Source organism: Lycium ferocissimum, chromosome 2 (genome assembly GCF_029784015.1).
Source record: "Lycium ferocissimum isolate CSIRO_LF1 chromosome 2, AGI_CSIRO_Lferr_CH_V1, whole genome shotgun sequence".
Taxonomy (NCBI): Eukaryota; Viridiplantae; Streptophyta; class Magnoliopsida; order Solanales; family Solanaceae; genus Lycium; species Lycium ferocissimum.
The window spans coordinates 69,136,262-69,207,623 of NC_081343.1; the positions used below are offsets into that span (position 1 = coordinate 69,136,262).

Sequence of the window (71,362 nt, forward strand, 5' to 3'; positions counted from 1 at the left end):
GGCATTGAAACACACCCTTTGTTTCAACAGATTCAACGTCTAATAGAGGAAGTAGACATGAGTCCTTGTGATGTGGCCGAGAATGTTACAACTCGAAAATCCCAGATTTGTTGCCTTGAAAGTAGACCAATGCGAGCTTAAGATGAACATGAAGTTCTTACGAGATTAAGCATGTATTAGATAGCTTAAGGTGCATACCATAAGATTTTGAAGTTATACGAATATGTGAAATTTAGTTTGTTGAAGGAAGTGAAATATAAGTCGTGTTCGGAAAGGTTTTCACTATGATTGAGCTAATATTTATTTTGTGATGTCATGAGGGGATGTTATAGGGCCTATTATATGGTTAATAAAGTATTATGTAAGTGCCAAGAAGGTTCCACGAGGATTGGAAGTCAAACGAATCAACAAGAGGAAGTTTATACAGTCCGTATAAGGAGGGTCCGTATAACATGACCTTCACAAAAATGGTCATTTCCTTGGTGATGTTATATGACACACTTATACGGTCTGTATAACTTTATGCGGTCCGTATAGGGGGAGGGGGGGTTCCGTATAACTTGACCTATTTCAGAAAGGGACTTTCCCTTGGTGGTGTTATATGGTCCACTTATACGGACCGTATAAGTGGTCCGTATAAGTCCATCGGGCAGATTTTTAACTTTTTGTATAAATAGATGGCTTGGTTCATTTATTTCATTTTTCATTTTCCACAAGTCTTGAGAGCTCCAAACCCTTCTCCAAGCATATTCCACTCCAATCCAAGAGAAAACAAAGATCAAGAGGCAAGAATCAAGGTACCGATGTGTTAGAAGTCTTGCTAAGGTTAGTAGACTACAAGGAATTCTTGAGTATTGGAGCTAGGGTTTCCACCTAAGTTGATAGATGCTCCAAAGCTTATTCCCATGAGATAAAAGTTTAGTTTTCATGCTTATTTCATGTTATCATGAATGCTTGGTTGTTGAAGAACTTGGGTAGAAGAAGAAAGTAGAAAATGAGGGATAAATGTAACTTTTATGAAGTTTTTGAGTAGTAAGCTAACTTGAGTCATGATTCTTATTATAATCTTGTTATGGAAGGTAGTAATAGTGATAAGGAAGCATTGTATGAAAATGTGCTAAAATGGGTGTGAGGTTGTTGGTATAAGTTGAACACAAGGATGAATTTTGAAGGCTTAATGGAATGTGATTACTTGATTATGATATTGTGGGTGTATTATGGATGTTTGGGAGTTGTTTTGTAATATGGTGGAAGTTGACGAAATAGGGAAATGCTGCCCAATTTTCATTAGATCATGAATTATTCTAGTTTGAATTTAAGAGTATCATTGAGGTTTAACCACGGTATGAGCCCTTCTAAATGTAGATTGTTCAAGCTTCGATGGTGAACGTTAAGTAGTTAAGAAGACAAAAAGGTATGTAAGGCTAACCCTTCTTTCATTACGGCATGTTTCCTTTTCTATACATCCTTTCATGAGTTCCATAATATCTTCCAAATGACTCTATCTCTAAGATTACCAAACCTCATGATTCTCGGTACTTTCCCGATAGTAGTACCTCCTTTATATGATAGTTGATCCTCTAAGGACAGATGTAACGAAAACGATGATAGCAATGATGTTGATGGTACTTATGAACTTTTATGTATACGTGTCTAAGTATGTATGACTATTATGTAGCACCGAGCTTATATGGACGGGTATGATACTTATCGCACGCACACCTCTGCAGTTGGGTACGGATAACACTGAGCCTTGGTAGGGCCAGGTATGTATAATCATCGAGCCTTGTCATGGTCGGGTATGTGAACCACCGAACCTTCATGGTCGGGTATGATATGGACACGAATACGAATACGAATACGAACATATGTATACATATATATATATATATATATATATACATAGTCATGAGCAAGCATTGGAAATGGAAGGTCCCTATGAAAGCCAAGTAAGTAAATATGATGTTGGCCAAAAGAGGTACAAATGGCTCTATTACCTCCTGATTCTCCCATCTTATGCTATATCTTATGCTACTTTTTACGTTATTTATTATGCTCCTATTATGATGATTGATTATGCTTTACATACTTATTACATTATTCGTACTGACGTCCTTTTGTTTGTGGACGCTATGTCATGCCCGCAGGCGGACAGGGAGACAGGCTTGGTCCATAGATTTCTTATTCAGGGACTGCATAGAGGAGCTCCATTTCATCTGGAGCTACAGCTTTTGGGTATTATTCTTTTTGTGGACATACACATGGGCATGGCGGGTCTGTCCGGCCTATATGATGTTACATACTCTTCTTAGAGGCTCGTAGACAGTTGTGTATGGTTCGATGTCTTGCAGCCTTGTCGGCTCATATTTTGTATATTATTTTGATAGACTCGTCGGCTTGTGTACGTGGATATGGGCATAGTTGTTGATGATGTTATGAATGTCTTTGTTGACCAATGAGTTTAGCATTATTGATGTATAGAAATCATGCATAGGCCATGTGGTCCACCTAGATGTGAATGTGAATGTACAATAGGAGGTGCCCGGGTGGGTTAGCACCGGGTGCCGGTCATGGACCTCCGGTCAAGTCGTGACAGAGAACTTGATGCCTAAAAATGCTTTAGGAAGGCCTGAGATTTGCTTAGAGAGCTTGATCCAAGTTTTGAACAAGGCTAAGAAAAAGGCCAGCTTGAATTCCCAGAAGAACAAAAGTTATCCACAAAATTACTCAAAAACTTGTGGCCATCTCAAAATGTTGTTTGAATGATGTTATCCTGTTTAACCTTAACTATCAAGCTTTCCTACTCTTCTTTATGGTAGGCTTTTTCCATGTATACAGTCCGTTTTGATTCTTAGCAAAAATAAGATGTTGTGCCTTCCTTCTCTATTTTTCATTTTAGTATTTGTCTAACTGAACAGACTCATTTTGTTTCCAAAAGCATTGACCAATTTTGTTATGTCTAACATCATGCCTTAAAATAGACTCATCTATTGTCACAACTAACAAATACAAATAACAGAAGAAAAGTTTTATTTGGATCATGTAACTAACACATAGCACAATGGTCATTAGATGTAAGACAAGAACTCGGGCATGTCACAAGCAGAAAGCTCAACGATACAAGAAAATACATTAATTGAGTTATATATGCTTTTGGATAAGTGCAAAATTGTTAAAAGAAGTTGTGAAAAGAACATGTTTTGTATGTCCAACGGAGAGAGTGTGTGAGAGGGAGAGAGTTCGTGTGAGAGAGAAATCTCTGAAATAGATTTTACTAGTATATGAAAATATGATCATTCTATAAGATATCATTTTTGTTGCGGAAAAAGGTCAAAGCCACTTTTAAAGTGTGCGAAATTCATAACATTTGCCATAAGAAGACTAATAAGAGCATATTTGAACCTATACGCATACATTAAGAACTTATTTGGTCCAATTTAGTTCCTAACTACAATTATGCAACAACTTATAAAGTTGTGTTTGTGAAACAATTTGGTTGAGTTGTAGGCAAATACAAATACTATGATTTTTGACCCTTTTCAGTTTTTATTATACTAGTTCTTGGACACGTGCTTTGCATGTATATCCCATATATTGTGTATCTAAAAATACGTAGAACTTATGCATACATATTCTAACAATCTATATATAATATAAAGCTAGGCGTAAATAAGGTGATGTGGCACCTCTCTATTGAGCTAATTCAATACCATTAGTTATTTATCTTTTTGTCAATTTTTTGAGCTTTTACCTCATTTTATTTTATTTAAAAAATCTAATATATTCATTGGAGAAAACCCCTAATTCAATACAAGCATAAAAAGAGTAGTTATTTCAATTAAATGCTCATTTATTCGTAAAGAAATCTAAACATTCATTCGTAAAGAAAACGTTAACTATAATATGAAGGTAGTTGTGAGGCCCTTTTCTCATTTTTGAGTAGGACCATTTTTGAGTATTAAGTTTCATTAAATTTTGTAACAACCATATAATTAATTCATTATGTATAAGTTATTGTATTAATTATTAAATAATGTATATATTAGTGGGGAATTGAAAAGCCACCATCAGCTTTCAAGTATTTCAATCGTGCCTTCTCCTTTTTCTTAATTCCTTTTAATTACTCTTCTTAAATTTCACACTTTATTGTTTGTGAATTTAATATATATTGATGTGGTATTCATAATTTGGAAAGTGAAATTATTGTCTTTAGTCTTTGTAATGCGAGAGCTAATCAAAGATTATAATCTCTATTAAATTCCCTAAACATTATGTTTAATTAATTTTTTATTAGTGTGTATAGTAATGTGCAAAGGGTAGGAGATAAAGAAACGTTATGGGTCTTCTCGCTTCCCTTTAATTAATTTTTTATTAATGTGTATTAATATGCTAAAGATATGAGATAAAAGGACAAGAACCAGGCTTTCTCTCATACTACCGAGCTATTCATATGTGAATTGTGATTTATGATCATCCATTTTAGCTTCAACGTGCATTAGGAAATTTTCTCTCATACTACCGAGCTATTCATATGTGAATTGTGATTTATGTTCATCCATTTTAGCTTCAACGTGCATTAGGAAATTCTCCAGCATGATGAGGTCCATTGTACCATTTTTCTGTTTTACTTTTCACAGTAACAATTTGTTTTTTGAGATTCATGTGTTAGTGAATATATCTTTGAACTTATTTCTGTGTTATTTTTGCAAAAAATTTAAATGGAACCATTACTTTACGGGCAAAGGTTTGTCAATGTTTTTGTTGAAAAGTTTACACTCTTACATCCCACAATCTCTTACTCAATATTTGAAATTTTGGTGATTCGTGCTATGCCATTTTCATCGAGGAGCTTGGTACGCTTGGTATCATCTACCTCAATGTTGAATGCATTTCATCTAAGGTAATTTTGAACAGTCTCTGAATTCATAATTTTATTCTACTGTATGAATTTATTTTAATTTCTTTTACGATGATAATTTATTGATTAGATTTGTTCTGAGAAACCAATAAAATCCTTTTTGCATTAGTTTTACTTGATTGCTCTACTAATTTAGGTTCTTTAATATTTTATTTAGCAAACGAAAACTATATGTAGTTATTCCTTGATTCTATGTTTTAATTTACATCTTATCTTTTCTTTTTCTTTTCTTTTTTTGGTTGTTGACAAAGATAAAAATCCTTTATTTTTATTTTTATGTAAATATAAGGGAGAGACGAAGGAAAAATAAGTGAGGGAATTACAAGAGAATCAACTCCTCACCAATAAGGTGAAAGTCCAGGTAACAAACAAATAGACTATTAAGATCATCCACAGTGATCATAATCACACACTATATTACCCCTCTATTTAACTTTTTCATCTTCGTATTATTTTTATGCTTATATATATATATATATATATATATATATATATATATATATATATATATATATATAAGCCTTCACTATGCCCGAAATCGGGGAAGGGCCAGACCATAAAAGGGTCTATTTTTTGCAACCTTTCCCTGCAATTCCACAAGAGATTGTTTTAGTACAACGGAAACTTAAAATGATGGAAGTATTGACATGGTATTTCTTATAATAAATCTTTCTTACTTTTAGTACATGGACTTCTATTACAGTGTAGCTGAATGTATATTCTGCTCGATATCAACTTATAGTTTGAGAACCGTGAAAGTTAACCATCATTATAAACTATATTGAAAACAGAATAAAGTACAAAATAATGAGATGCAAAACAACAGAACTGGTTGGTAATTTTGAGGCAAATCATAAAGGGATCGACGATTGACATCGCGAAATCATATGAGTAATCATGGGGTTCTGGTCTTTGCACTTTTCATTCCCTTGAAATGTGAATGAACATGTAATTTATTGGCCATTGTTTTTCGCATCCAAAATACACATTGATTTCACACTTTTTTAAAGTTTATCTTTTGAAAAACAAACTAATGATAACTTACTTTAAGTTTCAGAAACTATACTTTGTGATTATTTTAATATTTAGATAACTGAAATTTAATAGTATTATAGATTTAAGGAGGTTCTAATACCGCGCGATGCGCGGCTAAATTCACTAGTATTTGATCAAACTATATATTAGAATTAAAATACACAAAAAGTTAGCATTGTTCAATATCCTTAATAGTATAACTTATGAATAAAAAGTATTTCCGCTACGATCGACTAACTCGGCAAATTTGCTGCTCCCATTCATTCCCTGTGAGCCCTTCTCCCCCAGTTTTTCTCATTCTACCAATAAATTCTCTATAATAATTCGTAAATCTAAACCGGTTTTCCCATCATATTTCAAACTTGATGATGTAATAGTTTTCCTAAGTAGGAATATAATGGACCAAAAAATTGGAAATGATTGGCAGATTAAAGTCAATGGGATTTGGCATTAGAGAAAGCCAGTTCTTGAAATCTATTTACAACTTCCTCTTTATCAGTGTTTTAAACACAAACTCTTTATAAATATAATGTACAATGCTTTTGATCTTCTTCATCGTGATATACCAACAAAGAGATATGAGATATCCTTATATCTCCAGATTGTAGGTAAATTCCAAATCAATTATAAATGAGAACTTTTAACAATAATAATCACCTTTCTTCTAGCCATTTCTTGCTCTTGAGTTTCAACATCTCCTTTTTTCCTAATAGTCGTATTTTAAATTTTTACATCTATCTTGGCACACCTCTCACGAACACATGTTCAACTTCACGCTTATCAACTTCCAGGTCATAGAATTAAATTGAGGACTAACAAACAAGAACACTTCGGTGTTATCTTGCCCGTAAAATTTTATCTTGCCCGTAAAATTTAACCTGACCAAATTGGAGAACTTCGGTGTTAGAGAAGTGAGGATAAATTATAAATCTTGGAAATATGTAATAAGATGCAGCTCTAGATTTTATTGAAATTTTGTATCATTTTAATATGATGTTATTTATATACAATAGGGATGGTAATGAAAAACTATGGCAGGCAGTAAAACATTGTACAAAAGGAATCCAAAAATAATACTACAAAACTTACCCTTGATAGTCACATCTGAATACAAAGCAAAAAATCGTTGTAAATGCTCAATATAAAAGAAAAACCGTAGAAGAATATAGGAATATACTTTAATTTTGTCCACAGACTTGAATGTCTTGGAGGTGAAGGGGTATATCTCGAGCGGTTACAGGCAGATAGAAAGGCAATTTCACACCATATTTTTTCTAATTCAATCCTATACGTTTCTGACTTTGGAAATTTCTTTCTTTAATGCATCATTAAATATGATGAAGAAGACCATAAAAATAGATCAAATGAATCGGGTCTACATTATTTTTTTACAACTCCAATAGTTTAGCTTTAAGTATAATGATTTGATTGATCAAGTGGTTAAATTCCCATTTAATTGATTTATTTATTATTTGTTGGAGGATAAATTTACTATTTGGTACAAAAATATTTTTAAGAGTAATGTTTAGATGAGGGGTAAAAAAGTCATTTAATTTTTAATGAACATTTTGATAATTAACTTTTCAACTTAGAGTCTTTCCACTTTTAGTATAGTGTTGACACCCAATTTTGACCCTCCTTTCTTCCGATTCACTTTCTAAGCTTCTAAATTAATAATTATCTTATTTTCGCTGCTATTCTCTACTATTATAATAATTATCCTTTTATTATCATTGTTACCATTTTAGAATTACTAACTTATAATTACATTTTTACACATCTTTTTAATAATTGATCGTCATTATTTTATTAGCTATAAGTTGTTACTTTTATGCTAAATCATTAATGGTAAGTTTGTAAGATTAGTACTTTATTTTCTACATATTAATTACTAATTGTCATCACATAATATATATTGCACTAGTTATTAAGTTTGAAGCCCAAAGAAATTTATAAGGAAGAGGGAATTACAGCCATTACAAGACCCATCAATAGTCCATATTTTAGCTTACAATTCTATCTAAATTAGCCCAGATCAGCCCAATTAGCTGCAACCCATAAGTCAACAACCCAGCCCATAATTATTTTTCCCTAAACCTAATCAAACAGCCGTTGCATTTCTCTCTCACACCATTTTCGGTGCAACTCTCACCTTTCTTTACTATGACAGAAATTGTTTCATCCCATTTTCATGCAAATCTCGATATAGCTTCTGTTTGTGTATATCATTGTTCAAAAACGTACCCTTTCTCTCTCATATTTTCAACGAGCCAGTCAATGCAAGAAGACTAGAATCTCTTTCAGAAGATTAGATTTTGTTTTCTCTGTATCAAACATTGATCCAACGTTTCTTTTATTCAAAATTCAAAAGGTTAGTTTCATATTCCCGCTCAAGAGTTAAATCCTAAGAAGCCCTAGCTTATTGCTATAAATACTCCTCTTTGGAGTCCGAAAAAAGGGGATGAACTTAGCCGCCTCTCCATACATTCAGAAAAGGACTTTGCTACTTCTTCATTCTTACCACTGTTATTATCCCTCAAAAGCTCTAAAATATCCATTACAAAATTTTCCTTTCCGTCCCGGTGGACTTTGGCCGTGACAAAGGTTTTCGAACTCATTTGTGTCGAGGTTCTGATCTGTTCATAACGAGAGAGTAGATTCGAGGCCCCGACATCCCCGTTCACTGCACCCGCAAGAGGTAAAATCCATTGTTATTCTGACTTATTATTTTGCTAAATTCTGTTCTCTTAGAAAAATCATGTTTTAACGTCTTGTTGTCGCCATTTGGGATTTAAATCCATGATTACTTTTTCTATTTCGTGTGGCTGCTATAGATGACGAATATTAAATAGATATTAAGAATCATGTCTCAGTTTCGGCTACTTGCTTATACCTGAGTATGTTTTCTTTGTGAAAGTCCCATAGACTAAATCATGTTAACTTGGTTTCTAGAGTTTCCGGATGTAAAGTTTTATTTGATAGCATTTTAGCTTTGAATATTTTAAGATCGTGCTTTGTGTTTACCTTGGCTGAATTTGTTGTGGGATTCATGATAGACATTTGTACTAGAAATCGTGTTTGTGTTCTTTTCGGTATTAGAAACTATGCTTTGGGATATACCTTCCGATTCTCGCTAAATAAATAACTTCCTGTGTTTTAGCATGATGCATTAGTAACATGATTAAACCATTCACCCTGCATATTATTTGACTACCATCACATTCTATTTTAAGTAACCAACACAATATAAAATACATGTTACTACCATGTCTTCAAGAGATATAAAATAGGAATGAAGATGTTTGTGTTTAAGGATAGTTCACTGTTAACGTTTTTTCACAGCATAGAATCTAGATGTCCTTGGCCATGCTATAATTTGAGTCTTGCGTAAAAGAGCATTTTTCCTGAACTTCCATATTGTTGAATGACCATGCGCTTGTTGTGTTTATTTTATTTACATTATGAAAGATTATTGTACTCTTTCTAATTCCCTTTTTTTGGCGTCTCTTTTCTTTTCTTGCATGAACACGGGAGAGCTCTTGAGTCTTATTTTAAGACTCGATGTCGTCGCTAGGCCAGGGAATCTTCATTACCTCCCCATTCCTTGTCATTTATTTTCCTCGCTCCCTCCAAAAATGCATCCGAACATAAGTGAAAAGAGGGGCGAGGATAAAGCAGCGGACTTTCTGCTATATTTTTGCTTCAGCTGTTACTTTAGACATTGCATTTGCTTTCTGTGATCTTTTAGAAATTTGAACTATTTTACACTTATGTGATCTTTGATTTTGAACAACATGATTGATAACTGCGCTTGTTTAGTCACATAGGTGTTAACTTCAGTTAGTAACTAAGAAGACAATAGCATCTAGGTGTATATCCCTTATGTCGTTTATTTTTTTACACATAATCTCAATCCCTTTTTAAGAAGGTTTTAACGTTAAGAGCATTTGGAAAAAAAATTAATTTGGAGGATTTTGTGTTAACCGGATAGGTGGAGTCATCTCAGTTTCTTTTCTAATGTTTCAGTCTCTTTGACAAAATTTAGTGTTTTAGTAAGATAAAAATGTCGTCAACATCGTTTTCAAATGAGGAGATAGATTTTTGCAAGTCAAGATAGGGACCTTCTTAAATGAAACTGATACAAATGTTTTCTTTCTTTGAATATATTTAGTTAGTTATGTCCCTCTCAACACCTAGATTTTAAGCATTTTTACACTCACACCAGCCTTTTTAATTAACTCTAAGTCCGGTCGGTTAACCATTTTTAATGGATCTTAAAGGATGCTTAATACCTTCCCTTTAGATTAATTGAACCCTTACCTAGAATCTTTTTGGTTTCGTGGACTTTAAAACGGAGTTAACTTTAAACAATAACTTTAGTAAATTTTAGGTATCCTAATTCACCATAAATAATTAGGTGGCGACTCCTTAACTTTGATTAACTCCGGAATTACCGGAATGCTGTAAACCATTTTGACCCTGGTTAAAATGGGGTATAACATATAGTGTATGATGATTTGCCCTTCTTTCCTATTTTTTTTTTTTCATACAAAATTGTAGTCTAAGACCACTTTGACCAAAGTACACTTTGATATATGAGGCTCACCGTTTATGTTGGGTTAAATGAGATCTTTCTTTACTCTATCAAGAATGTAGCAGTGCTTCTCAAGTCCTCCTACTATAGCCCTTATTCAAAGTTGTTCTGTACAATAATTGTAGGTTTTATATCAGCAACCTAGAACTAACTTGCACTAGAGTCTTTCTTAAAATCAAGACATGGAGTCATTGATATTCGGCTCAAAAGTCTATATTTCAAATATATTATCACTTCATATCTTGATTATCGTTGTGCGGTTTATGTATTATTGGGTTACTTTGAGCTTATTACGTGTTTTATGTGTGTAGAAAGTGCTTGGGATTGGAAGAGCCATAAATGAATGAATTGACATGAAAGCGAAGCAAGAACAATTAGAGCAAACGGAAGGTCAACCTACTCGCTTCATGAGCCAGACAAGTGTGCCAGTGATGTTGGCAGCAACAAAAATCAGTGAAGTCGTGCCGAAAACGTCCTCCATAGCGTGCAACTACTGAACAATTGCAGGAAGGTGCTTGTCAACCTCCTCATAAAATGAGCCCATAGACGTGCGACTTCGCTTTTTTCCTATCAGACTTTAGATGGGCTTAAATGATCTCCTAAAAAAAAACCCAGATCATATAAAACCCTTAACGACTTTTTTTTTGGGGGGGGGGGGGAGCGACGCACATAGGGCGGCAACAGAACTTGAACGCGTTATTATTAGAGGCAAGAACAAGCACGGAGCCGAAGCGACGGGATTCGGCTTAGAGTTCCAATTTCTTCCATTCTTTTACTTGTTTGATATAGAATTCTATGCTATGTTCATAAACAATATTATGAGTAGCTAGATTCCTTATCTAGGGTTTTGGCGGAACCTTTTGTCGAATAAATTCTTGTTACATTTTTATATAATTGAGCGGTAGGATTTTCTACTTGTTCAATTATGTGCTTATTTCAATTGATTGAATGGCCATCGATTAGCTGTTCCTATTTATTATGTGTTGCTCGAGTGAGAATACATATTTAGGTAGTTCTCGAACAACATCACTCCTTAGGTATATGAGAGATCAATACGACGGGTTTAAAAGCGGGATTAGAGATAACGAAGCTTTGACGTGGTCATAGTGAGCGGTGAGAAATTGCTAGCTAGGGTAGTTCGAGAGAATACGTCTTGTAAATTATAGTGACCTGGTTGATCACAATCGTAGCAATTTCTAGCTTTTGACTTGGATCAGATCTTAGACTTCCCACGAGCACTAGATCTACCATAGTTGCTCGAACCCCTTTGGTAACTCCTACCTCTACTTTCTGTGATGAGAACCTGTCCATGATTTTCAGGTTTCTTTCTCATCTTCTCATTGAGTAGAAGAGCTGATGTGACGTCCTTCAGCTCAATTGAGTCCCTACCATGCAAGATGGGTGTTACTAAATTATCATAAGAAGATGGCAATGAGTTCAAGAGAACTATGGCTTTATCTTCCTTCTCAATCTTTACATCGAGGTTGGCCAGCTGTATGATTAATCTATTAAGCACATTTAAATGTAATAGAAAAATTGTACCTTCACCCATATGCAAGGCGTATAATTGCTTCTTTAGGTACAATTTGTTTGTCAAAGTCTTGGACATGTTGTCATGACCCAACCAGAGGGCCATGACTGGCATCGGAGCTAACACACCGAGCACCTCTGAACATACATCTCATAAACATTCCTGGGTGGACCATAAAGATAACAAAACGGCACATCTCTATATAATCTTCAACAATTATGTCTATCATCACCAGCCGACAAGGCTACTAAAATATTATACAATGATATGAACCGGTAGGGTTATGAAACGTCTTACTGTACACAAATGTCTACGAGCCTTTACATAGAATACAATCGACCATAAGGACCAACACCAATAGCAGCCTCCAAGCAAATGGAGCGCTCGATATTCGCCGTGTGAAGCTCCGGGTCCGATCGGCCCGGCTTTGTCTACTGCGCGGCATGAACGCGGCGTCAAGAAAGGACATCGTAAGACAATGTTGTCTTGAGTATGTAGGCATAAGGTCGGACATAAGAATCATGGAAAGACATACGAGACATGCCAATGAGTCCGTGAATGCGGATGAATCCGCATGACCGTATATCGAAACATATATATATATATATATATATAAACTCCATTAATATAGGCCACATCGTCACCCCCTGTCAAATGTGCCTTATATATGTACATGAACTCCACAACATAGGCCACAGCTTCACCCCTAGTCAACTGTACCTTATATATATACATAAACGCCACAACATAGGCCACAGCTTCACCCCTGTCAACTGTGTCTTATATATGTACATGAATGTCACAACATAGGCCACAGCTTCACCCCCTGTCAATTGTGTCTTCTATATATACATAAATGCCACAGCATAAGCCATAGCTTTACCCCTGTCAACTGTGCCTTATATATGTACATGAAGAATCAGAATGAGTGCAATGCATAAGCAAAATGAAATAATAGAACTCGATAATATCACAAAATAGCTATCTACATATATTATACTCATAGCATGCATGAGAGTTCAAATAAAAGCTACTACTTTAGCGGAGTGACGTATGGTCGGTAACCTCTGATTTATATTATGGGACAATCATCATCGCTATATCTCACCTTGAAGGAACAATTATTATAAGGTGAGATCAACAACAATGAATACAATCGAGAAAATCATGAAATAAGCTCAATAATCTCATAATAGCATTAAAATCATAAGCATTAGAATTTCTGGAATTAAAATCATCATCATCATGTTCATCATAGAAAACATCTCATCTTTAGTATCATAAGAAGCTTTTAAGAATCATGAACTTCTAACCTTTGGAAGTAAGAAGGTTATGGAAAGACATATGGAATCATAACATAGGAATCATGCCTTTTGAAAGAAAGGGCCTAGCCTTAATATACCTTTTTGGTCTCCTACTACTTAACTCTGATCCTTCCAAGTTCGTAAATCTACATTCAAGAAAATTTATACTGTTGTTAGGCTTATTGTCATATACTCATCCTAAGCCTTCAATTTAAATCCCCTTAAAAATCTGCTGAAATTCGGGCAGCATCTCCCCTGTTTATATCCCAAGCCCGAAATCACAATACCAACAAAACAACAACAATAGCAATACTAATATCAACAACATCATTATCAACACCAATATACTCCATAAAACATCCCACACGATGTTTTTCCCAATTTTTCAACCAACCATAACAATATCCACAATACCATAATCAAAGAATTATATTCAATTTAATCTCAAATTAATTCAAAATCTCCTTTCAAATTCATTCCATAGTCATCATCTTCACTTTAATACTTTGCAACTTTTCTACTATGGTTCTCTTCTTTTACAGGACTTGCTAAACCTTCAAATCAACGTAATCATGAGAAATAGGATGGAAAACATACCTTACCCTAGAAGAACTTCACCCCACTCAACTTCTTCCAAGACCAAATTCATCACAACATTAAGTAGAGACAAGAATAATCCTTCTCCATGACTTAGCTTGGGGTTTTGGAGTTTAATCCTCTTTTGTGATGGTATAGAATGTTTTGGAATGGAGGAGAACCTCCAAGAATGCTCTTATAGTGGAGAGAGAAGTGTGGAAAATTCTAGAGAGGTGTGGAGATGTTAGGAGAGTTCTCGGGGGTTATGGAGTTGAAGAAAAATGACCAAAATGAAGTGTAGAGGCCCTTTTATAGGTGCCAAATTCGGATTGGGCCTGGTCAAAACATAAGTGAGCATTTAACTGGATTTTTCGGATTTCCGCCCAGGTGCGGGTCCCTCTGACTGTCCATTTAAAAACGCCCATAACTTCCTGTTCCGATGTCGCATTGAGGAACGGTTTATTGCGTTGGAAACTAGATTCGACGAACTTCATTTTAGGCTTTTGAAACACTTTAAAACTCCTAATATACCCGGAGATATACCCCTCCAAAGTTGACCCAAAATTCTGTCCAGAATCCTGCCAACTTTTTTCCAAATTTTCGACAAACTTATTTTCTTCGATTTGCTTAATTCCGGAATCTTCCAAAACTCCCCATACATGATATTTATCATTTATTATACTTGATAATGGTCATGTCCTTTGGTTTCAAGGTTGTCCTTCCCGGTTACGACTTACGAGATCGTAATTCATCCTTTACTTCATTGTTACGTACTTCCCATGGCTTGTTCCTTCCAAAACTTCATGGGACGTCTTCGATACTCCACTAACACGGTGAAGTACGTGGCATGCTCATGCTCTGAAAGTTTGAGGTGTAACACATGTAGAGGTTTTCCAACCTTGTCCAGATACTACATGCACTTTCTTCGTCGATGATGTTGTTGATCACATCATCTGTTAAGTGCAACCTGATTGCACTAGCTGGTTTTTCATCCATTTCTTCCCAATCCTCAAGTTTCATGGATTCGGGCTTTTTGGATTGTCCCACTAGTGCCTTGTGCAACCCTTATTGGATGAGCAGATCCCTCATCCTTCTCTGCCATGTTGAGAAACCACTATCACCGTTGAATTTTGCTATCTCGTATTTTACTACGAACATTTTTTTTCACTGAATATAGTACAACCGACCGCAAAAAATATTTCTGTAAATGAGCAAAACCTGTGCTCTGATACCAGTTGTTGGGAATAAACCCACCACATAAATAATATTCACGGTATTTACAGCGGAATAATAATGTAGCACCGGGATATGGCTAATCAACAAGAATAAAAAAAGAGCGATAATGACACTAAGATTTTTACGTGGAAATCCAAAAGGGAAAAAATCACGGGCCGAGAGGAATAACTGATATCACTATAGCAAGAATTTTATACTTTGTAGGTGTGAGTAAAATACTCCAAAGACCACTTAACATTCAAAAGAAATAAGCCTCTTTTAAGATTTTTCTACCTCACTATAATATCACTCACACTCTCTATTTTTCCTTATAAACTATTTCTATATTTGTGAATGCCTCACTCTTCTTTCTCTCTTTATTGGCGTATTTGACGTGATTGAGATGAAGAGAAACCTTCTCCAAAGAGTGGCCTCCAAGAATGCTACAGGAGGAAAATAATTTTTCTCCACAGCTTGCCAAACTTTGGCTCCAAGGCAAAAGAAATCAGCCAAGTAAATTGGCACATGGGATTTCAACAATATGCGGCTGGACCCCATCAATTTTCTCAGTGAGTTGCATGATGAAAGTTTGACGCAAATCGCAATATAAAAGTATTATCGTCATTTACTGCTTCTGATGTAACTTAAGCAAAAAAATATTCATATATATAGTTGTACTAAGTACCCCTTCAAATCACAAAAATACACTCAGACCAATTTTCATTTCTCATCCTCATTCAAAATCTTCCCCCAAAAATACCTCAAAGCTCAAAGAACAAAAAAACACCATGGAAGCATCATTGACTGAAATGATGTCCAGGCTTGCTGGACTGATGTTCCTTTGGGGCACAATTCAGCAACTTTTCCCTTATTCTCTCCGTAAACGCATCGAATCCTGGTGGCACAGAGTGGAAAATTATTTCCACCCTTATGTCCAAATTACAATTGAAGAATTCTCCAATGGTAAAAGCAATGATATATACAGTCAGGTCAACACTTATTTGGGTACTAAGTCAATCAACAAGAATGCTAAGTTTCTCAAAGCGGAAAAATCCAAGAACAGCAAGTCTTTTGCTGTTAGCTTGGATGAAGGAGAGGATATCACTGATGAATTTGAAGGTGCTAAACTCTGGTGGCGCTCTTACAATAAAAACATTTCTGATGATTCTACAGGGCGTCGGTCTAATAACTCTGTTCCAATGGAAAAGAAAAGTTACACAATAACTTTCAATCAACGACACAGAGAAATTGTTACTGGAAAATACTTAAAGCATGTGATGGAAGAAGGCAAGGCAATTCAGTTTCAGAATAAGAAACAGAAGATTTATTCCAACAGTTGTAGTGAAGGTTGGTATTGGTATGGTAAAGGTATGTGGAGGGACATTACTTTCGAGCATCCTGCAACGTTTGATACTCTGGCTATGGACCCAAAGAAGAAAGAGGAAATAATTAATGACCTCGTTGCTTTTAGCAAGGGGAAGGACTATTATTCCAAAGTTGGTAAGGCGTGGAAGCGCGGCTATCTTCTTTATGGTCCACCAGGAACCGGAAAATCAACTATGATTGCAGCTATTGCCAACTTCTTGAACTATGACATATATGATCTTGAGCTCACCTCTGTTAAGAATAACTCGGGGCTTAAGAAATTGCTCATGGAAACAACAAGCAAGTCCATAATTGTTATTGAAGACATTGATTGCTCAATCGATCTCACTGGCAAGAGAAAAAAGAAAAAGAAAAAGGAAAAGGAAAAGGAAACAACTAGTGAAGATCAGGAAGAAGACTCGGACTCGTCTGCAGAAAAAGAAAGTACAGAAAACAAGGAATCAGGCAAACTTACACTTTCGGGGTTGTTGAATTTCATTGACGGAATATGGTCAGCTTGTGGTCAAGAGAGGATTATTATATTTACCACCAATCACAAGGACAAACTGGATCCAGCTCTAATACGTAGAGGACGAATGGATATGCACATTGAGATGTCTTATTGCAAATATGAAGCATTCAAAGTGTTGGCTAAGAATTACTTGGATATTGAAACTCACACTTTGTTTCAACAGATTCAAGGTTTAATTGAGGAAGTAAACATGAGTCCTTGTGATGTGGCAGAGCACTTGATGCTCAAGAATGCTTCAGGAGGGCCTGAAAGTTGCTTGGAGAAGTTAATTCAAGCTTTGAAAGAGGCCAAAGAAAAGGCCGATAAAGACAAAAAACAAGCCAAGGAAAAAGCCAAGCAAAATTCCAAGAAAATTAAGAAGTTCTCGACAAAATTAGTCAGAAGTTTTGGCAGTGTACAAAATTTGTTCAAATGATGTTTTCATATATTTTTAACTTCCAACTACCCGATCTTTCCTTCTCTTTTTGGTGGCTATGGAATTGGGGCTTCTCCATGTATAGTCCTGTATTGTTGTTACCAGAAGTAAGATGCTGTTTCCTCTTTGTGGCATTGGCAACTGCAATGAAGTACTTAGGATGTCAAACGTCAAAATTAATAACATTTCTTAGGTATTTGGTGTACTATCTAGTTTGCAATCCTTAATTGAAATATGTAGGCAACATGCTCAATTTGACTTTGTAATAGGCATTTCATGAGGTTAATATGTCCGATACTTTCGAGCTAAGTATCGTGTAATTTCAAAGTTGTTGCTATCTCTTGTATTATCTCTGAAATTGTGCTCATCTGCACTGGTGGACATAGGTCTGCTGACAGAACCATGTAAAACATTTGTGACTCCTTTAATATATTTATCTTAACCATCTTAATAATTGACTGTTAAGAGTTGTTAAATTGTTGCTATATCTTGTATTCCTTTATTTTGGTTTCGTTTTAAGAGTACTTTTGCCACTATAACTCAATATAACCATAGAATAATTGATTGTTAAGAGTTTTAAAATTATCTCTTTGTAATTCAGATTAATGTTCGATTCATTTGAGGTTTTATGATAACGTATCTACTAGTGTTAATCTCAACTAGTGATATGCTCTTTGTACTTAACTTCTTTTGTTCCAACATAATTCTCATGATTTACCTCGGAAGGCTTTATGAGATAAGTAATTCATTCTATCAAAAGAAAAAGTAAGGATAATATTTGAAGAGTTCATTAGATATCTTGACAATTAAGTCCAAGAAGCTGGATAATCTAGTGATTTAAAGAGAAAAAAAGTAACCTGTTCGTAAATATTGCATAGGTAATCCTATAATACCAATTGAATTTTGGGGTTTTTTGATTGAGCCAAGTCTGCAAAATTTGGAATTTAAATGCAAAACTAGATAAAGAGTTTTAACTAAAAATATAAATACTTGTGACGTTGTATATATAACTTAAATCCTTCCATAAAATGTTTCACTCTCATTTCATTTCATGTAGTACAGGAATTAAGAATGTGTGATGGTGGTAAATTAGCCAAAGAAGTTTCCTCCAGGAGTTTAAGTTCTACACACTAAACGGTATAAGAATATTTACACAATCATGTCATTTAGAAGATAATTATCTATAAGTCTCTTGATAAACATTGAGGACCTGTTTGGAAAGCCACCCAGGTAATTGGAATTGGGTGTAATTAGATGTAATTGCACAGTTTGATCTGTTTGTTTGACCAAGTAATTACACAGTTAGGTGGGAATTGGGTGTAATTACACTCTCCAATTCTCAAGGGGGGCTGAGAATTGGGTGTAATTACACCCTATAATTCCAGAGTTACTTTTTAGTTTTTTTTTTCTTTCTTTTCTTTTTTAACTTATTTTTTATTTCTATTATCTTAATTTCTTTTTATTTTTACTTTTAAATTATTTTTTTTAAAAAATATTTTTCTTTTATACTCCCTCCGTTTCAATTTATGTGAACCCATTTGACTAGGCACGACATTTAAGAAAGAGTGAAGACTTTTGAAGCTTGTGGTTCAAAATAAGTCTTGAATATTTGTGTAGCTATAAATCATTTCATAATGTGGATTTGTTTCCAAATTAGGAAAGAGGTCATTCATTTTGGCACGGACTAAAAAGGAAATAGGTCCACATAAATTGAAACATAGGGAGTATTATTTATCTTTTATTTCCTTCCTTCTCAATCCCAGCCTTTACTTCATGTGGTTCCATGTAATTGCTCGTATTTTTTTTTTTTTTAATTTTATTAACTTAACATAACTATGCTATTATTCTAATTTTTGAAACTACACCTCTTAATATTAGAAAGAATGAGTCATTAACAAGCTTGACATATAATGAGTGACGTTATTAAAGGAGAATTTCGTTATGAATGAAGTTATAGACTTTATTTTTTCTTTTCTTTTGAATTATATTTACTTAAGTCACGTTGGAACTTACTTATGTAATGTTGGAATTTGACATAACAGTATTATGTTAAACTTTTTCTTTTGGATTTTGAATTTAGGTTATATTTTCAATTTTAATTTATTTGCTTTAGTACTATTGACTTGTTATTTCACGTTGCATGTTGTTTGTTTTTCACTTACAGTTGATAAAGTTTTTTGTCAAACATTTGAATAATGCTATGGCATTATATTTATAAATATTTTGTTTGTCAGACCTCCCATCCATGATGTTCTCACAAAAAAAAGTTTGCTTTTAAGTTTTATAATTAATTAAAATAAAAATATTATTAATTTGAAAAATATATATATATCAATTATTTTTTACAACATTAGTTACAAATATATGATTATTAATTAATATATTTTCTAGAAACAACGTGTTATTAAGTAACTAATTTATATCATTTATAAAGGCACATATTTTTTAATATTAATTTTAAATTTTCGATAATTAAATTTTATTTTTAAATTAAACAAACTGTGTAATTACACTTGTGCAACCAAACAAGTCGTTATAATTACAATACTGTGTAATTACTACCCTAGTAATTACACCAATTCCAATTACCACGTGGCTTTCCAAACAGACCCTAATTGGTAATCTATTGAAAATGGTACTCCCTCTGTCCCAATCTATATGCTCTTTCCTTTTTAGTTAGTCCAAAAAAGAATGATACATTTATATATTCAGTAACAATTTAACTTCAAATTTACCATTTTACCCTCAATGATTTATAGCCGCACAAATATTTATGACTTATTTTGGATCACAAATTTCAAAAGTCTTTCCTTTCCTTCTTAAACTCCGTGCCCAGTCAAACCCCTTCATATAAAAATGAGCCGGAGACTCAGAGGGAGTAAGTAATATGCCATCACTTGTTAAAATTCATTGATAATGTAAAAAAATTGTAAATTATCAGTGCATGTAATTAATTAAAATCTTTCCACGAAATGCTTCGTGCCCAAGTTACTCCATTGTATAATATATACTATTATTTCGCACTAACCGATTGATGCAAGGCTATTGGAACGTGCAGAATGCAGACATGTCCAATTTTATACTGAAAAACTGAAGCCAGGCTTACAAAAGAAATTCTATTGAATGAAAAAGCAAAAGTGATAAGTGATAAGTTAATAGCTCGAGTTGGACTATCTTTTCAGTTTTTGCCTTTCTTTATTCCACAAAGTTGTGTGAAAAGCCACCCCGAAGCTTCGAAAACGAACATATTGGCTCTATCTTTTCCTTTTGAATACATGAGTCATACCCATCGTTTAGGGAAATACATTAATATTCGTTTTTCTCTCCATGCTCACACTAAATTAAGAATTATATAACAGTTTATAAAATCTTACAGTAGTGAAGTTCCTTTAAAGGGGACCGCGTACAACCGGCCAACTATCTTGTACTTGTGCCACGCGAAGGACATCAATTTCCCCTTCTATATATAGTTGTATGAGTTAGTTGTAGTAATCACCATCATTAACCACAAAATACACTTGCTTTCTTCATTCAAAATCTTGCCCACAAATATAGCTAAAGAAGGAATACACAATGGTAGATACATTGACTGAATTATGCTCCAAGCTTGCTGGATTGATGTTCATTTTGGGCACAATTCAGCAACTTGTTCCCCATTCATTCTACAAGCGCATCAAATCCTTGTGGCATCGACTCGAAAACTATTTCTACCCCTATGTCCACATTACCATCGATGAATTCTCCGATGATAAAAGAAATGAAGTCTACAAACTTGTCAAAGCTTATTTGGGTACTAAGTCCAATAAGGATGCAAAGTATCTCAAAGCTGAGAAGTTCAAGAAGAGCAAGTCTTTAGCTGTTAGCTTGGATGATGGTGAAGAGGTCATTGATAAATTTCAAGGTGCCAAACTCTGTTGGCGCTCTTACAAGGAAACATTCCCTGATAATTCTCCAGGGGCCCGTTCTCAGCTTCCGATTGAAAAGAAATGTTACACGCTAACTTTCAATAAAAAACATCAAGACTTGGTCACTGGACAATACTTGAAGCATGTGATGGAAGAAGGCAAGGCCATTGAGTTCAAGAACAAGAAACAGAGGATTTACTCTAATGACAATGGGTATTCGAATTGGTATGGCATGTGGAACCACATCAATTTCGAGCATCCTGCAACATTTGATACTCTCGCTATGGACCCTAAGAAGAAGGAGGAAATAATCAATGATCTCGTTGCTTTTAGCAAGGGGAAGGACTATTATTCCAAGGTCGGAAAGGCTTGGAAGCGTGGCTATCTTCTTTATGGTCCACCAGGAACTGGAAAATCAACTATGATTGCAGCAATTGCGAACTTCTTGAACTATGACATATATGATCTTGAGCTCACATCAGTTAATAGTAACTCCATGCTTAAGAAGTTGCTCATGGAAACAACAAGCAAGTCCATCATTGTTATTGAAGACATTGATTGCTCTATAGATCTCACAGGCAAGAGAAAGAATAAGAAGAAGAAAAATAAGGAAACGACAAAAGATGAGGAGGAAGCAAGTGGAAATAAGGAATCAGACAAACTTACACTTTCGGGGCTGTTGAATTTCATAGATGGAATATGGTCAGCTTGTGGTCAAGAGAGGATCATTATATTTACGACTAATCATGTGGACAAACTTGATCCAGCTCTAATACGTAGAGGACGGATGGATATGCACATTGAGATGTCATATTGCAGATACGAAGTATTCAAGGTGTTGGCTAAGAATTACTTGGGCATTGAAACACACCCTTTGTTTCAACAGATTCAACGTCTAATAGAGGAAGTAGACGTGAGTCCTTGTGATGTGGCCGAGAACTTGATGCCTAAAAATGCTTCAGGAAGGCCTGAGGTTTGCTTGGAGAGCTTGATCCAAGTTTTGAACAAGGCCAAGAAAAAGGCCAGCTTGAATTCCCAGAAGAACAAAAAGTTACCCACAAAATTACTCAAAAACTTGTGGCCATCTAAAAATGTTGTTTGAATGATGTTATCATGTTTAATCAGGCTTTCCTACTCTTCTTTATGGTAGGCTTTTTCCATGTATACTGTCCATTTTGATTCTTAGCAAAAATAAGATGTTGTACTCTTCCTTCTCTATTTTTCGTTTTAGTATTTGTCTAACAGAACAGACTCATTTTGTTTCCAAAAGCATTGACCAATTTTGTTATGTCTAACATCATGCCTTAAAATAGACTCATCTGCCGTCACAACTCACAAATACAAATAACAGAAGAAAAGTTTTATTTGGATCATGTAACTAACGCATAGCACAAAGATCATTAGATGTAAGACAAGAACTCGGGCATGTCACAAGCAGAGAGCTCAACAATACAAGAAGATACATTAATTGAGTTATATATGCTTTTGGATAAGTGCAAAATTGTTAAAAGAAGTTGTGAAAAGAACATGTTTTGTATGTCCAGCGGAGAAAGTGTGTGAGAGGGAGAGAGTGCGTGTGAGACAGAAATCTCTGAAATAGATTTCATTAGTATATGAAAATATGATCCTTCTATAAGATATCATTTTTGTTGCGGAACAAGGTCAAAACCGCTTCTAAAGTATGCGAAATTGATAACATTTGCCATAAGAAGACTAATAAGAGCATATTTGAACCTACATGCATACATTAAGAGCTTATTTGGTCCAATTTAGTTCCTAACTGCAATTATGCAACAACTTATAAAGTTGCATTTATGAAGCAATTTGGTTGAGTTGTAGGCAAACACAAATATTATGATTTTTGACCCTTTTCAGTTTTTATTATACTAATTCTTGGACATGTGCTTTGCACGTGTATCCCATAAATTGGGTATCTAAAAATACGTAGAACTTATGCATACATATTCTAACAATATTTGATCAAACTATATATTAGAATTAAAATACACAAAAATTTAGCATTGTTCAATATCCTTAATAGTTTAACATATGAATAAAAGTATTTACGCTACGATGGACTAACCCGGCAAATTTGCCTTCCGAAATAAAATCACTTCGATGCTCCCATTCATTCCCTGTGAGCCCTTCTTTCCCAGTGATTCTCATTCTACCAATGAATTCTCTATAATAATTTGTAAATCTAAACCGGCTTTCCCATCATATTTCAAACTTCACGATGTAATAGTTTTCCTATGTAGGAATACGATGGACCAAAAAATTGGAAAAAATTGGCAGATTAAAGTCAATGGGATTTGACATTAGAGAAAGCCATTTCTTGAAATCTATTTACAACTTCCTCTTTATCATTGTTTTAAACTCAAACTCTCTATAAATATAATGTACAATGCTTTTGATCTTCTTCATCATGATATCCCAGCAAAGTAGATATGAGATATCCTTATATCTCCAGATTGTAGATAATTTCCAAATCAATTATAAATGAGAACTTCTACCAATAATAATCACCTTTCTTCTAGCCATTTCTTGCTCTTGAGTTTCAACATATCCTTTTTTCATAATGGTCGTATTTTAAATTTTTACATCTATCTTGGCACACCTCTCACGAACTCTTGTTCAACTTCACACTTATAATCTTCCAGGTCATAGAATTAAATCAAGGACTAACGAACAAGAACACACGCATTTATTCAATAACAACTACATAAGAATTGGTATTTGTATGTCATAACAGTCATATAACAATAATATCTTTTCTGCTACAATAAAGAGTTGTGAAAGCTTATTATTAGTGTAACTGCACCATCAATCAACAATAAATTAAGGAAGCAAAATTTGAATTGGAACAAATCATGAAAACGCACACTTTGAAAAGAAAAAAAAAAGACATTTGAAGGCAAGATCTTTGTTTCAAGATCTTAACGAACAACAAATGAATGGAACATCTGCAACCAAAAGCAAACTTATGTTAAAAGTCTAAAAGATTTGCCCGTAAAATTTAACCTGACCAAATTGGAGAACTTCGGTGTTAAATCTTGGAAATATGTAATAAGATGCCGCTCTAGATTTTATTGAAAGTTTGTATTATTTTAATATGATGTTATTTATATACAATAGAGATGATAATGAAAAACTATGACAGGCAGTAAAACATTGTACAAAAGGAATCCAAAAATAATACAAAACTTACCGTTGATAGTCACATCTGAATACAAAGCAAAAAATCGTTGTAAATGCTCAATATAAAAGAAAAACAGTAGAAGAATACAATATACTTTAATTTTGTCCACAGACTTGAATGTCTTGGAGGTGAAGGGGTATATCTCGAACGGTTACAGGAAGATAGAAAGGCAATTTCACACCATATTTTGTCTAATTCAAACCCAAACATTTCTGACTTTGGAAATTTCTTTCTGTAATGCATCATTAAATATGATGAAGAAGACCATAAAAATAGATCAAATGAATCGGGTCTACATTATTTTTTTACAACTCCAATAGTTTAGCTTAAAGTATAATGATTTGATTGATCAAGTGGTTAAATTCTCTTTTAATTGATTCATTTATTATTTGTTGGAGGATAAATTTACTATTTGGTACAAAAATATTTTTAAGAGTAATGTTTAGATGCGGGGAAAAAAGGTCGTTTAACTTTTAATGCACATTTTGGTAATTCAACTTTTCAACTTAGAGTCTTCCCACTATAGTGTATGTATGATGATATGCCTTTCTTTCTTCTTCTTTTTTTTCCATATAAAATTGTAGTCTAAGACCACTTTGACCAAAGTACACTTTGATATTTGAGGCTCACCGTTTATGTTGGGTTAAATGAGATCTTTCTTTACTCTAACAAGAATGTAGCAGTGCTTCTCAAGTCCTCCTACTATAGCCCTTATTCAAAGTTGTTTTGTACAATAATTGTATGTTTTATATCAGCAACCAAGAATTAACTAGCACTAGAATCTTTCTTAAAATCAAGACATGGAGTCATCATTCACAAAGTACCTCATTTTCTTTCCCGGACTTGTTTTTTTCTTATATAATACCTATGATTGTACAAGATCTACCATGATTTTTACATAGTAACTCGGCCAAAAAAATTCTTCTTTGTACTTGTACGTAGAGCAAGAGTTATGCAATCTAAATTTTTTCACATTTGCAGACAGAGAAAGGATGTATTGAGTTCAATTTGGTTAGAACCTGAATGTGTGAGAAAGCTTTGGAAATTTCAAACAAAATGTTTCAAGCAGGCGGACAGATTGCGGAAAAAACAATGCAATTTATGAACAAATAAAAGAATGAAAATTTCATATGCTTGCCGACCTGCCACAAGAAGAAAATACAAGATGAAAACAATGTGTTGACAGCTAAAGCAAGACAAAAAGTGCACAATTGAGTTTTTATTTATTAGGTTAAAAGAAAAGAGCAAAAAAGTATTACTTATTCTAAGTTGAATTTTCTAGTAGTTGTGATTTTTGTGTTAAATTCAGAGTTTTAAGATTTTTGTGTTAGAAAAGATAATTAAGTAATTTTTGTAAAAAAAAAAAAAAAAAGTGATAGTCAGGTGACCATCCATTTGCTCTGTTCTTTCCTCATTAGCAAATATATCAATAGATATACCTTTAGGACAATAGGTCAAACGAAAAATTGAAATATATTAGAGGCACAAATATTTTATGCGGTTTTTTAGTCACATAATTACCTCATGAAATGCCTTAAAATTTCTTAAAAAGTGAACATCTCAGACAAGAATTATCTCACTAAACCCAGTATTTCTGAAGGAACTACATTGTTTATGGTACTCTTGTTAGTACTATAAACTAAACACCTAAGAAGATAAATATGAAAACATCATCGAAAAAGCTTTTTTAAACGGCCACAACTTCTAGCTAATTTTGTTGAGCACTTTTTGTTTTTCTTGGGTTCTTTCTTGACTTCTTCCGAATCTTGATTTACCTTTTCCTTGGCCTCTTTCAAAGCCTGAATTAAGTTATTCAAGCAACTCTCAATCCCTCCTGAAGCATTCTTGACTATTAAGCTCTCTGCCACATCACAAGGACTCATGTTTACTTCCTCTAATAAACCTTGAATCTCTTGAAACAAAGGGTGTCTCAATGCCCAAGTAGTTCTTAGCCAACACTTTGAATGCTTCGTATCTGCAGTACGACATCTCAATGTGCATATCCATTCGTCCTCTACGTATTAGAGCTGGATCAAGTTTGTCCAGATGATTCGTCGTAAATATAATGATCCTCTCTTGACCACAAGCTGACGATATTCCATCAATGAAATTCAACAGCCCCGAAAGTGTAATTTTTTCGCTTTCGGGAGTCCTAATCAGAATCAGAATCAGAGTCGCTTGTTTCTTCTTTCTTCTTTCTTCTTTTCCTGCTTTCTCTTTCCAGTGAGATCAACTGAGCAATCAACGTCTTCAATGACAATAATGGAATTGCTTGTTGTTTCCATAAGCAACTTCTTAAGCTCCAAGTTATTCCTAACCGATGTGAGTTCAAGATCATAAATATCATAGTTCATGAAATTGGCAATAGCTGCGATCATAGTTGATTTACCTGTTCCTGGTGGACCAAAAAGAAGATAGCCGCGCTTCCACGCCTTACCAACCTTGGCATAATAGTCCTTCCCCCCTTGCTAAATGCAACGAGATCATTAATTATTTCCTCTTTCTTCACAGGGTCCATAGCCAGAGTATCAAATGTTGCAGGGTGCTCGAAATTGATGTGCTTCCACATAGTGGACAAACGGAAATACCAATTCATATTGTCGTTACAGTAAATCCTCTGTTTCTTATTCTTGAACTCTATTCCCCTGCCTTCTTCCATCACATGGTTCAAGTATTTTCCCGTGACAATCTCTAGATGTTGCTGATCGAAAGTTAGCGTGTAACTTTTCTTATCAATCCGTTTTTTGGACTTCCCTTGAGAATTGTTGTTGACTTTTTCCGTGTGAGTGCGCCAGCAGAGTCTGGCACTTTGGAATTCATCAATTATTTCTTCTCCTTCGTCCAAGATAACAGCAAAAGACTTGCTATTGTCGGATTTTTCAGCTTTGAGATACTTAGCACTGTTGTCGATGGACTTAGTACCCAAATAAGTGTTGACATATCTGTAAATTTCGTCTCTCTTTTCATTGGAGAATTCATCAATGGTAATCTGGACATATGAATAGAAGTAATTTTCGAGTCGATTCCAGAAGGATTCGATTCGCTTGAGGAGTATTTCAGTGAAGAGTTGTTGAATAGTGCCCCATATGAACATTAGTCCAGCAAGCCTGGGCCCTACTTCAGTCAATGAAGCTACCATGGTGATTTCCCCACCTTCAAGAACATGAAGGTATTATTGAAGGGGTGTATTTTTGTGAATGAATGCAAATGAGGTTTAATACATACAAGGATCATGGGCGGAGCCACCTTAGGCGAAGGGTGGTCCAGTGCTGGAAAATTATGCGGTGTACATAAGTTAAATGTTAGCTATTATGAGTATATATATAATTTTGCACACCCTTAACACAAGTGAGAAGAAAATTTGCACACTCTTTACTAAATTCCTGGCTCCGCCACTGACAAGGATATATATAGTGACCAACTTCGTGGGAAACAAGGAAGTTCATCAGTTAAACTAGGGGTGTCAATGGGACGGTTCGGTCGGTTATTTTTAAAAAAATTTACCATTCCAATTTGTCGGTTATTTCACAATGTATAACCAAAATTAGATTTTCTAAAACCATCCCAATCATGTCGGTTTCTCTTCAGTATCGGTACGGTTAGGTTAATTTTTGGGTATTTTACTTGTAAAATATCATCTAAGAATACAACCTAGCTTTATATGTTAATACAATAATTAAATGAATAACTGAGAGGCCTTTATATATTTGCTTTGAAACAACAGGGGAATGGCTAATTAGCTATAGGTACCTTCTAGCCAAATAGAATGAATAGATTTATCATAGATCATTTAATTTGTACTAAATAGAAGATCAGAATATAACCAACTAACAAGTATTTAAGAATCAATGCTATGGTGAGTATATTGTAATTTATCTCTATGCCAAAGTAACCTATATGGAACTCTAGAGACCTCCACAAAACTATATGCAGTACCATCAAATAAAGCTTCTATTTGTTTCTTCTGAAATATCTAACGACTAACATAAAAGCTATTAAAAAAACTACACAAAGTAATTAAACTGAAATGTTAACTATCAAGTATCAAGTAGCAAAACTATAATAGCAACAATAGGTTTGCCGTCGATGAATTGCGTGGTATATGGTATGCATATGAGTTATGACTGTACAACTTTGGGTCTGGGATATCCTTTTTAACTAAACCCATCAAGTACTCCAAAGTCCAGTGGCCAAATTCACTTTTATAATTGAAACATAACTTATAAAATATATTTTATATATTCAATTATTTATAATATATAAATATATTTCTACATGTAAGGCTATTCGGTTCGGTTCGGGATTTTTTCGGATTTTTTATAAATTAAAAATACCACTCTAATTATTCGGGACGGTTATAAGCTTAAATAAAAATTCACGGTTTTATTGAAAAAACTTTATAAATCGGTTCGGTATAGTTAGATTCGGTCGTTCGGTCGGTTTTTCATATTTTTTTGACACCCCTAAGTTAAACTACGCCGCAAGTCAGCCTTGTCTGTAGTATTTTAGTAGGATTCGAATTATATACATGGTAAGTTTCTTTTTTTTTTTTCTTTTTTTTTTTTATGAAGTAAGGCAAGTTTCTATTTTTATCTTATAATCTATAATACTTATTAGAAAAACTAATCTTGTGCACGTGTACGTGTATTTTGTTTTTTTATTACAAAATAAAGGAAATTGTCTTCTATAATTCTATTCCCACAATAAATAAAAGAGGGAAACACATTTTCAAGAAGGAAACAAATTGCTTCTATTCCTAAAACATTAGTACCTTTTCAACAAGGAATCAAATTGTTTACAGAGGTTTCTAACGTAAATAGAAGAGGAAACACCTTTTCAAAAAGGTTAAGCACCGACAGGGAACATTTTCCTCTACATTTGTCCTAAAGAAAGACGTAGGTGTAGTACTGTTGTATTCGGCCTCCCCACTCCAAAAAACAAAGAAGGGCCGCTTCCTACTTGGGCTCTACGAACGCAAAATTAAGGCTAATTGCTTCTTTTCGTGTTAACCATGTTTTAGGTGTGTTCGGTACAGAGAAAATGTTTTCCTAAAAAATATGTTCATCAAAAATAAGGGAACTTCTACTTATTTTCTCATGTTCGGTTGGGTAGTGAAAAATAAGTGAATTTCTTACTTATTTTCTGATCTTCTAACAGGTTGATAGAAATGAAAAATAAGTATATTTCTTATTTATTTTCTCATGTTTGGTTGGTTGGTAGAAAACTTTTTATGGAAAATACCACTCATGCACCACCAGCCCCCACCACCCCATACCACACCAAACCCCCACACCCACCCCACCTCCAACCACCCACCCCAAGCACCCAACCACCACCCTCCAACCACACATCTTCACCCACCGGTCTATCCAACCCTCCCACTCACCCACCCACTCATAAATTTTCTATTTCATATATTTTATTTAACTTTTATAAAAATGAGAACTTTTTTCTTATCCATCCCACAACCACCCACACCAAATTTAACCACGCAAACTTTTCAATTTTATAAATTTTTTATAAAGGTAAAATTAAATATGAAGTAGAAAATTCGGGAGGGGATAAGGGTGGGGGGGTGGGGGTGTAAAAAATCAAAAAAGAAAAAAATTTCAAAATAAAAAATAAAAAGCTTTCAAAACTTTTTCTTTTGAAAAGAAATTAATTTTTTTGGAGGGTAACTAGCCATTCTGTTAAATTAGCAACTTATAAACAACCATGAATAACATAACAACATAAAATAAACTAAATCGTGTGTATATAACAACATAATAAGCTATATCGTGTATATAACAACATAGTAATAAACAGCTACCTAAGAAGACAAATATGAAAACATCATCTAAAAAGCTTTTTTAAACGGCCACAACTCCTGACTAAATTTGTTGACAACTTTTTGTTTTTCTTGGGTTCTTCCTCGACTTCTTTTGAATCTTGTACTGCCTTTTCCTTGGCCTCTTTTGAATCTTGTATTGCCTTTTCCTTGGCCTCTTTCAAAGCCTGAATCAAGTTATTCAAGCAAATCTCAATCCCTCCTGAAGCATTCTTGACTATCAATCTCTCTGCCACATCACAAGGACTCATGTTTACTTCCTCTATTAAACCTTGAATCTGTTCAAACAAAGGGTGTGTTTCAATGCCCAAGTAATTCTTAGCCAACACTTTGAATGCTTCGTATCTGCAATACGACATCTCAATGTGCATATCCATTCGTCCTCGACGTATAAGAGCAGGATCAAGTTTGTCCACATAATTAGTGGTAAATATAATAATCCTCTCTTGACCACAGGCTGACCATATTCCATCTATGAAATTCAACAGCCCCGAAAGTGTAAGTTTTTTTCGTTTATTTTTTTTTCTTTCTGAGTCCGAGTCCGAGTCCGAGTCCGAATCAGAATCAGAATCAGAGTCGCTTGTTTCTTCTTTCTTCTTTGCCTCTTTCTTCTTTCCCTGCTTTCTCTTACCAGTGAGATCAACGGAGCAATCAATGTCTTCAATGACAATAATGGACTTGCTTGTTGTTTCCATGAGCAACTTCTTAAGCTCCAAGTTATCATCAACGGATGTGAGCTCAAGATCATAGATATCATAGTTCATGAAATTGGCAATAGCTGCAATCATAGTTGATTTTCCAGTTCCTGGTGGACCATAAAGAAGATAGCCGCGCTTCCACGCCTTGCCAACCTTGGAATAATATTCCATGCCCTTGCTAAAAGCAATGAGGTCGTTAATTATTTCCTCTTTCTTCTTAGGGTCCATAGCCAGAGTATCAAACGTTGCAGGGTGCTCGAAATTGATGTGCTTCCACAGAGTGGACAAACGCAAAACCCACCAACTAGTACTGTCATTACAGTAAATCCTCTGTTTCTTATTCTTGAACTCAATTGCCCTGCCTTCTTCCATCACATGCTTCAAGTATTTTCCCGTGACAATCTCCCTATGTTGCTGATCGAAAGTTATTGTGTAGCTTCTCTTTTCAATCGGTATTTTGGATTTGCCTTGAGAATTGCTGCTGAATTTTTCCGTGTGACTGCGCCAGCAGAGTCTGGCCCCTTGGAATTCATCAATTATTTCTTCTCCTTCGTCCAAGATAACAGCAAAAGACTTGCTGTTGTCGGGCTTTTCAGCTTTGAGATACTTAGCACCATTGTCGATGGACTTAGTACCCAAATAAGTGTTGACATATCTGTAAATTTCGTTGCTTTTTTCATTGGAGAATTCGTCAATGGTAATCTGGACATAAGGAGAGAAATAATTTTCGAGTCGATTCCAGAAGGATTCGATACGCTTGCGGAGTATTTGAGGGAAGAGTTGTTGAATTGTGCCCCATATGAACGTTAGTCCAGCAAGCCTGGACCCTACGTCAGTCAATGAAGCTCCCATTGTTTTTTCCTCACCTTCAAGAATATGAAGGTATTCTTGAAGGGGTGTATTTTTGTGAATGCAATTGAGGTTTAATACATGCAAGGATATATATAGTGATCAAGTTCGTGGGAAACAAGGAAGTTCATCAGTTTAACCAGGCCACAATTCAGCCTTGTCTGCAGTATTTTAGTAGGATTCGAATTATATACATGGTAAGTTTCTATTTTTTACTAGAAAAAATAGCCGTATGTACGTGTACGTGTATGTGTATTTTGTGTTTTTATTACAAAATCAAAGAAATTGTCTTCTATTCCTACAATAAATAAAAGAGGAAAACACCTTTTCTAGGAGGAAAGAAATTGTCTTGTGTTCCTAAAATTTATACATTTTCAAGAAAGAATCAAATTGTTTACTAAGGTTCCTAATGTAAATAACGGAGGAAATAACTTGGCAAAAAAGGTTAAGCACCGACAGGAAACAATTCCCTCTACAACAAACAAAAAATTAACTCTACAGTTGTCCTAAAGTAATTTAGGATTTAGTTAATTTGCATAAGAGCAAAAGTAATTTAATTGAAAGAAATTGTGAAAAAAACCTTTTTCGTACTTCAAAGAAACTTTACTATATTTGGCATCCATACTAGGAAAAATTATTCCAGTGACTGATTATCATGACAATGAGAACAAGTTGACTTGTCAATTGTCATCATTTGGTCCATATATGTCGGTCTAAAGAACTGAGTGTTCTTCCTAACTGTTTGTAACCTTAATATCCTTAATAATAAATAGAGAACTGATGTGAGAAAACTGAGATAAATTGATTTGATGAAGCCGGAATTTAGTGAGCGTGTTCTTGGGCCATCGTAGAAACATAGATAAGGTAGCCCGCGGAACAAAGAACAAAACTTCACTGACGGCTTTTTTCACTTGCATCATACATGCTAGGGTTACTGGAGGAAAACTAAAAAGCTTTTTACATCAGAACACTTCATACTTGGGACTCTACCAAGGCAATATTCAGGTTAATTGCTTCTTTCCGTGTTAACAGAAGTTCTTATCTTCTGGTAAACTTGTTATGTGCCAATGTGTTGCCTTGCTATCTCTCTACTCTTTTCCGAGCTCTTTTCCCCTAGATTTTCAAATTCAAATCACGCATTGGGTCAGACGCATCATTGATCTCTAGATCCGTTTAGACAAATTTTGAGTATTCATGATCTAATTTCTTCTTTTTTAGTAATTAAAACTGTTAAAGGCGCCAACACAAACATAAATTGCTCATCTCACTCCTGACCAAAAAGAACATGCTGAATTTCCAAAGAAACATTCACATTATTGAACTTACGAAGTCCTCTTAAATGGATAACAGGTTCCTTTCCAATGAATGCTCGACTCATATTTCTCTCTATTGTTTTACTTGGAAATTTTATCTTCGCAAATGAAGTGCAACAACACAACCTGAATATGACTTCAGAGTTCGGACAATGATCTAATTTTTCAATTGTTTTATCTCCCTTCTTCATTACAAAATTGTGACACTACTACAATTCCAACTTGATTTCTATGTTGCTGCGTCTCTTTCTATGCTATCAAATCTTCTTCTTTTATTCCCTTTTTTGTCCTTAATTCGACACACACTACTCCCTCGAAATAAAGAACTGCTTCCAAACAAATTCTTATCAACAAACATAATTGTATCAACACATAACTCTCGAATTGTATCAACCTCTCTTTAGGTGTCTTAATAATACTAACATTATAGTCTGTAGTATTAAAATCACTGGTAAAATCATTATTAGGCATGTTTTTTCTTTTCCCTTCACTACTCCTATTACTTCAATAAATTGTTAACACAGACTTTTTAAGTAAATTCATTCCGGCGGGGGATTAAGTAGATTCCCTATGATTAAGGGAAGCTTATGAAATTGAGAGACGGGATCCTATGATAATCAAGGCACAATAGAAGGTATGCAACTAATAGACCACACATAGCTTCTGCTTACACGTGTGAATAATTTTCATAAATCATCCATCTATGCTGAAGCAGTAAAGAAAACAGAAAATACTTACTCCACATATTAACTTAATTATACAAACTGTTACCGGCTAATAGGAGTAGTTAACCATAATACACATGTTCATCTCATAACCTAAGAAAGTAGAAATCACAAATCATTTCAAAATCAGCTCTCAATTTTCATAAACTCGCGTATTACTCAAAATTGATATACTTAAACATCGCAACTCTATAATAAATAAAACAAAACTTAAAACATCTCATTCAATCTCGCAGTAACAGCTCTAAGCTTAGAATAAACTTTACCAGCAGGTGAACCCATAATAAGACTACAAAGTGAATCTCTTGCAACCTTAATATTCGTAAAAGATCCCAATATATGAATCTTCGAATCCGCAATTACAATCCTAGTCTTCGTAGCATTCTCTATAGCGAATTTCGTCTTTCCTCCTTTCCCCGACAATCTACCAATAGCTCTAGATAAATGTTCACCACGTAATGTCTTAACATCCTTAATCTCAAACGAATCAACATATAACTCATCTAAACGAAGCAAAGCGACTGCATCACATACATCAAACCCTAGCATAAAAGCATGAACGAAATCAGCGCATTTTTGTAGGTTGCTGATATCGGGTGTGTCGGGTCGGGTTTTGAGTTCGACCCGGCGTTTTTTGAGATTCATTCGTATGTCGATTTTCATTTGTTCGTAGATTGGGTTGTAGATTTCCAACCATATTTTTTTTAGTGGAGTGTAGCGGTGTTGTGGTACTGTTACTTTGCGAAACTGGACTTGGTTGTCGGAGATTTCGTGGGCTTTTAAGGGTTGGAAATTGGGTTTTGCCGGTAAGGATGTTGTCGGTTTTTCTGTCGTTGGATTGTCGATTTCCATGGTTGCAGTGATAGAGGAAAGGGCAGGGAACAAGATTAGGGTTCTTGAGTAAGTGTCATATTGGCGTTCTATAAACTTCGAGCGGGCGGATACGTGGCATTGGGCTTTGAGATGGAACTAATAATAAAAATCAGCCCAGCTAGAACTGGGCCTATTTACGGAGCCCAGCTGACTAAACAGACACCACCCCACTTAATGATAATTTGTAGATATCATTGGTGTATGCTCAATGTATACTAAACTTTTTTTTTTGAGAAATTTACGTTCAGAGTAAGTATTTTATAAGATATTTTCAAAAGTCGCATTAATCTTTTTTTCTTGCAAAATAGCAGCTTCATATATAGGGCTAGCCAACGTAGTGTGATAGAATTTCCATAAATCAAGGGATTTGTTTCAATCCTTATAAAAATCTCTCATCATCTTAGTAACTAAGTAATTTACATCCTAATTAATACAATTCCTCTTTCATCATCATTTTTCTCACTAATAATAAATGTTTCATTCTAATTAATATGTACATATTCCTTATTGTATTATTACTAAATAAATACCCACTAAGTCTTCTTAATGGTTGAATTTAAAAAAAAAATTACATATTCCTTTCAGTAATGGAAACAATTTGTTTACACTAGTTTATGTTTTCAATTTGGTTAATATATTTACATGTATGTCTTTTATTAACCATGTATATCTTTATATGTAGACATCACGCATAAAATGTTCAATTTTTTTTTAAAATATACCTTTAATATATTTCAAATATATTATATTATCATACCATGTATGTCTTTATTATACTAGGTATATCTTTATTATATTTTGTGTGTGTGTGTATATATATATATATATATATCTTTATTATACTGAAAATATCATGCATATTTATGAGATAAATATGTTACATGAAAAAATATTTTTCAGTTGAAAAAACACCATGTATATTTATGGTATAAATCTATTTCTTGTGAAAATACCATATATATTTATGGTATAAGTATATATTTACAAAAATACCAAGTGTATATATATATATATATATATGTTTATGTGTATAATTAGATATATACACAAATGTTGGGAAGTTTTATTTTATTAGATATATACACAAAAATTTTATATGCACAATACATCTTAGGAGAGGAAAGAACGAAAAAAAAATTGAGTGATTGTTTTAGTTATGAAAGATAAATAATTTGTCCAAAAAATAGGAACTTTTTCTTTTGGGACTAATCTTAGCTTAATTCTAGGGATTCTTTTGAGGAGTTAATATTTACTTTGCTATGAAATGAAAACTAATATATATCATATATTTTTTTAACTATTGCCTTTTATGGTAAACTTTTTTAGTGCGGATTGTCCTTAACTCGCAGCGAAAACATATATATGTGCCCTATAAAATATTTACGAAAAGTATGCTCCATTTCCTTATTTACAAAACATATAATATATTACCTGATGGATTTTCATATATTTTTCGTTTTTTTTTTTTTTAAGAAAAAAAAAATTTAAAAATTTTTATATATATTTTTAATTATTTTTTTTTTTTTGGCTCAAAGGCTTAAAAAATTACCTCAATTTTTTGTGTATGAAATGTGTATATGTGAGCAAAATTTTTAATATATATATATATATATATATATATATATATATATATTTTAAGCCTTGAATATTGTATGAAAGTTGTTAAACTTAGTTGTATTAATTTTTAATCTAATATGAACTTTATATATGAAAAATGTGAATGAAATTGTAAGTCTTGACTAGAAATGCCATTTCATAATGTGGAACTTTGAGCGTAATGTTTAAGCCTTGATATATATATATATTTTTGCCATATATAACCTCTATGAGCAAGATATACACATTTCAAACAAAAAGTTCTTTACTTTAAGGCATAATTTGTTATTGTATACAATGTTGTTGTAATTGTATTAATTTTACGATGTCTAACATGAACTTTATATAAGAAAATATGAGCGAAATTTTTGAGCAAGAAAAATTCATGTTTTCATACACATAATTTTGAGCGGATTTTTTAAGCTTTGAACGAGATATACACATTTCATACATTTTTCATACCATTTTCATACACTAAATTTTGAGTGAACTTTGTAAGCCTTGGGCGAGATATACACATTTCATACGACTTTCATACATAAATTTTTGAGCGAAAAAAAAAAATTTAATAAATATTTTTTAAAAAAATAAAAAAATATTTTTTATTTTTTTTATTATATATATAATTTTTTTTAAAAAACATGTTTTGTATAGGGTTTGTAATGTTATGTTTTGATCGCCACGTTTTATAAATATTTATCATATATATATATTCGTCCACCTTTCCAAGGGGCAAAAAGTTAAGGACACAGTGACAAAAATTAAAGACCACCCCCAACGAAGGACAAATTGTCCTATAATAAATGCTTCATCTATTTCAAATTTAAAGACCAAAAAAAAATTTCTTTCTATGTTTCAAACAAATTTAAAGATTACACCCATCACAAGTTTAAAAGGGCTTAAATTCGTCAAATAAAAAAAATGTATATATAATTAGGGTACCCATTAATTATATCCACTTCATACATTAGTTGTACACGGCATATCGACTAAAATTCGGAAAACAAAATGACATTTAGGTTATTTTTTGTACAGCTGATGTGAAGCGTAAAAATCCCGTGTTTTATTTGCTGATCAGAGGAAATTATGACCTCTATGCTGAGCGTTTTATCGAGGAAGTGGTGATAATAATATCCATGGACCAGATTTGGGCCATCTATGAAACCAGGCAAAATATCATATGGAAATTAATTATTTGAAGTTAATTTATCATAAACTTTTATTCAACTCTTAACGAAAAGCTTGATGTATCACAGGATGATGACACCTTTGTGTAAAGTTTTCTCTTGAAATAAACCTAATAAGTATTAACTAATTAGACTTTGTATAGAGATAATTATTGTTGGTAAGTCCTCATTTTTCAACACAATTAAATCATATTTGGTCCTTCTTATGATTGACTTTTACAGTTTTGTAGCGTAACCTCAACAAAAGTTGCATATAAATTTTACTAGTTTATCAAGAATTGATTGTCCAAAGGTAACTTAATGGTCCAAAATTTCTTACACTGACCATGTGTGTATAATTTAAACTCTTTATTACGGATAACCCTTAATGTAGAGTCAAAGATTATTTCGTGTAGAATAACATTATTCAAACTAAGTAAAGATTAAGCCGAAACAAAGAGGAACACTTCTATCAAGCAGACGAATGCTGGGTGCCCCATCTATCCGGACAGAAAGTTATGACAAATTGATCGGAGGAACAGCTGACCAGAGGCGAAGGTGTGTCAAAAGCATAAGTAACATAAGAGGGACAAGCTCTCTTGAACCAACTGGAGTACACACTCGGCTTGCATTTATCAGGACTCCCATATTTGTTCCTGCAACAAAATGAGTCAAGATTGAAAGCCAAGCAACCACTCTTACACGCCACCACTTGTCCATTGTCATTTATAACCTGTCAAAAACTTAATCAAGTAAATAAAAATGTACGTCTTCAAAACATGATACTTTCTTCCCAATTTATGTGGCATCTTTGATTAGGCATGGAGCTTAAGAAAAAAAATGAAGACTTTTAAAAATTTTGGTCCAAATCAAGTCTTAAATAATTGTGTGGCTGTAAAATCATCTCATAAGGTTAGTTATTTCTAAATATAGAAAGGTGGTATTTTTTATGTGACCGACTAAAAAGTAAAGTATGTCAAATAAGGATTTGACTCCTCTCCATTATCCCTTCTCTTCATTTCTTCAAGTACAAATTTAGATTAGTAACACTTGTCTTATTTATTTATTAAGGGTCCTGATTAGATTAATTTAATCAATATCTTAACCATAGTTAAAATTATATATTTTAAAAAGAACACTTTAACTTTAGTAGCAAAAAGTTCTCTCTCCACAAAATATGCTACCAATTAATAGCATTGATTTTATTTTATAGTTCTTGCTTCCAAGTTCCAAGTCTTAAAATTGTGGAACATCTAACATTACTAAAACCGCATCCACCGCTCCCCTAAAACTGAAGATTTTTAAGAGGAAAAAAAAAAAAAAGACTGACTTATTAAATCAAATTCTTCCGTTCAGCATTAGTAAATCTTCATTTTGTGTTCGTCCGGGTTACATTTGCTCGTCTTTATAAACTTATCTATCTTTACACAAAATTTTAAACTACTAAGTCAAAATCCATCAAATTTCGACATACTATTATGCAAATGAGCTAACAAATTAATCACAATGATCTAGCTCGATATGGAGGCGCTTTAGAGAGGATAGATTTTGACATCATCTTCACTAGAAATGTTCTTGCAGTTGTTGGACATGTATAACAGTGCTCTGGAAAAAGAAAGGAGAAGAAACTAAACAAAAGGAAACTCCTATTATTAATGACGCTATAACATAATAATAGGAAGAAAAAAAGTCCTATGAACTTCAGTTTTTTTTTATTGGGGGTGGTGAAGAATTACTAATGTTGATGTTCAACAATAATTTTGATAGTTGAAGATCACTGTGCGTAGTTGTTGGTTAAAAAATTATAAAATGAAATTACTAATGACATTTATGGGTACCAAAATTTATGGAGAGATAAGCTTCTTTTAACCAAAGTTAAGAGTTTTCAAAAATTATCCTTTTAACTATGGTTAAAGATACTTTTTGATTTAATTTAATCTGGACCTTTAAATATTTAAAAGGACACGTCACTAATCTAAATGTGTACTTGAAGAAATGGAGAGAAAGTGTAACGGAGAAGAGTCAAATCCGCCAAATAACTGAGAACAGATAGAGTATATATGAAATGATCATGCAATTCAACATAACATACTTGAAGCTCTGGCGGGCACATGTTTTTCAAGTTTTTGTTGCAGCCTCGAATAAGGCAATTTGAAGATGCAGGCTTATTTGTTACCGTAACAGGGAGGTTATATCCGTCAACAACGCTCACATCATAGAAACTGGGCTGTCTTTTGTCATATTGTATAGTCATTTCAACTAGTGTAACTGGAGGAAGGCCTATGGATCCTTCACATTCCAATTTTCCATCACAATCGCCTGTTTCGCAGGCCAATTTGTGATTAGTGGGCTCGTTAAAATTGCAACCGGTTCGAGCCCAAATGCGTCCACTCCAAACACCCGGGGCCCCGATTCGGTGAATCTGGCCTGGCGGAAGGTAGAAGCCACCGTTGGCTAAAACTGGATGGCCCGTGTTTGGGGCTATGGCTGGCCATATAGGGAAGGGGCATTTGTTACTAATGTAAATGGTGCATCCCTCCACCTCTATAAGTTTACCTGCACAAAAAATGGTTCCAAGTTTCAATACAGGTACTGCACAAAATTGTATATTTGGCTGTATAAAAATATCTAAGTATTTGGATTATAACATCTTTAGTCTCTCGATATTATGATTTTGGTCCTTGTAATATATGACTCCGCCCATTGAACTATCAACTAAATAAAATGAGTGCTCCTGGTCTCTTTATGTAGGAAAATACATTTTATTGAGACTATTTTTGAAAGTATATTACCTTCAAATTTGAAGTAACAGTATAACGTTAACATAACATATATATAATTAAATAGTGGAATGATTTACTAATTCTAAGAATTTGTGAACAAGCACAAGCAAGGGTATAAAAAAATACACATTTCAATTAATTGAAGATTAAAATGTGCTTACTGAGACATCACAAAAACTAAAATCAGAATGGGTGAAAATCATTTACACCCCCCAACTTTGCTTTAAAAATCAAACTCTCCCCCCCCCCCTCCCTGTTATCCTAATTGACTTTTTTAAAATGCGTACTTTATCCTTACATTATTAACTTCTGTTTTTTTTTTTTCACTTCTTTAAAATCATGTTATTTTTCATTTTTTAATTTATGTAACAAATTTCTTATAAAAAATTAATATTATCTTCTAGGCGAAGTAAAAAGTGAGAAATACTAATTGAGTATGTAAGTTAATGATGTTCTATAATAAAATAAATTAGGAGAATAAACAAAAAGTTAATTTTATTAAAAATAATCAAAACTTTAATATTTATTTATACAAGTGAAAAATAACAGGTCATAATAACTTTATATATATTTCTATGTAGGTAATGCAAAAACAATTAAAAAAATAGAGGCAAATTTTTAAAATTTATTTATTTATACTGTAAATGAATTTTATTATAATTTAAGAAATATTCCATTAGAGACAACCAAAACTTGTTTATTTATATAAACAATAGAGAATAAGAGAGAAGTGAAACTTAAATATACACACATGCATATACATACATATATATATATATATATATATACTGCATATAATATTGAAATAACAATTATAAAAAATAGCATTATATTTTTGTTATAAATTCATAAAAATATTATTCTACTTATAATGTTAATAAACTTAAAATAAGAATCTATAAATACCTAGATTAAATAAATAAATATTATATATAATATAAAAATGTATTACATAAATGGAGGATTGAAAAAAATAAGGGTGAAATAGTCATTGCATAGGATAAAGGGGGGAAATGTCTATTGTTTAAAGTTGAGGGGGGAGTTTGATTTTCAAAGCAAAGTTGGGGGGTGTAAATGATTTTCACCCATTTAGCAATAACTAAGGGACCAAAAGTGTGACAAATCCTATTATGTGAATATTGACATGTAGAGGTCTGGACATACCATTTATTTGCAAATAACGAATATTATTTGCAGAGTAGTGATCGGCTTACAATTTGTCCATTATATCAACTTCAATTGAAATAAAAAATTTGAAGTTGACACACTGATTTGAGAAAATTTCAAGTGATATATATTTGATTTTCATTCACAAAATTTGTAAGTTTCCTAAATGAAACTTATGTCCAAATACTCATTTGCACTAACTTAAAATACTTTGTAGTTTTAACTCTAACCAAATATTATGTAAATGAAGAAAAAAATCTTGTTTGAGGAGTATGTCACGGGGGGAAATTAATTTGTGAAATAGAAACTATAGTTGAGTTATTAAATACCTGATGTAATGAAGTGGCATATCAAGAAGAGGAGAGCTGAACATATCCGTGAAAACTTCATCCTCATTTGCAAATTTGACGAATACGAGGAGCTAAAGAATGCATATTTATAGCTTGGATTATAATAGAGGTGGTCCAAATCCTTCATTGTTTTTACTTCAAGTTTGAAAGCCTTTGAAAAGAAGAAATAATCTTGACGATGTCAGATGTGTTACATCTCCACCTATAATTTATCTTCCAGTGAAAGAAGACTTAACATAGATGAGGTGGCAGATGTAGAATTTACTTAGGTAGTTAGGTACAATGGTGCACTCAATTGCTTTTAAAAATAATAAGTACAAGGAGAAGAAAAAATTAAGAGCCCATGTGTTAGGATCTCCAGGAAAACAGATTGTCTATACAATATTCTACTAGAAATTATTTTCAGTGGCTTTTTAATTACAAATAGAATGCCAAATATGTTAAAATATTCTTCCTTTTTTTCTGTTGGTATGCCAAGATAAGATTGTAGTACAAGGTCAAATGACACCTCAAGGCACTGAAGTAAGCTACCCTGCCTTAGTGTTTTTCTCTTGAAAAGTTCAGTTTGCATCATGTGAAACGTTTGACTTCAGCATGTCTCAGTTACTTGTATATATAGGGACCTCTTTATCATTATTTGATTTGATCCGATAATTTGAATATGCCTAACTAACGTTGAAATTCTTACTTAGGGATTTAAGTGTATGATTTTAATACAGGAGTTGTGCCTGCAACTGAGTTATATTATAGGGGTACTCAGTGTAATTATTAATTTATTATTAAATCTAAAATATTTTTGTTATTGATGTACATTTATTCTAAATGTATTAACAAGAAAATCACAAATAACATCCCTGAAGTTTTACTTGTATGACATACACCCTTTGTGGGTTTAAATATTAAAGAAATCTATCTCTCATTTTTCGTGTACCAAAACAATATTGTCACATACAAAATGGACAAGATTTACTATTTTCTGTGAAGTTTACTTTTTTCTTCTTCTTTCTATTGTGTACTACGTACTTGCTTCATTATGTTTTATGGTGGGAGGCGTGCATTTTATCCTTGGATACCTGATAGTCTGATACCACTGATCTTCTTTTTTATTAGACACACCACGTACAGATCAAAGTGGTTCAAATGAGGAAAAAGGGATTTTTGATATCAGGTTAATTACCATTTTTAGATTACTAATTATTATATCAACAAAAATATAATTGTAATTACCTAATAAGTGATCCAACTGTTTAAATATTTCCTACACTATTAGTATATAGAACTTAAACTCATTATTAAATTATTATACAAAAGTTTTGAGAAAGTTTGTATCAAGAACGACATGCAGTGTTCCGAGGTAGAGGGAAAGGAGAGAGGATCTCATTATGTTACTTCAAATAATTAAGCATTCAATTATTTTTTTCACTAATCAAACATTTACCTCTTATTGTTTAACATGTGGAAGGGAATTCCCTACTCATTTACTTCCATATCAAACAAATGAAGAAAACCAACAACATCTTCCTAGCTTTTACTTCCACCTCTTTTAGCTTCCACTTTTTATCCCCACCAAACATATTTGAGTATATAGTGTGTATGGTAAGAAGTGAAAGACTTGGACTTTCTATTTCTAGACATGAGAGAAATAATGTTTGGTGAAAAAAGCGTAAACAGATCGATATAGGAAATGAAGATGCTTTTTTTTTTTTTTCATTTTACTATAACTTCTGGAAAGGAATTTTTGAAATGCGAACCATACTGTTAATTTAATCAGACGTTCCTAAAGGGACGAATCATACTGTGTATTCAGAAACCAAAAAGTGATCGCGTCCACAAAAAGGAATAGCAAAGCTGATTTCACTTCTGTTCTTCTATTGAATAACATGGATGTACTGTGTAGCTACATAGATCGAAGGATGGTCAATTGAACACCCTTCGTCGGAAAAATTATACTGTGTATATAGAAAATAATAGCACATATATAAGTCAAAAATTATTTTTTGTAGATATATAGAAATCTTGAATACCCTTAATAAAACTCCTTATGTCATTGTCATATTGGACCTAGGGGTGGGCGTTCAGTTCTTCGGCTTCGGTTTTATCAAACTACGGTTCGGCTATTTCAGTTTTTTGAAGGTGGACACCGAACACCGAATCAAACTAGTTCGGTTCGGTTGTTTCGGTTTCAGTTTTTTGAAGTTTGGTTCGGTTCGGTTTTTTTTTATATGATATTAGAAACGATTCCATTTACACTAATTCATATTCTCAAAAGCAATAAAACATAAAATTGATAAATTGAAATCAAAATCAAACAAACAGGATACACAAGAACATAAAACCATAACCATGATATAGGATTACTAAGTGTTATATACATACAGTAAGAATAACTAAGAAAACACATAAAGGACATACATTAATCCTAAAGACACATCCCAGTCACCTTCCTTTGTTAAAGATATTTGATTTTCTCAACTAAAGTGAAAAATTAGGGATACAAAAGCAAAAGAGGACTTGTTACAATTAGGTTTTTTTTTTTTTTGCTTAAACTTAATGGGCCTGCACTATTTTAATTTTTTGGGTAATGTATTAAATTTCGGTGTGCGTTCGGTTCTTCGGTTGGGTTCTATCAAATTTCGGTTCGGCTATTTCGGTTTTGATTTTTTGAAGGTGGACACCGAATACCAAACTAAATTAGTTCGGTTCGGTTCAATTTTTTGAAGTTCGATTCAGTTCGGTCTGATTTTTTGATTTTCGGATTTTATGCCCAGCCCTAATTGGACCTATCCAGATTAATATTTCCCATATAAACACCCTTTCTCCCTCTCGCTCGTAGGACGAGTTTTGCGGATTCACAATTTTAAATACTTGGATGTACGTAGATTGCCACAATACCCATTATATCGCTGTGACTATATATGCAATATACGTACTTTGCATGAATCATGTCTTTAATTTTTACTATATGCGATAAATTTCAATCAGATGACCGGTGAATGTGTTCGTACTGTTACCAAAAGGCACACCACCACAAAGTATCTCATGTACTGGTGTTGCAATAATTAACGCGGAGCTAATTTATGCTTCAATAATTTCGAAGTTTTCTTTTATTTTACTACTAGCTAGTACAGTTATTAAGTACACACAACAGTGTATTAAATTAAGTAATGACATATCTGTCTGTCTGGTGTCTCTTAGAAACAGCTAGCCTAGTGGATCCCTCCCAAATATAGCATCAGCGCCATTTCAAGCGCTCCGCCGTTTGATTGCCAATCTAACCAATCATTATGTCATGTTTAATCACTAACCATCAATGCGCGTCTTCACTCTTTGATTAATCAAATCATCCTCAACCCCTCATTATATTTTTCATTCAAAATTGCTAACTAACTTTTACTGTTGCCAACCTAATCATTCTCTCATTCTTTTGCTTGTATTGTTGTACTGCTATTTTCTGTTTTGTTAAGGAAAGAGCACCTCAATGCACTAAATTTTTGCTATGCAAACGGGTCCTTCCACATTAATTGTATTGTATGCGAATTACATTAGTACATTATATCAAGAGACTGATTACCCGATTTGAATATGTGGAGACAATAAGTAATGATTTTGGACATAGTTGGGAACATGTAACTATTTTATCATTCTTTTGCCTGTATTGTTTTACTGCTATTTTCTATTTTGTTAAGGAAAGAGCACCTCAATGCACTGATTACTCGACTAGAATATGTGAAAACAATATGTATTGATATTGGACATAGTTGGGAACATGTAAATTTTAAAATGTATATCTCTATCTATCAAATGAATAGGTAAAATATTCACAGTTGGTACTGAAAACTAGTCCCTTCTGGATCATTAAATTTAATTTATGTCCATAAATAAATTCCAAGAAATATTTAAATTTTGAAGGACTGAGAATATCTAGGCAATATAAACTGGTCTGTCCCCCCCCCCCCCCCCCCCCACGCAATCATCAAAACCCCCAGCCCACTCCCCAGTAGATATAGATGAAGGTCTGGGTGGCCTACATTGCACTTTATGTGGCATTAAAAATTGTGGGTTGGGTTGTTTACAAAACGTACACCAATAGGCATTTGCACCGCTGTTACTCCCAACACAAACACATAAATCGTTGTATTAAATAAGAGTGGGTGTATATATAACTGTATAACTGGTCCTCTATATATTTTGTCTCTAAGCTGTTTGATATCTAGGAGATTGTAAAATACATTCAAATTTGAATACCCTTTTGAGTCCTTATATTGCATCTCTCTCTCATTTCACTTTGACTACCTCGGCGTCAACAAAACCCCATTTGACCAAACCATTCATTTTCCCTCCTTTTGCCATAAACCCTTTAAACCCCAAATCTCAACTCTTTGTCATTCTGTCATTTCATCAAACAGGCCACATTCATAATGAATAGAGAAGCCAATAATAGCATAGACACTGATAATGCCACTTCTCTCAAGGTCAGTTTCCAAGACCTTAGTATTACCAGCAATACTAATAGTACTAGCATTGAACTTTGTAGCACTAGCTTTACCCTGTCTGAGAATAATAGCATAGGTAGTAAGTTAAGTGATGGTGATTTTGAAGGGAAAAAAATGGATTCTAATTCAATGAATGTTGAAAGTGAGAATACAAGTTTTAGTTCAGTTAGTTATTGTAACGGTGCTGACCCGAATGAGGCTAGTTTTAGGGGAATTTGTCTATCGAAACCTCACAAAGGTAACGATATTCGATGGGATGCAATACAATGTGTGAAAGGGAAAGATGGTGAGTTAGGTTTGGCACATTTTAGGCTTTTGAAAAAACTTGGATTTGGCGATATTGGTAGCGTTTATTTAGCGGAGTTAAGGGGGATGGGATGCTTGTTTGCAATGAAAGTTATGGATAAAGGGATGTTAGCTGGGAGGAAAAAGGTAATGAGAGCTCAAACTGAAAGGGAAATTTTGGGCTTGTTAGACCATCCATTTCTTCCAACCCTTTATTCACATTTTGAAACGGAGAAGTTTTCGTGTTTGTTGATGGAGTTTTGTAGTGGTGGAGATCTTCATTTGCTCAGGCAGCGTCAGCCTGGCAAGCATTTTTCAGAACAAGCAGCAAGGTTTGTTTTTATACTATGTTCTGCTTTTTTATACAATTTTAATTCATATGTACCGAAGTTTTCAACTTTGATATGTTTCACTAGTTAAGAGAGGCAGTGGTGTATAATCTATTTTTATCTCCAACTCATTGGCTATCAAATGAAAGAATTTGTTTCTCTGTTTGATGTAATACCATTGGTGTCTGGATTAAGTATCAACTGAAAGAATTTGTTCCCTGTGTAGCTATAATGGTGATTGCTCATTATTTTCCAGCTTTTGTGTCTCCAGTTTCAAATCCTAGGGATGCAGATTGTTAACACCTTCAGTTATAATTAGCCACTGTTGAAGCATAAGGTTACTCACTCTGCTTTCATCAAATCCATGAAAATTTTGAAAATCAAAACTTTATTTTACTCAGCTAACTTGGACATTAACCCTTTTTTGTCTTTATTGTTTGATAAATAACTTGAACCTTAATGCCATGCAACAGTGTATATTACTTGGTCTTAATTCTGGTATTGAACTTCCAATATTTCCTGTCTACAATTTTGAAGTTTCTTAAAGAGTTTGTTTCCTTTTTTGGGTGGCAGATTTTATGCATCAGAGGTGTTGCTTGCCCTCGAGTACTTACACATGATGGGAGTTGTATACAGAGATTTAAAGCCTGAAAATGTGTTGGTGAGGGAAGATGGCCATATAATGTTGTCGGATTTTGATCTATCATTGAGATGTTGTGTCAATCCTACCCTAGTAAGATCCAGCGACCAACCTTCTTGTGCTATCTCTGCATATTGTATCCAGCCATCATGCATTGATCCGGCATGCAAATTACCAGTTTGTGTAGAGCCTTCTTGCTTTCAACCTTCGTGCTTTAAGCCTCGTCTTTTCAATAATAAAACAGCCAAAACGAGGAGTGATCGGTCAGCCTTGGTTTCTTCTGATTCACTACCCGTGCTAGTTGCAGAACCAACTACAGCTCGCTCGATGTCCTTTGTTGGGACCCACGAATATTTAGCCCCGGAAATAATTAGAGGAGATGGTCATGGTAGTGCTGTTGATTGGTGGACATTTGGGATTTTTTTGTACGAGTTACTTCACGGGAAGACACCATTTAAAGGCAATGGAAATAGAGAGACATTGTTTAATGTTGTCGGTCAACCTCTAAAATTTCCCGAGGGATCCACAGTTAGTTTTGCTGCTAAGGATTTGATCCGAGGTCTACTTGTGAAGGATCCGCAAAAAAGACTAGGGTATAAACGAGGTGCCACGGAGATAAAACAACATCCGTTTTTTGAAAACGTTAACTGGGCTCTCATTCGAAGTACTCATCCTCCAGAGATCCCTAAACCAGTTGATCTTACATGTTTTAAACAATCGGGCAAGTCATCGTCTTATGCAAACGACAAAACTGCTTCTGATTCGGATAGGTCATCTGGTCCTTATTTGGATTTTGAATTTTTCTGAATAAATTTTGGAGGGTGGATTTGTTGGTGTAGTTCATTGATGTTCATTTTGGTTCGAAAGAAATTTATTTCACTTTACAATTATCTTTTTCTTTATTACATGCCGGAATATTATACTAGAAACTCCAGAGCATACTAGTAGTTCTCTCACCAACTTTCTTCTTTTAACTGTTTTTTTTATAGAAACATACAAAAAGATAAAGGCATTGGAATCTCCTGAAAATGGGGTTTCCTTTTCACGTAATTTTTTTTAGTAAAGTGAAAGGAATATAAAAGTAGCAGAATATAGACCTTTTCTTTTCATTTTTTCATTCTGTTAATTAGATATTCATCGAGGACCCTTTTACAGAGTCTATATCTTTGTCTCGAACAAGGACAACACAAGAACTTTTCCTACCATAAAAACTTCCTTCTCCTGTAGTTTATAAAGCAACTTAACATGTGGACAAATGATGATAAAGTTATCTTTGCGTTACATATTTGCAGTGTGGAGTCAGTATCGTTTTCTACCTTATATGTTAGTGTTGCTTTGACTGGCCATGCTAGCTAGAAGCTGGGCTTATTCCATATTTTCTTTCCAAAAACTGTGATGGAAGAAAAAGCTATTTGCTTTCCTTTGTTTTTAGTCTTTCATTCTTGTTTTGGACATGGGGTTATATTCTCGTAAGATGCATTTGGCTTTTTCCTCAAAAACAGCAATATCTTGAGTTGGATGCCGACATTCTGTTCAGGGTTGTGCAGTCTAGGTACCAGATTAAAGTGGAACCAATTTTTCTTGAATCGAAGCTTATGTAGAGGAATCATAGGCACTGTTTTCCCGAAGTGCATTTCTCATAGATACGGTGGAACAAGGGAATGACACCTTTAGAATGTATGTACTATTTTGATTTCAGAGACGATGGATGTTGATTTTGTGACATTCTTCAAAATAATTCGCATTTCACCACTCAAAAGCTAAAATGAAAGAATAAGATACAATTAATTCTATCATAGATGAACTTTCATGAGCTGTGACTTCTTGTCTGCCGCCGGATTATCAGTTGTTTTTTTTTTTTTTTTTTTTTAAGAGATGGCAACTTCCTAGCTGCTATCTTCCCACCGAATTCGAATTCGACACAAGCTTAGGAAAGAGATGGAGCCAAAATTTCAACTTTATTGGTTCCTGATCTTAATATGATGACTTGAACTAAAAATAATTGAATTCTAAATCTAATAATTAATTATACATACTTAATGAATTTCTAAACACAAATATATTGCCTGAGTAAAAATTACTGAGTTCGACCTCGTATCCGGGCTTCTGGCACCGCACCTGACCACAGACCTGCTTATAAACTCACTAGTTCACTTGTCTCATCTCATAATTCTATTAAAAGAAAGGACATTTTTATTTCAAATTAACATTAAGGGTAACTGGGGTCCAATAAATATAAGAAGGTTATTTTTTAACGCAATAATTAATGTTAAAGACAATTAGGTCCAATAAATGGAAGGAATGCAAATCTAAACCATTTTCAATACGTTAAAGTATTTTTAACCCCTTTGTTTTAAATGTGTACTCATTGGTAGGGTTCTAGAAGCTAGTTCTAATAAAATGTAGAAAGGAGCATCTACATTTTGTTCAAGGCCAGCACCTGACAAACACCGGCTGGTTTGTCAAAGATGGTTATCGAATATGCTCCATATAGAGTTCGAGTCGATTCTTTTAAGGCAAAAGACATAAATGAACCCTTAAACTATACCTCAAAAGTCATTTTCACACTTAAACTATTCTGGCGACCCATTACACACCTAATATATAAAAAGTGATATTTTTTACTCCCCCTCATACACATGACAGTTACTGCAGTGAGAGCGTACACACTCTCTCTCCCCACATCAATGCCACGTCAGTCCACATCAGCGCCACATCAAAAAATCCTCTAATTTTTAATTTTATATTTTTCCCCTTTCCCCTCCTCCCCCACCCTCTCTTTCTTCTTCATCCCTACTCCCTTTCTTATTGTATAACTACCATTGTTTCCAATGAGTTGCAATATTTTTCAGTGAGCTTTCATTTTTCAGATCTTCTTCATTTTCCGGTCACCAAAGTTACATCTAATCTACCTATAAAATAAATTTTATTATTTTCTTTGGATCAAATCCCGGTAGAAGAATTGTTCTATCAATTCTTCATCTTGATTCTACCAAAAAACAAAAAACAAAAAAAAGTTGCAAAAATCAGAAAATCCAAAATTGAAAATTGTTTTGGAGTCTAGTTAACTGTTCGTTGTTTTCTTTTGTGTGTTGTTGTTTGTGTATTACAAAATTGGAACACAAACAGATCTGAAAAATCAAATTCTAAAAAGAAAAATCAATCAGAAAATTCGAAATTCCTTTTAGTTATTCGCTGTTTGTTGTCTTCTTGTTGTTCATCACGAGCTTCATAGTTTTGAGCTGCAAAATTGGTTATTGAATTCATTACCACCATTGAAGGAATTTTCGAGCTTGACGTCAAACCCAAATCTGGAAAGCTATGTTCAAAAAAAAAAAAATGGCAAGAAGGAACCACTGCTCGTCCTCCCCCGTCACTGCCAAGAGCTCCGCCAGCCGTGAAGGCGGAGGAGAATGGAGGTGGGAGCGAGCGAGGGTGGTGGTGGTGAAATGAAGAAGAAGGGTTTGGGGGTGGGGTAGGGTGGCGCGATGGTGGAGGAGACGGGAGGGTAGGGTGGCGTGAAGGTGGAGAAGACGGGAGGGTGGGGTGGCAGTGAAGTGAAGCTGGAAGAGAAGGGGGTGAGGTGGGGTGGGGTGCGTGGGTGGGGGGCGCAGTTGTGGTGGAGGAATTAGTTTTTTTATTATTTAAAAATTATTTTTATAATAAATTTTTTTAAAAAAATTGACCTTACTCTCCTATTATTTAAATATAATTCTTTTTTATGCTACATTAGTTCCGGAGGGGTAAAAAATATCACTTTTTCATACATTAGGTGTGTAATGGATCGCCAGGATAGTTTAAGTGTGAAAATGACTTTTGGAGTATAGTTTAAGGATCAATTTATGTCTTTGCCTTCTTTTAACTACTTTATACATCTCATTAAGATGGAAGTTTCAAGAATATTGGGGCTCTCCTAGGATTATTTGGTTAAATTACCCTTTATCTCTACTCAATTACTAATTAAGGTTAATAAGATTGATAAGACTTTATAGAAATGTGCAGGTCATTTATTAATAGAATTTTTCAGAAAATTGTACAGATCATTTATTGCAGCAAAGGTAGATTTGGTAAAAAATAATTAATGTCTATTTTGAATCAAATTTGTTGATTAAAACAATAAATAAAAAGGTCCAGAGGGAGTAATAATAAATTAATAACAAATTTTCAAAGAATTTATTATTTAATTCTCAAAAATAATAAGCTACTCCCTCCATCCCAAATTAACAGTTACTTTAGCTCAAAAAAAATATCTCAAAGTAATGATATTGTCAATTTAGAAAGTCAAAACTAACTTTGACAGTTGTTGTCAACTATATCATTAATATCAAAAAAGTACTTAATTATTTCTAATACTGCTTAATTCTAAAAAACTATTTAATAAACAAAGATAACTATATTTTGTATTATTATTTTCTTAATGGACATGAATATAGCTAAAACGATCATTAAAATGAGACGAAGCTAAAACAACCACTATTAGATACTACTCCCTCCGTCTCAAATATTTGCCGCTTTTTTGTTTTGCACGCCCTTAAGAAATATTAATTAGGATGAGTATTTGACTTTACCCTTATGTATATCTAAAAGTTATAATTTCTCTCCATTAAATGTTTACTCTATTTATGTGTCATCTCTCATTAATGATAAAATTTCTTTCAAGGGTAAAATGGGGAAAAATAATTGTGCGTTGAACTTCTAAAATGACAAATAATTTGAGTTAACTATTTTTTGTAACCACGACAAATAATTTGAAACGGATGAAGTAATTAATTAATTGGAGACGTGCAAAGTAGCTAGCGCATGACAATAACATTAACCCTACTCTCGATAATCCCAAAGAGAAAACCATTTTGGATATCACGATAAACGTTTGTCCTCATATATGAATCAGCTTGTTTTTACCATAACTAACTCTATATCTAAGGCAGAAGAAAGTCAATCGAATTTAACACCCCCTAATTAGAATTGATAACTGCCATTAATTAGCACTTAATACAACTCAAAGCCGATTGCTAAAATAAATTCTCGTAAATTTCCTACAATCCAACAATGTGAATCAAAGGGACGAGAAGATCACACAGTAGTAGAAGACATGGATGGAACTTTACTTGTTGGGCATAGCACTTTCCCTTATTTTGCACTTGTTGCTTTTGAAGCTGGTGGTATTTTTAGGCTTCTTTTTTTGGTCCTAGCATCACCTTTAGCTGGACTACTATACTATTTCATCTCCGAGTCCGCAGGCATTCGTGTCCTAATTTTTGCAACATTTGTTGGTATGAAAGTGTCCGATATAGAGTCCGTGGCACGCGCTGTGTTACCAAAGTTTTATTCGAGCGATTTGCACCCTGAGACATGGCGTGTTTTTTCGCCTAGTGGGAAAAGGTGTGTTCTAACGGCGAATCCTAGGATTATGGTCGAAGCGTTTTTGAAGGAATATTTAGGTGTTGATATGGTTATTGGGACAGAGATGTGTACGTATAAAGGAAGAGCTACTGGATTTGTAAATGAACCTGGAATTCTTGTTGGTGAGAACAAGTTTGTGGCTCTTCAAAAGGCCTTTGGTTCTAAATCTGTACCAGATACTGGACTTGGTGATCGCAAGACTGATTTTCCCGTGATGAATTTATGCAAGGTTTGCACTTCCTCTGATCTAATTTTACGTGACATTATTATTTTTTGATTTTGTTGACTGATAGTACATTTTATACTTAAATTTCTTTTAGCTTTTAGTCTACTCCAAGTATGATTTATAATTTAAATTTGCCCTCCGTCATTTGGGATCAAATTTGTCCTCCCCGTTAGGATACTTGATAAATTTGTCCTTATAGGATGAAAGTCTGACTTGGACTCCATAACACAAAAAAATTAGTCACATTAGATCCACGTAGGCTCCCAAACCCAATTATTTTAACTCGTAACCTGTTTCTCTATCTCATAAAATCATAAAACCCTAGTCCATTTTATTTTAGATTCAAAATAGTTCATACAAATTGGTAAACTATTTGGACTATATTTCTCATGGCCAATCCCAAGATATAATTGCAGAGACTCTGCTCAACAGGGCGATAGGATATGAGAACACCCCCTTCGGATAATAGAAAATCAACAAAAAGGGCTTGTTTTTGTGATGATTTTATACAAATGGGTCATACAAGTATAGCATAAAAACTGAATTCAGCAGCATCAGAACTCTCCCTTTTAACATTCTTCTCCACCTTAATATACATATCTGGACTAAGCCAAGGCATCTGTTGAACAATTTAGGAAAATAGATAAACCCTAAACCCCTCTCAAAGAATTAAATTTTCTGGTAAAATTGTCAGTCCCAAGAAAAACCCAGAAATTTTGTAGCGAAATTAGAAAAGCAGAAGCTTCGGGTTGTATGATTTTATGGGATGGGAAAACGGATTACGGGTTAAAATAATTGGGTTTGAGAGCCTACGTGGAGTTGACGTGGCTAATTTTTTTGTGTTGTGGAGTCCAAGTCAGACTTCCAATTTGACCCTTTGCACCCCCCCCCCCCCCCCCCCCGCCGCCGCCTCCCTTTTTTTAAAAAAATAAAAAAGCTGTTGAAACTTGTGGTCTAAAATAAGTTGATATTTGTGTTACTATAAAAATCATCTCATTAAAGATAAAATGAGATATTTAAAGTTAATTAATAATTATATATACTTTTCTTTTTCTTACATACTAAAAAAAATGCTAAACATAAATTGGGACAGATCGACAGCGTGAGTACTAGCATAGAAAGGTTGTGTTTTCACACTAGAGTATGAAAGACTAGTGTTTAAGTTTTATGCACGAGTGATGTAGAAAATTTTTACGCCATCAAGTCACATATAGTTATAGATAAATTTTATGATTGACACAACTTAGAATTTTGACAAAAATTATTATCCAATTTTAAAATATCTTGACAGTATAAAAAAATTACATTTATCAATGCACTAGATGATGAAAGTCCGTGCCCCAACATAAAAAATAATACCACACTTTTTTTTTTTAGTCTGTCTTAAAAAGAATGATATATTTTTATGTTTAGAAATCATTTAACTTGAAACTTCCCCTTTTACCTTTAATGAAATGATTTAAATCCACACAAATATCTATGACTTGTTTTAGACCACAAGTTTCAAAGATCTTTCCTTTCTTTTTTTAAAATTCGTGCCTAGTCAAACTACGTCGCATAAATTAGGACAGAGAGTACCTTTTAGTAATATAATTATGAAATTTTTATTATAGAAAGTATTATAATTCAATTAACTGAAAATATCAATAAATTATTTTACTTAGTCCGCTTCTCCCATATATGACTTTCCTGATTTGGTTCTCCAATTGAAAGATTTGAAATACACCTTCTCCTACCGAGTTTCATACCACCATCACTTTCTACTCAACAACGCTGAAAAGCGCTTTCATGTGTTAGCATCTGCTGTAGTCTTAAATTTTTAAGTATAGACCAACTTCATCATTTTAAGAAAATATGTGTATACGTTTCTTGACCGTTTATATTTCGTCTTTTTGATGTTATTCCTCATTATTTGTGTGAGACGTATGTGTCTAAACTTATACCCAAAGGTATAAGTTTTAAATCTTTTGATTTTATGATTTCTTTAGAGGTTTTTGTGTTCAATTTAAATCGTTATTTCTTTTTGGCATAATACATAAACATGCCCTTAAACTTGGCCTCAGCTGGCAACTATGCCCTCCAACTTTGGGTGTGCACAAGTAGGCACCTTACCTTGTATAAAATTAAACACGTAAACACAAATTCTGACGTTGCACTGTCATGGCAATGATGTGGCCCTCCAAAATTTATGTGCCACATTAGTGCCATGTCAGCATTTGTGTTCACATGTTCAACTTTAGACAAGTTGAGGTGCCTACTTGTGCACACCCAAAGTTGAAGGGCATAATTGCCATCTCAGACCAAGTTTGTTTATGTATTATGCCTTTCTTTTTTCATGAATTTCTCTTCTTTAAATTTTCTCTAAGCGTACCTTTACCATTTTCTGAATTTATTATCATTATTTAAATGTCCTTTTTTTTTTTGCAATTATCTCCTACTTCTTCACGTGGACCCCACCTTATTTTTTTTAATTTTTATATTTCTACTATTGTAGAAGAGTGGGCCCCACCTTTTTTTTTTATTTAACTATATTAGAAGAATGGGTGGACGACGATCCAACCCACTCTTCTAGTATAGTAGAAATATAGCCTGAATCGGATATAATATAATATAGGGAAAATTTCATAAATGACTACATTTTAAGGGTTAAAAATCTGGCATAGCAACATTTTGCTTATTTACAGCTTGTAGCTACTTTTTTTTTGTTCTTTGTATTCATTTTTTTCTTCGTATTCAATTTTTGTTTTCACCGTATTCATGACTAAAATAATTTTTTTTCCCACCGTATTCATGAAATAATTATCGTATTCATAAATTGGCTTATTTTATTCATGAATACAACAAGTAAAAAGCGAATACATACACACCAATAATTACACAAAAACATCGTATTTTTCGATATGTATACAACGGATACAAAGTTAAAAAAGCGTATACAATATAGATACACCAAAAAATTAATAAATACAAGTGAAAAACATTGTATACACGGTAAATATACGACAAATATAGCGAAAAAATTAATGAATACAATGAATTGTATGCTAAAAAATTAATGAATACACTGAAAAAGAAACTTGATTTTTCAGATCCGGTACCGGAATTTGACCGGAAAAGTCACCGTCGGCCAAACTCCGACAAAGCAACACTTGTCGACGATGAAGATCTGATGTATATGGAGTGCCCCGTTTTTTGCAGATCTGTCAACGATTTTCAACGACGATGTACACTTTTCGACGACGATGAACACTTTTCCAGATCTGTCAACGACTTTTCCAGATCTGTCAACGATTTCCGGCTGCTCGAAATTTCGCAGCAACAACCCTTATGGCGGCGTCAATGTTCAGTTGGGAAATTTTTGTTTGATTTTGTATGTGGAGTGCCCCGTTTGTTGCTTTCCTGAAAACATTCATTACAAAGTACAGTAATAAGGGTCTGGTTTATGAATTATCCCAACTACAGCAAGAGTAATAACTTCCTCAATTTGAATTTATGTGTCTTTGATGTTATTTGAAGAGCTCCAGCCAAGATCTGTTGTAAAAGTTCGCCGGAGAAGGACGAGAGGCCAATCGGTGAAGATCCGATGTATATCCGGTCAGATCCGGCCAAGATCTGACCGGATCTGACCGTAAAAGTTTGCCGGCGACAGAGCATGGGTGGGGGAGAGGGGGGAGAGAGAGAGATGGGAGGATTTGGTTGGAAGTGAATAATGTGATGATGGGGTATTTTATTTTATATATATATATAGCTATAAGTTGTATTTATCATATAATTATTAGCTATGGAATGTATTTATTTTAAACTATAGCTACTAAATATAAATATGTACTAATGTTAGTTATGCTATGTAGTTATCCCTATAATATAACTCGTGTTTTATTAGTCTTTGCAGGAAAGTTACATAGTGCCTAGTGTGAAGCCCATGAGTAAAGGTGGCAACCGGTTCCAACCGGAACCGGTTAAGGAACCGGTTCCGGTTAAAAAACAACCGCTTAACCGGTTCCGGTTCGGCTAAACGGTTTTAAACTCCAAACCGGAACCAAATCCGGTTTGGAGTGGTTAAAATCTATTTTTTTTTTTGTTTTTTGTATTATATATATATATTATAGTATTTATTAGTATATTGTAGCTATATTTACATATGTTATACAAGTTTATAATTAAAGTTTAAATATTTACCGATCTAATGTACTAACAGCAAGTCAAATAATACGTAATAGTGTTTTTCGTATACATATATATGTATAACTTATATATACTTATATATATATATATATATATATATATATATAACTATATATATATATATATATATAATATATATATATATATATATATATATATATATATATATATATATATATATATATATATATATATATATATACATATATATATATGTATGTATGTATAACTTAATATATATACTTTTATATATGTACTATATACTATATATACTTATCTATATGTATAACTTAATATATATACTATATATACACTATATATTATATATACTATATATACTATATATACACTATATACTATATATACTTATATATGTGTATAACTTAATATATATACTATATATACTTATATATATGTACTATATACTATATATACTTACTTATATACTTATATGTATATATATGTACTATATACTATATATACTTATATATATACTATATATACATATCTACTATATATACTATATATACTTATATATATACTATATATACATATCTACATATCTACTATATATACTATATAAACTTAATATATATACTATATATACTTATATATATGTACTATATACTATATATACTTACTTATATACTAATATGTATATATATGTACTATATACTATATATACTTATATATATACTATATATACATATCTACTATATATACTATATATACTTAATATATATACTATATATATTTATATACTATATATACTTATATATGTGTATAACTTAATATATATACTATATATACTTATATATATGTACTATATACTATATATACTTACTTATATACTTATATGTATATATATGTACTATATACTATATATACTTATATATATATTATATATACATGTCTACTATATATACTATATATACTTATATATATACATATCTACTATATATACTATATATACTTTATATATATACTATATATATTTATATACTATATATACTTTCATTTTTTTTTTTTTTTTTTAATTTTACCGGTTTAACTGTGGTTCCGGTTTTACCGGCTTAACCTGCTCCGGTTTCCAAAAAATCGAACCGGGGACCGTGTAAACAAAAACACGGTTAACCGGAACCGGTTAACCGGTTCTACCGTTCGGTTCGTTCCGGTTTAAACGGTCCGGTTACCGGTTAAAACCGGTTACGCCGAACCGGTTGCCACCTTTACCCATGAGCCAAGAGAAATTACTAAAGCCTATAGTTTTCCATGATGGCCGACTTGTTCAAAAACCAGGCCCGTCAATGGCACTCATGATAATTCTTTGGATCCCAGTGGGCTTCCTCTTAACCTGCTTGCGTATAGCCGCGGGTGCACTCCTACCAATGCCACTAGTCTATTACGCCTTTTGGGCTCTTGGTGTTCGGGTCAAAGTAAAAGGCAACCCACCTCCTCCGGCCCAAAAATCCACCGGTCAAACCGGTGTCCTTTTCATTTGCTCCCATCGAACTCTTCTTGACCCAATTTTTCTCTCAACGGCCCTTGGTAGGCCCATCACCGCGGTCACTTACTCGTTGTCACGACTATATCATTTCACCTATTAAAACGGTTCGCCTTACCCGTGACCGTGTAACGGATGCTAATATGATTAAAAAACTATTGGAAGAAGGTGATTTGGTTATATGCCCTGAAGGGACAACAAGTAGAGAACCATTTTTACTAAGATTTTCAGCCTTATTCGCGGAATTAACTGACGAGATTGTCCCCGTTGCAATGTCTAATAAAATGAGCATGTTCCATGGCACGACGGCTAGGGGTTGGAAAGGAATGGACCCTTTTTATTTCTTCATGAATCCTAGTCCTGCATATGAAGTGACGTTTTTGAATAAATTGCCATATGACTTGACTTGTAGAGCTGGAAAATCAAGCTATGATGTGGCGAATTATATACAGAGGACGATCGCTGCAATATTATCTTATGAGTGCACCAATTTTACTAGGAAGGATAAGTACAGGGCTTTGGCTGGAAATGATGGAACAGTGGCAGCAAAAAATGGACTAGCACGCAAGAAAGTTATGGGTTGCTTACAGAGAAAAGTTTAATTTGTCTTCAAGAGTCTTCACTTGTGTTGTTCCAAATTTTATAGACATAAACAGTAAGCACTTTATTAGAAAACCGAAATAAACCAGTGCACTCGTTGTCTTGATAAGAACAAATAAACTCTTCGAAGAAAAATATGTAAAAATTACCACATAATTAAAGATACGAACTGTTTAAATAGAAGTACATTCGGTTTCTTTTAAGTCTATTTTTTACATTTCTATCTAGTGTGCTGTTGACTAATTGAAAAGATCACCTTAAATGAGGCCTAGAAATGAAGTGTATAAGAATAGATAGTTCAACCACAGTGCCGTGAACTTTTTTTCTTTCATTTTCTTGAAGCAGAGTGAACATAATTTTCTGAATTAAATTTTACCGGTCAGTCAAATTCAAAAAAAATCTTCGGAATAATTGTTTACAGTGTTAGGTGCAACAAATACAATAAGATCAAGATGCCGATAGTATATTTTTTTCTTGAATAGAATGGAAAAGGAGTTATAATAGTCAACTGATATTTGACTGTTTGTAATATAAAAGCTTCAATTTTTCTTCCAAAAAAATCTGAAGTCAGTGGTAGGCTTAAATTACTTTCCTCTATAATTATCTTACTTTTTATGTTCAATGTTGTTACCACTTTCTCCATTTTCACATTGTACACTAGCAGTATAATTAAATTACTTACCTTAATCGAATAACAGAAAAGAAAAGTAATCCACGAAATAGTTTTCCAAATGGAAACAAATTTACTTCCTACAACTAGAGAAAATCTTTCAATTGCGAAACAAAGCACAACACTGTCCCAAAGAAGTGTAACTCTGTACATTGTTTGATGGATTATCGTCTTGTTGTTCTTCTATTCTCCCTATGTTTCACTGCCGTTTTTCCTCACCTCTCTCAATCTTCTCTTCGATCTTCCTTATGGAGCGGCAATGAAGAAATGTAATTCCTATCTCCAGTTTCCCTTTTTCCTCTTACTGTTACAACTTTAAAGAATGTTTATGATGCTTTTTTTTTTGCTTCAGAAAACCGTCGATTTTGAAATTGACTACTGATTCTTGGTCAGCTTCAATTGATCCAAGACAGGTCACTCAAATGTCATGGCACCCCAGGTTTGTTTAGTAATCCTTTTATATGGCTGGTATGTGAGATATCCAGAGAATTGCAAAGGATGCATATTTATGTGATCGAGCTCTGGTAATGATTTTGAATTATGCAGAGCTTTCATATATAGGAAGTTTTTGACAAATGAAGAGTGTGATCATCTCATCTCTCTGGTTAGCCTTTGTCCTCTTTCTTGCAGCAGCTGTTTTTTATTCCCTCTCTTTATTTCTGAAATTTGGGAGCTTTAGACATAATGGCTGAACCAGGATTTGAAATTTATGAGTTCAGAACTTGCCACTAAACCCATTTCTCTTTTTGGTTACTGAGTTCGTAATTAAATATTAATGAATTTTCTAATACAAATAAAGGGTCTAAGCGAAAGCTTCTAATTCGTTTGAACCCGTACATAATATTGTAGATCCGGCCGTAGCTTTAGTAATGCAACCAAAGGTCATTTTGTGTCGTTAAAAGGGAAAATAATTTCTTATAAACACTATTACTTGAGTGTTTAGTTACTACAACTATTTTTGTTTCCCCATCAATCAACTACACCTCTATTGGATATAATGTTTTAGCGTCTTCTATATCTATTCAGGCCCTAATCATTTCCAAACTATTTTGCTTCTAAATATTTCGCCTTTCATTCATATCTGCTTTGGTGAATGTATACGAATAGGCTAAAGATAACCTGGAGAAATCCATGGTAACTGATAATGAATCAGGAGAGGCCATTGAGAGTGAACTTCGGACAAGCTTTGGCGCATTTCTAGACAAGGCTCAGGTTCTCTCATCTATGTTGCTATATATCACTTTCCTTTTCAGTACTTTACCACTAGGGGATATTTAATGTTGAATGTTAATTTTCTTTAAACTACTTAGATTAGATGAGAAAGATCACTTAACTTTTGTTAATCTTCTTTAAAGGATGAAGTTGTTGCTAATGTGGAGGCCAGAATAGCTGCCTGGACATTTCTCCCAGAAGGTATTTTGGTACTTCTATGTATGACATTGATTGGCTTCATCACTATAAATTCTTAATTTTACGGGAACTAGTCATCCAGAGAATGGAGAACCAATTCAGATATTACGTTATGAACGCGGGCAAAAATACGAGCCACATCATGATTTCTTTATAGACAAGGTTAATCAAGAGATAGGTGGTAATCGCGTGGCTACTGTCCTTATGTATTTATCAGATGTTGAAAAGGGTGGAGAAACAGTTTTTCCTAGATCAGAGGTTACTCCAGTTCTGTATACATGACTTTTCTCATTTTTCATTTCCACTATTAGAGACGAAAAAATTATTTTCTTCTTTGTTATTGAAACCTACAGGCTGCAGAATCTCAGATAAAGGGTGATAACTGGTCTGATTGTGCTAAATATGGCTATGCAGGTACGTCTGGCATCATACAAATTAATGTAAAATCTGTAGACTAATAGGTGTCCATCAGCATATTCGTTGAACGGTTGAAATTTTAGTGATATTCAGTGTATATTTATGTTCCGTATTGAAAATACTAGATTTAGTTGAATACATTGAAATAGGCTGTATCGTCCTTTGAATAAAAGCGACACATAAATTAAGTGAGACTATACTTATTCTGACATGTTGTCTTCTTTGCAGTAAAACCAAGGAAGGGCGACGCATTGTTGTTTTTCAGTCTACATCCTAATGCAACAACTGATCTTTTGAGTTTGCACGGAAGTTGCCCGGTGATTGAAGGCGAGAAGTGGTCTGCAACGAAGTGGATTCATGTAAGGTCCTATGACAGTATTCCATCAACGGATGGGTGTGTCGATGAGGATCCTGACTGCTCCGGTTGGGCAGCTGCTGGTGAATGTGATAAAAATCCTTCATATATGTTGGGCACTGAAGATTTTATAGGTCATTGTAGGAAAAGCTGTAATGTGTGCTCATGACAGGAATGAGTTTTCTACATCAGTTTACCAATAGAGAAAAGTGCATCCTGGATTGCTGTGTATGTTTGATTACATACTAGAATGAACGGAATACTTTTCCAACACCTGCAATTGTTAGTGTTGTACTTACTACTTAGTATAAATTTCAAAAAGATTCAACTACAAATATATAACTCGAGCTAAATCCAACGGCACGCTTGAACTCAGCACACAGACCCACTAAACATCTGATATAAGCATCAGTGAAACAGCTAGGAATCCTAACAAGGGATTCAAAAAAAATGCAAAAGTGTCATACTTAGAAACTTCCCTTATAATATGTTAAGGGGATTCAACAACTTATATATCTACAAAAGAATTTGTTTATTACCCTACTTGCCCAATGTAATTCCGGAACAAAAAGATTCACTTGAGCCCCCTTCCTTATCTTTATCTCCGCCCCTGGTATTAATACCCAAGCGAGCACAATAGATGATCAAGGTTCAAATTCCAACCAAGACGAAAAGTTCTAGATGAATTCTTTTCATTTGACTAAACCTTGGCGGATCTTATTCAGTACATATGTGGGAGATTTTAGGTATGCGTTAAAACAATCATATTTGTACAAGTTGATTCGAGCACCACAATTAATAAAAAAGTGTAAACCTAAGTCAAGCAAACTCAATTGAAGGGAAGAGAACGGTATTGACGAATGAAGTCCCTTAATATGGAATTGCACATTGACGGGTCTCTCTAATCTGATTCATCTCGCTTGTTAGAATTATAGAAAGGGTCAAAATTCTTAATCAAATGGCTTGTAATTCGAAGAGTAGATATGTGCCCAGCTGGATAGTTGGCCAGTATGATTAAAATCATGAACTTCTTGCTGAAAAAAATCCTCGATAAGACGTCAAATATGCGAATTTTCTGATCTATGGAGGCAAGATGAGACTTGAAAATTGCACCTCTTTCTAATCTAAAATTGTGTAAAGAACAATTTTTGAAGCCGAATTTCTGCTCAAAATGAATACTCTTAATATCTTATTTTATACATCATTATATTTGAAGAGTTAAACTTCTTTTTTTTTCGGCTACTATATTATAAATAATTTTCAAAAACCTCTAACTATAAAACACTATGACTAATAGTAATAAATAGTTATTTTCATTTAATTTTAGTTTTGAACTTTTGCTTGATAAAGTTAACGAATGGCTGTTCAAGTTCAGACTAAAAAGCTAAACGTTTTGACTCTTATATTATGAACATGTCGTTCTTTATAGAACATATGGGATATCTCGTGCAAACAGCTAACTAAGCAGTAGTCATTTTGATGAGTAACTTCGTTGTTCTCTTTTACATATAAAATAGATCTTATGCCTGAAGAATTTAGATCGTTATATTTATAATGATAAGATTATCAAATGTCAGATTGGACGACGGATTTGATGGTGCAATTGAAACATATCAAATTAATATGACTAATCAAACCAGATGATTAAAAAATAATAATAACACGAATTTTTTTCTTGTTAACGAAAGAGTGATAAACCATAAAACATGATGATCTTGCTGTCAATAAACATTCACGATATAGTTTAGGTATGAATAACTTTTATATCCTGTCCTAATTTAAAGACAAAAATCTTGTTCATGTTATCCGTAATTGCCTTTTCAGTGATCTGTGTAAAATTCTTTTACACTAGGAGTATATCGAAATTAAACTCTTCGCTAATGTAAGTTAGTAAAGATACCCAAATGCAAAAGTTAAGAAGAGCTGCTTTAAACTCCTATTACAATTTACATTGCAACACGGTCAATTTTGCAGATTAGAGTAGCCACCATCACCCCTACTAGCACAAAAGTTTGAAGTTTAAGACAATCTGGGCATACTACTACATAGTGTACTAACATACTACGACATGCTCTTAATTTGAGCGAAGGTCAAGAAGGGAACCAAAAGGGGATGGAAGAGGGAGTTGGAGAAAGTTAAAACATACGACGGAAGATTTACATTGTTGCATCACCAGACACAGCGATAGGTAACATGTGTCTCGATGATTTCACTGCTGTACGTGACCTTCACCACCTGCCCCTTCTCCAGTCCATAATACCGAGCAATTGCATCCTTCTGAGACATCCGTGGTAGCTGGAAAACATCAATACAAGAACAACACTCAGAAACATTAAGATAAATGAAACTATATTGATAATTTTAGAAGGAAAAAGTGGTAGCCATATGAACTACGAATTTCTGCTGAGATCATTAGAGAGAGTGCACAGCACGAATACCATTGTTCTGCATAAGATGAAAAGGCAATAACCCGTTCCTTCACCTATTAACTTCTGATAGCTAGTGTGGTTTCAATTGAGACAGGGAAAGTACCACCTCCCGTTCATAGAAAAAGGTAAGGGTCTATAAAAGATCGAGAATGAAAAGGCAGCAGTCTATATATACATAAACTAAAAGCTTTAGAACAGCATTTGGATCATTTCACCCTTGCAGTAAAAGGGGTAATGACGAACATACATTTATTTTTAAAAATGCAGAGAAGTCACTAACACTGTTCTACTAACAATTAGAAGGCACTCATCAAGAAAGATAAGTATTAGAAGGCTCCTGTTAATGCAAAAGAATTCCAGGTCTTGGCTCAAAATGTCACAGTATCTAGGATCCTGCCTTACTGTGAGAACAACTCAGCATCGCAACCATCCCCCGTGGGGATAAAAAATGACCGACTTTTACTAACTGTAGAGCCTAGATGGCACAAACTATTCTGGCCATAGCAAGGAGATATTGATTTTACCAGATTATGGACTGTAAAATGTATGAGAAAATGATCTTTGCCTTTCGGGAATTTATCAGCAAGTCCTTTTTTCAAGTGAAGTTATCAGAAAAAGAGATGATAGAAAATTGTTTATCTAGCTAAACTCAACTGAGGAAGCTAGGATTCAAGCTTTAATAGAAAGCTTAGGTTCAACAGATGAACTAAGGAGATGCACAGTTATACTGATATACAGGAACATTTCTGCAAATTCAAAGGCAAACCTGCTTCTCTTCCAAGTTGTATTTCTTCAACAGCTTCTCTTTCTCTGCATCGGTCAACAACTCATGCCTTGGCTTTAAAACATGTTTTGTGATGTTGACAAGTAAGTCGGTGATCTGAAAGAGTTTGCACATAGGAGGAGCCAGACACTTAGCATATTGCTGAGACATAATGTTTATTGCTTGCATAAAATTCATTTATATTCCTTAATATAAGTAAAGCGTTTTTAGTCCTTTCCTAATATTAGTAAGAGCTAAAGAAGGAAAATAAATTTTGACCAAATACAACGGAACCTTCATCAAACGGAAATAATAGAGCTTGGAACCTGTCTCAGCAGAAAAAAATATTAAGGGGTAGAAAATAACCAAGTAAATGTAGATCCTTTTAAGCCAGACAGGGAAGAAATTTTCATTTTTTTTTTCCCTTATTTGACAGGTAACAGTAGAAACATGTGGAAGTTCACAGAAAACCAGCTTAACAATCTAATCTTTCCTTCCTTAAGGAGAATATTTTTAAATGATCCAAGCAACTAAAAGAGACTTCAAATGGGGAAAGCCATTTTGAACATACACCTATCAGGATTTTCTTTGTAGATTCTTAGGTAAATGCCAATGATAATCAAATCTTTATTAATTCTGAGATCTAACCTCACTTCCAAGCATATCTAAAGCAAATGCAGAACACATCTTAATTCATAACCTAATAAGTACCCCATTTTATTCCCTGCAATAGAACTGTTCGCACCAAAAACACCAAAAAGAAAAAAACCCTTTACCTGGAAAATTTCAACTTTGAATGAGAAGAGCTCCACAGCTTTCATAGCTGGATTAGTCATTTGATTTTGAATGACTAATATCAGCCGAGTCAAAGACTCCTTGTTCATAATTTGAGTTAAAATGCTGCGGATGACATTCACTTTCACGGCAGTTGGCCCACAGAAGATGACCAAAACCTGCAACCAGTTCAAATATGCAAGGATGTTAATAAATCTATGAAGCACATGCATGTAAAGTTGATAGTCCCTTCATCAAAGACAATCTTCCAAAATACTGAGGCTTCTATATAGCTAAGGATACCATTTGCTACCAATAACAAGTTTCTTGGCTTCTTCAATTTTGATGATTTGAGTTTCCATATGTTTTATTGAACTCAGCCGAGCCTCCAAATTTCCATAAGAAGACTTATGGATGCATAGAACGCATTCTCTTCATATAAAATCCATTAGACATAACAGAATTGATGCACTTCCGAAACTAATTAACAAGGAATTTGAAGATATATGAACCCAAAAGGAGAAATTTGGATATGGAGCTCAGAGATGAGCTGCTGAAACAACCTCTCAAAAGAGAGTGCAAAAAGTTCAATACCATATACCAACAAGGGTGGCTCAGTTGGTTGAGCATGGGGCTTTCATAATGGAGGTCTCAGGTTCGAAACCCCCTGCCTACGATAGCAAGGAGTTTGCCTTCTGGGTCGAGCTCGTCGCACGGGGCTTGCCTAGTACGGGTTATCTCTCCTGTGTGGTTTGCGAGCTATTACACAGGAGCTGGATTTACCCTGTGCGCACCCGAAAGATAGCGGCTGCGGGTTCCCATGTCAAAAAAAAAAAAAAAAAAAAAAAAAAAAAGTTCAATACCATACATTTTAGAATTTCTTTACCATGCTAGAAAGCAAAAAAGTAAAGCATCATTCTACATCTCAGTTTTCACTACATCAAAGTTCCTAGCCCACCAAAAGAATTGGCTTAACCATCTTGTAGTGCAATCACCTTAACCATAGAATCTTAAATTTTCAAATATTATGCTCTCTAGAGTTGGTCCATAAGTTTCTAAACGAAAATACTAGTCGTAAAAACTGCCAATCAAGCTCTATTTTAGGACTGCTTCTAATTATCACGGAAGTATTGCTTCTAATGCTCTGTGGATTCGGACACGGATTCCTCAATTGGAAACAAATTGACCTACATTCAGAAACTACAGAAAAAGTTACGTGAATCGAAAGCTCTCTCCAAATAGTAACAATGTCATACAAATGGAAGGGGAAGTACAGTTTAAAATCAGTTTCTCCCAATATCATCTATTATCTTCCATACAACCAAGAACAAAAAGGATACTTACCAACAAAATCACCCAATCACAAAGCAACTTGCTTTCAAGTTTTTATTAGTATTATTATTATCCTTTTTTTTTTTTTTTTTTTAATAATTGTAACATTATTATTATTATCTTTTTTACACTGTGACATCCCAGGCCAGCTTTTCTGAACCTCAAATATTATACCGGATACCTGGTAGCTCCCACTAGCACAGATACCGAGTAATTTTGCCCACCGAAGCTTAGGCTGGCCTTTTTGAACCTCTATTGTACTAGGTACCTGCTACCTGCAACCAACACAAGTCCCAAGTAATTTTGCCCACCAATGCTTAGACAGGCTTTTCTGAACCTCAACTACTACACTAACTACTTGTTATCTCCCGTTAGCACAGATAACGAGTAATTTTGCCCACCGAGGCTTAGGCAGGCTTTTTTGAACCTCTATTGTACTAGGTACCTGCTACCTCCCTCCCACCAACACAAGTCGCAAGTAATTTTGCCCACCAATGCTTAGACAGGCTTTCTGAACCTCAACTACTACACCAACTACCTGTTATCTCCCGTTAGCACAGATAACGAGTAATTTTGCCCACCAAGACTTAGGCAGGGTTTCTGAACCTCAACTCAACTGTTACACCGATTACCTGCTACCTCCCACCAACACAGGTGTCAAGTTACTTTGCCCACCAAGACTCAGGCAGATAGGAGGAACTTGCTTTCAAGTTATAAACCAAACATAACAAGCTTAATCATTCCCCAATTTTCGCTCACTACCAAAAGAAAAGAACTCAAAAGTTCCTTAACACGCTTCAATGAGGCAAAAGATTGAAACTTCACACAAATTATCACTACAAGAAGCTAGGAAAGGAAAGAGGGGTAACTACTACTCCCTCCGTTTCAATTTGTTTGTCTTATTTTCTTTTTAGTCCGTCTAAAAAAGAACGACTCTTTCCTTTTTTGGCAACTTTTTAATTCCAACTTTCCGCATGAAACGTTTAAGACACAAGATTAAAGGGCATTTTGGTACATTCTACATATCTTTAATTTAAGGGTGTGTTTGGTATGATGGAAAATGTTTTCCTATTTTCTCTTGTTTGGTTGCACTAAATATCTTGGAAAATGTTTTCTGTGGAATATGTTTTCCTCAAAATAGGAGTTAATATTTTCCCTAAAATTTGAGGAAAAGCAGTCAAAACACACCAACGCATCCCCACCCTCACCCCTCAACCCTACCTGCCTTACCCCACCCCCACCTACCCATCACCCCCCTACCCCCACCCCCACCCATTACCCCCACCTATTCCCACCCTTACCCCACCACCGGAAGTTGCACACCGCATTTAAAAACTTCATAATTTTTAGTTTGAATGTATGCAAATGCTTTTAAAATGATATTTTCCAACTTGGGTACCATTGCAAGAAAAAAATGAGTACGGAAATCACTTATTTTCCGTGAAAAGTCGTACCAAACACAACAGAATTCAAAAGTATTCTTTACTTTCTTAAACTCGGTGTCAAGTCAAAACCAGAAAAACAAATTAAGGGTGTAAGAAGTAACCTTATTGGTAAGGTCAGTCCTGTGCATGGTGGAGATTCTGAGGCGCTCAATGTCAGGTCTTTGACCAAATTTCTCTCGAAATTCTTCAAGGGTTGTGTCAATTTCTGAATTGGGTATGGCAAAACCACGATCTTTAAGCATTTCAAGCATAGTTTTTCTTGCAAGAAAGTATCTGTGACTCTCAACAGTACCATCATCAACAAAGCTGGTTAAACAAGTGCCTAAATTTTCCCCATCAACATCCATAGCCAACCCATTAAGATCCATTTCTGCTCTTCCTTGAGGACACACAAAGGTTTTTTCTTTCTACTTTAGCACAACACTCAGCTGAAAATTGTTAAAATGGACAGGGCCAAAAATATGGAAAATGGCGTACCCCCCAAAAACAAACTAATAAGGGCCAAAAGTCATTTTAAAAACAAAAAAGGGGTCAAAGTAGTCCCTTAAGTTTGAACTTTGATTTAAAACATCACTTATTTTTTAACCATGAATAATAATAGTCCTCCGGTTATTTTTCACTTTCTTACTTCGTGAATTAGATTGTGTTCGTCTGATATGTAAGTCCATAATAATTGATAAAAAAAAGAGAATAAATCATAATATTTAAAGGTAAAAAGAAATGAAGAGTGTTAACGTAGAGGGTTAATAGGTGCTAAAAATTTTAAATGAGATAAAGGGAGGATGAACTTTTGTTTGAAATTGGGAGAGATGTCTTATTTTTTTAGCAGGGTTGGAGGGGGAATAATTTTCACCCAAATAATATCACAAGATTGACAAAAAAAAAAATTTAGTACACAATGCCGATATAGAATTTCCTCATTTTATGAGATGTTCGAATGATTTATATTATTAAGATGATGTCCTTCAATATGCATATATGTTTTTTCCTTTACGAAAACCCTTTATGTTTAATCTTTACATATGATTTTTTTTCCTATTAGGACCTAGTGTTTTTTGTTTAAAGGAATTCATCGTCTTCCTTATTAATTATGAATTTTCCGGATAATACTTTCTAGAAGAAACTAACAACTAATTTAAACTATTTTATCGAAATAAAGATTTACTCATAAAATGAATAAATAGAAAATGCTATTTTATTGTTGAACTCCTAAGTTTCCAAGCAAATAGAGTGCTTTTTCATATTCTTTTATTTTAGCAGTGATAAAATGAAAAAGTTTTTGTTTTATTTCTAAAGTTATAAGTCACAATTTTTTGTGTGTGTAGTTAATTTTAATACCACTGTTAGAGTTGAACTAAAAATTGTACTATTTTGTATAATTAAAAATGTTGTTAGTGTTTTATGTTAAAAAATAAGGACTATTTTAATCGAAATTCAAACTTGAAGGACTACTTTGGCCATTTTTCTTTTATTTTTAAAGTGACTTTTAGACCTTGTTACTCTGTAAGGTTAATGTATAAAGTTGCATGACCATATGAGGAACAAACAAAAGATAAATGACTTAACTGGGTAATTTACTTAAGTTGAGTGATCATTTGAGAAATTGACTCCTCAAACTAACATCCTAAACCTAATGCCTTTTTATAATTTTAAAAAAAGTAATGTGGCTTATTATAATTGACCACATATATTATTTAATTTAAAAATTAAATCCACCCATTTTTAAATCCAAACCTGATGACCGGTTTAATCAGACCCATTTTAAACCTAACCCACATTGCAAATGATAGGATTTCCTTGGCAATTGCAACTGTAAAGGAAATGAACAAATTGCATCAATATTGAGAACAAATTCAAAGAAAGAGTCTGCCAAAGAAATCCATTTATTTTCATGGAAAACATTTTACTTCATACCGAACACATTCTAACAAGCTAGCGTTTGGACATACAGTTGGTTGAAACTTGCAAAAAAAAAAAAAAAAAGTTTTTTGAAGATAAGATGAAAAATGATTTTGAAAGTTAAATTAGTGTTTCGACATGCATTTTACATGAAAGAAGTTGAAGTTTTGTAAGTAGAAAACTTCAAAAGTTGAGAAACTAGTAAACCACTTTTTAAAACATGAAAAATTCATCTTCAAAAACTGACCAAAAATTGGTCACTTT

The 71,362-nt window shown here is 33.8% G+C and overlaps 9 protein-coding genes and 2 pseudogenes across 10 annotated transcripts; 6 read left to right on the forward strand and 5 right to left on the reverse strand.

Annotated features, from left to right (window-relative positions):
- The window catches only part of LOC132047905 (AAA-ATPase At3g28510-like), a 4,203-nt pseudogene extending 4,062 nt beyond the window's left edge, over positions 1-141 (forward strand).
- A 15,691-nt stretch (positions 142-15,832) lies between these two features.
- LOC132047136 (AAA-ATPase At3g28600-like) lies at positions 15,833-17,950 on the forward strand. Its single transcript, XM_059438042.1, has one exon. The coding sequence runs from the start codon at positions 15,962-15,964 to the stop codon at positions 17,483-17,485; it is 1,524 nt and encodes a 507-aa protein (XP_059294025.1). The 5' UTR covers positions 15,833-15,961; the 3' UTR covers positions 17,486-17,950.
- Positions 17,951-21,005: 3,055 nt separating this feature from the next.
- LOC132047139 (AAA-ATPase At3g28510-like) lies at positions 21,006-22,608 on the forward strand. The gene has a single exon (XM_059438043.1). The coding sequence runs from the start codon at positions 21,059-21,061 to the stop codon at positions 22,490-22,492; it is 1,434 nt and encodes a 477-aa protein (XP_059294026.1). The 5' UTR covers positions 21,006-21,058; the 3' UTR covers positions 22,493-22,608.
- A 3,526-nt stretch (positions 22,609-26,134) lies between these two features.
- Positions 26,135-27,740, reverse strand: LOC132047138 (AAA-ATPase At3g28610-like; annotated as a pseudogene).
- Positions 27,741-30,111: 2,371 nt separating this feature from the next.
- Positions 30,112-33,738, reverse strand: LOC132047140 (AAA-ATPase At3g28610-like). Its single transcript, XM_059438044.1, has one exon. It carries the CDS (start codon positions 31,967-31,969, stop codon positions 30,425-30,427), a length of 1,545 nt encoding a protein of 514 aa, XP_059294027.1. The 5' UTR covers positions 31,970-33,738; the 3' UTR covers positions 30,112-30,424.
- A 275-nt stretch (positions 33,739-34,013) lies between these two features.
- Positions 34,014-34,947, reverse strand: LOC132047141 (uncharacterized). Its single transcript, XM_059438046.1, has one exon. The coding sequence runs from the start codon at positions 34,854-34,856 to the stop codon at positions 34,215-34,217; it is 642 nt and encodes a 213-aa protein (XP_059294029.1). The 5' UTR covers positions 34,857-34,947; the 3' UTR covers positions 34,014-34,214.
- A 3,046-nt stretch (positions 34,948-37,993) lies between these two features.
- LOC132048376 (thaumatin-like protein) lies at positions 37,994-42,081 on the reverse strand. The gene is made up of 3 exons (XM_059439283.1): positions 41,919-42,081; positions 39,732-40,195; positions 37,994-38,372 (listed from the first exon to the last, which is right to left on the reverse strand). Exons 1-3 carry the CDS (start codon positions 42,064-42,066, stop codon positions 38,112-38,114), a joined length of 873 nt encoding a protein of 290 aa, XP_059295266.1. The 5' UTR covers positions 42,067-42,081; the 3' UTR covers positions 37,994-38,111.
- Positions 42,082-46,038: 3,957 nt separating this feature from the next.
- LOC132047142 (serine/threonine-protein kinase D6PKL1) lies at positions 46,039-48,576 on the forward strand. Its single transcript, XM_059438047.1, has 2 exons — positions 46,039-47,049; positions 47,620-48,576. The coding sequence occupies exons 1-2, from the start codon at positions 46,358-46,360 to the stop codon at positions 48,491-48,493; spliced, it is 1,566 nt and encodes a 521-aa protein (XP_059294030.1). The 5' UTR covers positions 46,039-46,357; the 3' UTR covers positions 48,494-48,576.
- Positions 48,577-52,599: 4,023 nt separating this feature from the next.
- Positions 52,600-59,617, forward strand: LOC132047143 (glycerol-3-phosphate acyltransferase RAM2-like). The gene is given in 4 exon segments (XM_059438048.1): positions 52,600-53,318; positions 57,208-57,247; positions 58,746-59,088; positions 59,090-59,617. Coding segments are annotated over 4 exon segments (1,440 nt in total). The 5' UTR covers positions 52,600-52,778; the 3' UTR covers positions 59,607-59,617.
- A 136-nt stretch (positions 59,618-59,753) lies between these two features.
- On the forward strand, positions 59,754-62,729 carry LOC132047144 (probable prolyl 4-hydroxylase 7). Of its 2 annotated transcripts, none has more exons than XM_059438049.1 (8): positions 59,754-60,543; positions 60,627-60,713; positions 60,821-60,878; positions 61,382-61,486; positions 61,630-61,687; positions 61,767-61,951; positions 62,038-62,098; positions 62,330-62,729. In XM_059438049.1, the coding sequence occupies exons 1-8, from the start codon at positions 60,434-60,436 to the stop codon at positions 62,623-62,625; spliced, it is 960 nt and encodes a 319-aa protein (XP_059294032.1). In that variant the 5' UTR covers positions 59,754-60,433; the 3' UTR covers positions 62,626-62,729. The 2 variants fall into 2 exon arrangements, with proteins under 2 accessions (XP_059294032.1, XP_059294033.1); XM_059438050.1 differs by having other exon boundaries at positions 61,767-61,942.
- Positions 62,730-64,361: 1,632 nt separating this feature from the next.
- Positions 64,362-69,674, reverse strand: LOC132047145 (DNA-directed RNA polymerase V subunit 5A-like). Its single transcript, XM_059438051.1, has 4 exons — positions 69,301-69,674; positions 66,425-66,601; positions 65,652-65,765; positions 64,362-64,751 (listed from the first exon to the last, which is right to left on the reverse strand). The coding sequence occupies exons 1-4, from the start codon at positions 69,565-69,567 to the stop codon at positions 64,626-64,628; spliced, it is 684 nt and encodes a 227-aa protein (XP_059294034.1). The 5' UTR covers positions 69,568-69,674; the 3' UTR covers positions 64,362-64,625.
- Between the last annotated feature and the right edge of the window lie 1,688 nt (positions 69,675-71,362).

What these genes read in the sequence shown, in the direction of transcription:
- LOC132047141 (XM_059438046.1), bottom strand. Translation starts at nt 34,856, where the DNA reads ATGGAAATCGACAATCCAACGACAGAAAAACCGACAACATCCTTACCG.
- LOC132047145 (XM_059438051.1), bottom strand. Translation starts at nt 69,567, where the DNA reads ATGGATCTTAATGGGTTGGCTATGGATGTTGATGGGGAAAATTTAGGC. An exon ending in TCAAAGTTGAAATTTTCCAG is followed by an intron (nt 65,766 to 66,424) that starts GTAAAGGGTTTT and finishes AAACTCTTTCAG; the next exon opens with ATCACCGACTTACTTGTCAA. An exon ending in ACAACTTGGAAGAGAAGCAG is followed by an intron (nt 64,752 to 65,651) that starts GTTTGCCTTTGA and finishes GATGTTTTCCAG; the next exon opens with CTACCACGGATGTCTCAGAA.
- LOC132047136 (XM_059438042.1), top strand. Translation starts at nt 15,962, where the DNA reads ATGGAAGCATCATTGACTGAAATGATGTCCAGGCTTGCTGGACTGATG.
- LOC132048376 (XM_059439283.1), bottom strand. Translation starts at nt 42,066, where the DNA reads ATGAAGGATTTGGACCACCTCTATTATAATCCAAGCTATAAATATGCA. An exon ending in ATGCCACTTCATTACATCAG is followed by an intron (nt 40,196 to 41,918) that starts GTATTTAATAAC and finishes TTTTTTGTGCAG; the next exon opens with GTAAACTTATAGAGGTGGAG. An exon ending in TGTGCCCGCCAGAGCTTCAA is followed by an intron (nt 38,373 to 39,731) that starts GTATGTTATGTT and finishes AGTTTTTGACAG; the next exon opens with GTTATAAATGACAATGGACA.
- LOC132047144 (XM_059438049.1), top strand. Translation starts at nt 60,434, where the DNA reads ATGGATTATCGTCTTGTTGTTCTTCTATTCTCCCTATGTTTCACTGCC. An exon ending in GTGATCATCTCATCTCTCTG is followed by an intron (nt 60,879 to 61,381) that starts GTTAGCCTTTGT and finishes GTATACGAATAG; the next exon opens with GCTAAAGATAACCTGGAGAA. An exon ending in TGCTAAATATGGCTATGCAG is followed by an intron (nt 62,099 to 62,329) that starts GTACGTCTGGCA and finishes TCTTCTTTGCAG; the next exon opens with TAAAACCAAGGAAGGGCGAC.
- LOC132047142 (XM_059438047.1), top strand. Translation starts at nt 46,358, where the DNA reads ATGAATAGAGAAGCCAATAATAGCATAGACACTGATAATGCCACTTCT. An exon ending in TTTTCAGAACAAGCAGCAAG is followed by an intron (nt 47,050 to 47,619) that starts GTTTGTTTTTAT and finishes TTTGGGTGGCAG; the next exon opens with ATTTTATGCATCAGAGGTGT.
- LOC132047140 (XM_059438044.1), bottom strand. Translation starts at nt 31,969, where the DNA reads ATGGGAGCTTCATTGACTGACGTAGGGTCCAGGCTTGCTGGACTAACG.
- LOC132047139 (XM_059438043.1), top strand. Translation starts at nt 21,059, where the DNA reads ATGGTAGATACATTGACTGAATTATGCTCCAAGCTTGCTGGATTGATG.